The sequence below is a fragment of the Schistocerca serialis genome, chromosome 10 (assembly GCF_023864345.2).
Source record: "Schistocerca serialis cubense isolate TAMUIC-IGC-003099 chromosome 10, iqSchSeri2.2, whole genome shotgun sequence".
Taxonomy (NCBI): Eukaryota; Metazoa; Arthropoda; class Insecta; order Orthoptera; family Acrididae; genus Schistocerca; species Schistocerca serialis.
This window is the reverse complement of record NC_064647.1, coordinates 236917254-236989342: the sequence shown is the minus strand read 5'-3', so window position 1 is coordinate 236989342 and position 72089 is coordinate 236917254. Positions and strand designations below refer to the sequence as shown.

General features: G+C 45.1%; 1 protein-coding gene across 1 annotated transcript; it reads right to left on the bottom strand.

Annotated features, from left to right (window-relative positions):
* Nucleotides 1-12002: 12002 nt before the first annotated feature.
* LOC126425283 (MAGE-like protein 2) lies at nucleotides 12003-56686 on the bottom strand. The gene is made up of 4 exons (XM_050088256.1): nucleotides 56632-56686; nucleotides 23844-24078; nucleotides 17442-17833; nucleotides 12003-12131 (listed from the first exon to the last, which is right to left on the bottom strand). Exons 1-3 carry the CDS (start codon nucleotides 56641-56643, stop codon nucleotides 17451-17453), a joined length of 630 nt encoding a protein of 209 aa, XP_049944213.1. The 5' UTR covers nucleotides 56644-56686; the 3' UTR covers nucleotides 12003-12131; nucleotides 17442-17450.
* Between the last annotated feature and the right edge of the window lie 15403 nt (nucleotides 56687-72089).

Sequence of the window (72089 nt, the reverse complement as noted above, 5' to 3'; positions counted from 1 at the left end):
TCCAGCACGGCGTTCCGTATTACCCTCCTGAACCCACCGATTCCATATTCTGCTAACAGTCATTGGATCTCGACCAACGCGAGTAGCAATGTCGCGATACGATAATCTGCAATCGCGATCGGCTATAATCCGACCTTTATCAAAGTCGGAAACGTGATGGTACACATTTCTCCTCCTTACACGAGGCAACACAACAACGTTTCACCACGCAACGCCGGTCAACTGCTGTTTGTGTATGAGAAATCGGTTGGAAACTTTCCTCATGTCTGCACGTTGTAGGTTCGCCACCGGCGTCAACCTTGTGTGAATGCTCTGAAAAGCTAATCATTTGCATATCACAGCATCTTCTTCCTGTCGGTTAAGTTTCGCGTCTGTAGCACGTCATCGTCGTGGTGTAGCAATTTTAATGGCCAGTAGTGTATGTATACTAATCGGTCTAACACATACATTATAACTGTGTTACTAACGCACAGCTTCTGTCCTTATGATTTAGAATGGATTGAACGTAGAGAAGCAGATGAAGGCAGTGGATTAACAGCAAGATGCCAAGTAATCCTGTTGATACTTTTTACTGATGCGGACACTTTCAGTCGCTGCTGGCACCCGTGGCTTTGTGGAGGCACATTCTCAAGAACACTTCACTTCTCTGTGAATGACTGGTGTGCTGTGACAGTTGTTTCGCTTGTTTTGTTAACGTATCGACTTGTAGAGCCTAATTGTGCAGACTGAGTTGAAAACCAGCTTGCCGCATTTCTGTAAGAGGTTCCTTTAGCTAGGAATGTGAGTACTTCCCTCCAGTATGGCGGAGCCCCTGCACATTCGAGTCATCATGTCGCAGATCGTCTAAACGGGACGTTCCCTGGCAAATGGATGTTCCTGGGCTGCTCCTTTAGATTCGAACATGTGGAAATGGTTGAAAGGCGAAGTCTACAAGAAGAACCAAACAGACGAGAGTAACTGATCGGTAGTGGATAGTGCCGCCGTCATAAGAGAACGCCAAGAGGAACGCAGAAGCTGCGCGTGGTGTCGTCAAGAGAATTCGGAATTCAGACAATAAGAAATTCAGCCTTCAGTTGCAAGGTAAAATTTTTTAGTTTACCTAGGTTTCTATGCCAATAATGGTATCTTCTTCAGAACCTATAAATTAACCAAACGCACATATATTAAACATTGAAATACATCATCAGTCTAAAGATTTCATAATAAGGAAAATCGTGATACAAAAATTAAATTATTTTTAGGGCCGAACGTTGGCCATGTTGAAACATCCTCTTATAAAAATTAATGAATTACTGTGGTGATTATTTGGCTCTGAGCACTATGGGACTCAACTGCTGAGGTCATTAGTCCCCTAGAACTTAGAACTAGTTAAACCTAACTAACCTAAGGACATCACAAACATCCATGCCCGAGGCAGGATTCGAACCTGCGACCGTAGCGGTCTTGCGGTTCCAGACTGCAGCGCCTTTAACCGCACGGCCACTTCGGCCGGCTGGTGATTATTTGATTTTCAAACAGCTGAGCAGAACTGAACCTACTCAGACATTTCTCTCTTTACTTATTTCGATCAACACTAAAGTGACACACAATATTTTTAGCGCAAAGCAATAATCCCTACAAAAGAATGGCCCTTTTATGAACCACTTACCTCAAAAAAACCTTCGTTACTCGAACTACTGCAATACAGCGAGCGCCAATACTGCCAGCTGAATAAAAGATTCTAACTACTGAAGGCACTAACTACTGATCAGTATAGTCGGCAAATGAAAGATTTAGATAGAGAACAAACAATGTATTTACCTTAATAATGTTCAAAGGTCATCATATATACAGGGTGTCCCAGCTATCTTGTCCACCCAAAATATCTCTGGAACAATAACAGCTATTGGAAAACGACTTTCACCGGTATCAATGTAGGGCTGGGGCCCATGAATGTACATATTTTGAAACATTCTAAAACGAAAGCATATGTGTTTTTTAACACAAACTTGTTTTTTTAAATGGACCTCCTATATTTTTTCTTCAGCAATCCATAGCATGACATAGCACATACACAATGGCGTTGATTGCATCGCAATATTCCCATTACATCCCGAGATATTGAGACGCGAAGTTGACGCTTGAAACACCCGACATGCGCTGCTAGCGCACGTCCTGAGGCTCAGGCGTGAACCCCATGCTGCCCGTAATCGCGATGTGATTGACATGCGTAATCACACTTCCATACTGTTGTATGCATGTTTACTCATAAACTATTTCTGGCATATCTTATCATGACACAGATCGATTCTAACCCCATTGAAAATTTCAGACATGTCCTGCCATCTGTGAATAAGATGTAGAACTTTTTGCATTCCGTAAGAATCGTGCCATCGCAGACTAGAATGATTCGTGAAAGAATCGTGAACGAATCGTAGGAATCGATTCGCAATGTGAGATTGAAACGTAGGAATCAAATCGGGAAAAAGAATCGTGTTGCCTAACTCTACTGCGCAACGCTACGCGCTGTTCACATCCAGCTGCCCAACACTACAACAGCGAATACTACAACAATGCAAACCAGCCACAGACTGCACACAGCACAGTCAGTGATTTTCATACAGAGCGCTACGTGGCGTTACCAACATAAAACCTATACAGTCTACTTACAGTTTCACAGAATAAAGACGCATAATCATAAGATTATGTCTGTCGATACTAAAAACTATAAGAAAAACGTAGACGGAGGCACGCCGGGCCAGGAATAAGGGTCACACGTAAGCAACAGGGAAACTAGGTGTCGCGAGCAGATAGTTCCGCGGCGAGGCTCGGCTACCGCCCAAGCGTATGCGCGAGCTCAAGCGCAAGCGACAAGCTGTCTCAAAATTACTTAGAGCAAACGTAAATAATAAACAAAATGTGACAGGAACAGTCCTGCAAAGGGACAGCTGCCTACCTATTGGTACAGTACGTTAACGAATATTCCTAAGAACTGGCTACTAAGTCAAGGCAAGAAAATTTACATTCATATATTATAGTCAGAGGGCGAAACTCCACTACAGTACTAATAAATTAGTATGGGAGACACAGGCGTGCGAAGCATAAAAGGCAAATTAAGAACCACCTCTGCAACTGGTGTCATTACCAGTATAATAAAAAATATACAGACAAAATGTACAAAGGCACTATATAAAGAGACAAAGCAGATAGGAAACAGCATCGGCCATTCGAAGCGGACCGTGGGTCAACTTCACTGGAGTAAAGGTTGAAATCCGACATAATTTCTATTTCTTTGTTGCAGGCGATCATTAAGTAAATTTTCTCAATCAGTAATAAGATGTTTAAAAATTTTCAGTTCTTCAAGGATGTCTAACTTACATCCTTTGACTTCATTATGCAAAAGTTCTGCAACTTTTAGAGGCTTGGTGTATATAAGATCACTTGTGCTGAATGTTCCTGTTCTTACATTGGCCAGACAGGAAGGGCCCTGTCTTTTAGGTTTAAAGAACATCTGCCGACTAAAAACGGTGATGGAACACGTGGATCTACATTTGCTGAACATCTTGTCCAAATGGCCCATTCTCCCAAGCCTCTGACAGATACGGAACTTTTGTTTAATGAAGTCAAAGGATGTAAGACAGACACTCCTGAAGAATTGAAAATTTTTAAACATCTCATTACTGATAGAGAAAATTTACTTAATGATCAGCTGCAACTAACAAATAGAAATTATTTCGGATTTCAACCTTTACTCTAGTGGAATCGACCCACGGTCCGCTTCGAATGGCCGATGCTGTTTCCTATCTGCTTTTTCCCTTTTTTATAGTGCCTTTGTACATTTTGTCTCTTTGTATTATACTGGTAATGACACCATCGTTGCCAAGACAATGGAAATGTTTGCGAACTGAGGCAATGATTTCATCTAGGAAGGCAAAAGGCATCTGTATAACGGTAATGGTTCCCGGGTTCGATTCCCGGCGGGGTCAGGGATTTTCTCTGCCTCGTGATGACTGGGTGTTGTGTGCTGTCCTTAGGTTAGTTAGGTTTAAGTAGTTCTAAGTTCTAGGGGACTGATGACCATAGGTGTTAAGTCACATAGTGCTCAGAGCCATTTTTTTATAACGGTAATGGAGACACAATTTTTACTGTAAAGACACTGGACAAGTGCGAGGCAGTTCATCTGTACGTTTCGGTGGGTGAATTTGTGGGTATCAAAACGTGTGACATATATTGATTGTGAGGCACTTAATTTGGCACAAAACAGACAAAAAGGAAATTCATCTTTCGATAAACAGCTTATACAACAGATAGCCGATATACATGTGTAATATCGGGGGTGAATGCCAATATGATGGAAAAATATTTAATTTCCTTCCATCTACTTCACCACGCTTTCTGCCAAAATTGATATAAACTCTTCACACGCTTGAACAGAAAAATACGATGTGCTCCCGTTTCCTCTGTCTCCATAAAGTTCCGTATGTTTAGTTACGAAACGATCTAATTCTGCTATTAGATGCAGTGCCATCTCGAAATTTCCGCAATGTGTTGACCTAAACCCATAATTGTGATTTCTGCAAGACAGGCTTCCTATGAACAAGTTTCTGAACACGGCAACAACTCATTTCAAAAAGTGCCTCCAAGATTTTACATCATTCTCAAGTTGTGATGTTAGTTTCTTATCTATCCTCCTCGTGATTAGCCCTCTAACTTTTAAATTTAGCACACATTTCCTATTTTCAGCTGAAATTTCGTGGTAAGTATTTCGGGACTGATCGTTTTTTCAGTCATTAAATCAGTTTGGATTCCGGAGCAATGTAGGAACACGCGAGGCAATACTGGCTCTACGACTTCTCATAGATGATAGGTTAAGAGAGGCAAATCCCCATTTATAGCATTTGTAGACTTAGAATAAGCTCCTGACAATGTTGACTGGAATATTCTCTTTGAAATTCTGAGGGTAGCAGGGGTAAAATGCAGGGAGCGAAAGGCTGTTTACAGCTTATACGAAAACCAGATGGCAGTTATTTCGAGTTGAGGGGCACGAAAGGGAAGCAGTGTTTGATAAGCGAGTGAGACAAGGTTGTAGCCTATCCGCGATGTTATCCAATCTTTACATTGAGCAAACAAAAGAAAAATTTGGAGTGGGAATTAAAGTGCCGCGAGAAGAGATAAAAACTTAGAGTTTTGCCCTTGACACTATATATCTGCCAGACAGCAAATAACTTGGAGGAGCTGTTGAACGCAATGCTCAGTATCTTGAAAGGAGGATATAAGATGAACATCAACAGAAGCAAAATGAGGATAATGGAATGAAGTCGATGCTGAGGGAATTAGATTAGGTAGTGAAACACTTAAAGTGGTAGATGTTTTGCTATTTGGACAGCAAACTAAGTGATGATGGTCGAAGTAGAGAAGTCCGCATCTCGTGGTCGTGCGGTAGCGTTCTCGCTTCCCACGCCCGGGTTCCAGGGTTCGATTCCCGGCGGGGTCAGGGATTTTATCTGCCTCGTGATGGCTGGGTGTTGTGTGCTGTCCTTAGGTTAGTTAGGTTTAAGTAGTTCTAAGTTCTAGGGGACTTAGGACCACAACAGTTGAGTCCCATAGTGCTCAGAGCCATTTGAACCATTTTTTTTTTAAGTAGAGAAGATACGAAATGTAGACTGGCAATGGCAGAGGAAATTGTAAATTTGTGGTGAAATCTTATGAGACCAAACTGCTGAGGTCATCGGTCCCTAAGCTTACACACTACTTAACCTAACTTACACTAAGGACAACACACACAGCCATGCCCGAGGGAGGACTCGAACCTCCGACGGGGAGCGCCGCGCGAACCGTGACAAGGCGAACTAGAGCTCACGGCTACCCGCGGCGATGCCAATGGCAAGAATAGCATTTCTGAAGAAATGAAATTTGTTAACATCGAATGTAGATTTCAGTCTTGCTAAGAAGTCTTTTTCTTAAGGTGTTCATCTGTAGTGTAACGTAGACGATAAACAGCTTAGACAAGAACAGAACAGAAGCTTTTGAAATGTGGTGCTACAGAAGAATGCTGAAGATTAGATAGGTAGATCATGTAACTAATGTGGAGGTACTGGATAGAATTGGGGAGAAGAGGACTTTGTGGCACAACTTGACTAGTAGAAGGGATCGGTTGGTAGGACATGTTCTGAGGCATCAAGGGATCACAAATTTAGTTCTGGAGGGAAGCGTGGAGGGTAAAAATCGTAGAGGGAGACCAAGAGATGAATACACTAAGCAGATTCAGAAGGATGTAGGTTGCAGTAGGTACTGGGAGATGAAGAAGCTTGCACAGGATAGAGTAGCATGGAGAGCTGCATCAAACTAGTCTTCGGACAGAAGATGTTCCTCTAAACAGTAAACACGGGACACAAAAGATACTTCCCTTACTTTGAGAGTATACCAAATATAGCTTTTGTTGTTTATAGCCACGCCCCATGGTTCTGAAAAACAAACCTTTATTTACGTACCACCGAAAGTCAGTATATTAACTTTATGAACTGCAGAAGGCCGAATTCTGTGCCGTAGACCTTGTTTAGCGATATGATCGAGAAAGAATGAATTTATTATCCATATCGCACGATCGTCAGAAACTATATCACTATCATCGTTCACATTATATACGTCATTTGGGCCAACTGAAATGATTTCTTGCGCGCCGTTACTATTGTTTCCTATAGCGTAAACGCTTGACTAAGATAAATCACTCGCTGCACTATTTTCGATACTTATTTTTAGATTTGTAGAAGGCTTTCGACACAGTTCCTCACAAGCGTGCCTATGGAATACCGCCTCAGTTGTACGACTGGATTCGTGATTTCCTGTCAGAAAGGTCACAGTTCGTAGTAATAGACGGAAAGTCATCGACTGAAACAAAAGTAATATCCGGCGTTCCCCAAAGGAAGTCTCCTAGGCTATCTATTTTTCGTGATCTATGTTAACGACATAGGAGACAATCTGAGTAGCCGTCTTAGATTGTTTGCAGACAATGCTGTCATTTACCGTCTTGTAATGTCATCAGATGACCAAAACGAATTGCAAAATGATTTACATAATATATCTGTATGGTGCGAAAAGTGGCAATTGACCCTGAATAAAGAAAAGTGTGAAGTTATTCACATGAGTACTAGAAGAAGTCCGCTAACTTTCGATTACGCGATAAATCACACAAATCTGAAGGCTGCAAATTCAACTAAACAGAGATTACAATTACAAATAACCTAAATTGTAACGATCGCATCGATAATGTTGTGGGTAGAGCAAACCAAAGACTGCGATTCATTGGCAGAACACTTAGGAGGTGCAACAGGTTTGCTAAAGAGACTGCTTATATCACGCTTGTCCGCCCTATTCTGGAGTATTGCTGTGCGGTGTGGGATCCGCATCAGGTGGAACTGACAGATGAAAAAATTTCAAAGAATGGCAGCTCTTTTAGTTTTATCACGAAATAGATGAGATAGTGCCACACACATGAACCGTGAATGGGAGTTGTTGTTGTTTGTCTTCAGTCCTGAGACTGGTTTGATGCAGCTCTTTCCTGTGCAAGCTTCTTCATCTCCCAGTACTTACTGCAACCTACATCCTTCTGAATCTGCTTAGTGTATGCATCTCTTGGTCTCCCTCTACGATTTTTACCCTCCACGCTGCCCTCCAATGCTAAATTTGTGATCCCTTGATGCCTCAGAACATGTCCTACCAACCGGTCCCTTCTTCTTGTCAAGTTGTGGCACAAACTCCTCTTCTCCCCAATTCTATTCAATACCTCCTCATTAGTTATGTCATCTATGCATCTAATCTTCAGCATTCTTCTGTAGCACCACATTTCGAAAGCTTCTATTCTCTTCTTGTCCAAACTATTTATCGTCCATGTTTCACTTCCATACATGGCTACACTCCATACAAATACTTTCAGAAACGACTTCCCGACACTTAAATCTATACTCGATGTCGACAAATTTCTCTTCTTCAGAAACGCTTTCCTTGCCATTGCCAGCCTACATTTTATATCCTCTCTACTTCAACCATCATAAGTTTGTTTGCTCCCCAAATAGCAAAACTCCTTTACTACTTAAAGTGTCTCATTTCCTAATCAAATTCCCTCAGCGTCACCCGACTTAATTCGACTACATTCCATTATCCATGGGAGTAGCAGTCATTAAAGCAAAGGCGTTGTTCGTTGCGACGATATCTTCTCATGAAATTTCAATCACCAGTTTTCCCCTCCGACTGCGAAAACATTCTGTTAGCACCCACCTACATAGGGAGAAATATCCATCACGATAAAATAAGAGAAATCAGGGCTTGCAGAGAAAAATTTAAACGCTCGTTTTTCCCGCGCGCCGTTCGATAGTGGAATGGTAGAGAGACATCTTGAACGTGGTTCATTGAACCCTCTGCCAGGCACTTTATTGTGAATAGCAGAGTAATCACGTAGATGTAGATATGATTAGTACTAACACCAGACAACTGCACAATTTACAGTTCAAACTGAACTGCCAGCCAATGGCTGGCTATTTGAATGAGTGGCGGTATTTTCTCTGGATTTCAAGTTTGGAAGGGAATTGTTGAGTGTCTGAACTGGCTACTCCTATGACAGTATTGGTGGCCTCTCCTATCACGAAGGAACGAGATTCCATCGTATGCCACATGAGTACGCACGATACTGAATAACAGTCACACTTTCACGACCTAACGTCATGTCAAAAACAGTCGCTGTCCTTTTTCCGTTGCTTGACCAGATCGTTCATGAAATTTGAGCTGATTGTTGCCAGTGTTATTCATATTCATTTTGTTGCAAGTAAAGTCTTGTCAAGAGCTATGAACAAAATGTTTTGAAATAATAGTAACAGCTTATAAATCATCCCTTAAAATAAGCCGCCCCTTAAATTCCTCTGTTCTAGGGAGCTCCCTAGACTGCAGTGACCTAAATACGCGTCTGCCACCGAGTAAACAATAGAGCTCGCTCTCTCTCCCTCTCTCTGTCTGTCTCTCTCTCTCTCTCTCTCTCTCTCTCTCTCACACACACACACACACACACACACACACATACACACACACTGACGCAACCTTTAGTTCCCATTTTTTTTGAATATCCAAGATAGTGGGCACGTAGTCCATATTACTCGCATAGGTTGCAGATTACCTGATACGTTCATAATAGACTGCGGAAGGTTTTCAATTGTTACTTCTGTACGTGTGCTCCTCGTATAAGGCACACAAATTATAATTCTCATTAAAGTGGTAGTGAAGTATTATTTTCTCTCCACACCATTCCATACGCTGATACCGACATTTCTCACGATGCACATCGCATCGATAGTGAAGTATTATTTTCTCTCCGCACCACTCCATACGCTGATACTGACATTTCTCACGATGCACATCGCATCGATAGTGAAGTATTATTTTCTCTCCACACCATTCCATACGCTGATACCGACATTTCTCACGATGCACATCGCATCGATAGTGAAGTATTATTTTCTCTCCGCACCACTCCATACGCTGATACCGACATTTCTCACGATGCACATCGCATCGATAGTGAAGTATTATTTTCTCTCCGCACCACTCCATACGCTGATACCGACATTTCTCACGATGCACATCGCATCGATAGTGAAGTATTATTTTCTCTCCACACCACTCCATACGCTGATACCGACATTTCTCACGATGCACATCGCATTGATAGTGAAGTATTATTTTCTCTCCGCACCACTCCATACGCTGATACCGACATTTCTCACCATGCACATCGCATCGATAGTGAAGTATTATTTTCTCTCCACACCATTCCATACGCTGATACCGACATTTCTCACGATGCACATCGCATCGATAGTGAAGTATTATTTTCTCTCCGCACCACTCCATACGCTGATACCGACATTTCTCACGATGCACATCGCATTGATAGTGAAGTATTATTTTCTCTCCGCACCATTCCATACGCTGATACCGACATTTCTCACGATGCACATCGCATCGATAGTGAAGTATTATTTTCTCTCCGCACCATTCCATACGCTGATACCGACATTTCTCACGATGCACATCGCATCGATAGTGAAGTATTATTTTCTCTCCGCACCACTCCATACGCTGATACCGACATTTCTCACGATGCACATCGCATCGATAGTGAAGTATTATTTTCTCTCCACACCATTCCATACGCTGATACCGACATTTCTCACGATGCACATCGCATCGATAGTGAAGTATTATTTTCTCTCCGCACCACTCCATACGCTGATACCGACATTTCTCACGATGCACATCGCATTGATAGTGAAGTATTATTTTCTCTCCACACCACTCCATACGCTGATACCGACATTTCTCACGATGCACATCGCATCGATAGTGAAGTATTATTTTCTCTCCGCACCATTCCATACGCTGATACCGACATTTCTCACGATGCACGTTGCATCGATAGTGAAGTATTATTTTCTCTCCGCACCACTCCATACGCTGATACCGACATTTCTCACGATGCACATCGCATCGATAGTGAAGTATTATTTTCTCTCCACACCATTCCATACGCTGATACCGACATTTCTCACGATGCACATCGCATCGATAGTGAAGTATTATTTTCTCTCCGCACCACTCCATACGCTGATACCGACATTTCTCACGATGCACATCGCATTGATAGTGAAGTATTATTTTCTCTCCGCACCACTCCATACACTGATACCGACATTTCTCACGATGCACATCGCATCGATAGTGAAGTATTATTTTCTCTCCGCACCACTCCATACGCTGATACCGACATTTCTCACGATGCACATCGCATCGATAGTGAAGTATTATTTTCTCTCCACACCATTCCATACGCTGATACCGACATTTCTCACGATGCACATCGGATCGATAGTGAAGTATTATTTTCTCTCCGCACCACTCCATACGCTGATACCGACATTTCTCACGATGCACATCGCATCGATAGTGAAGTATTATTTTCTCTCCGCACCACTCCATACGCTGATACCGACATTTCTCACGATGCACATCGCATCGATAGTGAAGTATTATTTTCCCTCCACACCATTCCATACGCTGATACCGACATTTCTCACGATGCACATCGGATCGATAGTGAAGTATTATTTTCTCTCCACACCATTCCATACGCTGATACCGACATTTCTCACGATGCACATCGCATCGATAGTGAAGTATTATTTTCTCTCCACACCATTCCATACGCTGATACCGACATTTCTCACGATGCACATCGGATCGATAGTGAAGTATTATTTTCTCTCCGCACCACTCCATACGCTGATACCGACATTTCTCACGATGCACATCGCATCGATAGTGAAGTATTATTTTCTCTCCGCACCACTCCATACGCTGATACCGACATTTCTCACGATGCACATCGCATCGATAGTGAAGTATTATTTTCCCTCCACACCATTCCATACGCTGATACCGACATTTCTCACGATGCACATCGGATCGATAGTGAAGTATTATTTTCTCTCCACACCATTCCATACGCTGATACCGACATTTCTCACGATGCACATCGCATCGATAGTGAAGTATTATTTTCTCTCCACACCATTCCATACGCTGATACCGACATTTCTCACGATGCACATCGGATCGATAGTGAAGTATTATTTTCTCTCCACACCATTCCATACGCTGATACCGACATTTCTCACGATGCACATCGGATCGATAGTGAAGTATTATTTTCTCTCCACACCATTCCATACGCTGATACTGACATTTCTCACGATACACATCGGATCGATAGCAGCACGATAAGTGCCGAAACAAAAATACCAGTTGTATCGTAAAGTGAGACACTGATGGTACGTAACGTTCTTCAAATTGATCTAACAAACTCCAAAGAACATTGCTTTAAAGGGTACCAAAGTACAAAGAAGTGAAATAAAAACAGTGGGAAAATGTTTTGGAATTAATTATTATTATAAAAAAATGTCATCAACGAGCAACAATACTGTACACAAACATAACGATTGATAACAAGATGATGGGAGGAGTATTCCCTGAGAGATGGCTGTGCGACGGATGGGGTGCAGAGGCGCAGATGTGGCGAATGTCAGTCAGTCGGACCTCTTTGAAGTGACCTGCGAACAGAAGACAGACAGTAGCTGGTAAAAGCAGCCCAAAGCCGGTAAACAGATAGTGTACAACAGTGCGCTCGCTGCGTTCCTACAAAAGCCGTTAATTTAGTGACATTTATACTCGTATCAATGTTGAGCAAATGTGTTGAACTGTGTGTTTGTGATCCTGGCACAGTACACAGCAAGAGAACATTGTGCTGGATAATGGCGTGAAAGCTGAAATCTAGATTGCACAGAAGAAAAATACAGTAACACACAGTCAAATGGCGGTGTGTATTCTTTCAGAAAATAGTGTACGAATGTCGTTCAGCACCATCGAAAACATTTTAAGCTTCTACGACTTAACAAGAACAGGAAGTATAACAGCAGAACTTGTAAGTTTAAACGCTACATTTGACTTTGTATGTAACCGTACTGAACATGCGTTATTTCTTACAACGAAACTGCATTTGTCCAGTTGCACATAGATATAATCCGAAAATCAAGAACGAAGTATTTATCACCTGTTGAACATTCTGAGTGCCATTGGGCCATAGAGCAAACACAATGTTCACATGAGAATATTCTACATGGTAATCAAAGTCAAGAACAAACTCAGGAGATAAATCTGTGGCCCACGTAGATACAATGAATTTTTTAAGTACTTTTAGTGCCTTGTTTTTAACTATAGTTTATACATCATTTCAAATTTACAATTAGGTTCAACTCCCTGGCCAGATAAACTGAGCAGAGAAAGGGTCTCCCACGTTCAGCCCAGTGTGCACTGCCTTGAAATTCCTTGCCAGATGAAAACTGTGTGGCAGACTGGGACTCGAACCTGGAACCTTTCATGGGCATCTGCACTGGAGAAGGTGGTTCCATTGGCCATCGAGGCGAAACAATTGCATGAATGTGATGTGTCCGTTCCTTCAAGCTGTGCATCCATATAATACACTACTGGCTATTAAACTTGCTACACCACGAAGATGACGTGCTACAGACGCGAAATTTAACCGACAGGAAGAAGATACTGTGATATGCCAGTGATTAGCTTTTCAGAGCATTCACACAAGGTTGACGTCGGTGGCGACACCTACATCGTGCTGACATGAGGAAAGTTTCCAACCGATTTCTCATACACAAACAGTAGTTGACCGGCGTTGCCTGGTGAAACGTTGTTGTGATGCCTCGTGTAAGGAGGAGAAATGCGTACCATCACGTTTCCGACTTTGATAAAGGTCGGATTGTAGCCTATCGCGATTGCGGTTCATCGTGTCGCGACATTGCTGCTCGCGTTGGTCGAGATCCAATGACTGTTAGCAGAATATGGAATCGGTGGGTTCAGGAGGGTAATACGGAACGCGGTGCTGGATCCCAACGGCCTCGTATCACTAGCAGTCGAGATGACAGGCATCTTATCCGCATGGCTGTAACGTATCGTGCAGCCACGTCTCGATCCCTGAGTCAATGGATGGGGACGTTTGCAAGACAACAACCATCTACACGAACAGTTCGACGACGTTTGCAGCAGCATGGACTATCAACTCGGAGACCGTGGCTGCGGTTACCCTTGACGCTGCATCACAGACGGGAGCGCCTACGATTGTGTACTGGACGACGAACCTGGGTGCATGAATGGCAAAACGTCATTTTTCGGATGAATCCAGGTTCTAGAATGAGATTTTTACCCTGCAGCGGAGTGTGCGCTGATATGAAACTTCCTAGCAGATTAAAACTGTGTGCCGGACCGAGACTCGAACTCGGGACTCTTGCCTTTGGCGGGCAAGTGCTCTACCAACTGAGCTACTCAAGTACGACTCACGCCGTGTCCTCATAGCTTTACTTTCGGCAGTGCCTCGTGTCCTACCTTCCAAACTTAACAGAAGCTCTCCTGCGAACCTGGACGGGGCGTGAGTCGTGCTTGGGTAGCTCAGTTGGTAGAGCACTTGCCCGCGAAAGGCAAAGGTCCCGAGTTCGAGTCTCGGTCCGGCACACAGTTTTAATCTGCCAGGAAGTTTCTCTCCAGGTTCTGTTTACAGCATCATGATGGTCCCCTCCGTGTTTGGCGACATCGCGATGAAGGCACATTGGAAGCGTGTATTCGTCATCGTCATACTGGCGTATCACCCGGCGTAATGGTATGGGATCACGTCTCGGTCACCTCTCGTTCCCGTTGACGGCACTTTGAACAGTGGACGTTACATTTCAGATGTGTTACGACCCGTGGCTCTACCCTTCATTCGATCTCTGCGAAAGCCTACATTTCAGCAGGATAATGCACGGCCGCATGTTGCAGGTCCTGTACGGGCCTTTCTGGATACAGAAAATATTCGACTGCTACCCTGGCCAGCACATTCTCCGGCTCTCTCACCAACTGAAAACGGCAGGTCAATGGTGGCCGAGCAACTAGCTCGTCACAATGCGCCATTCACTACTCACTCTGAACTGTGGTATCGTGTTGAAGCTGCATGGGCGGCTGTACCTTCACTCCCCATCCAAGCTCTGTTTGACTCAATGCCCCTTCGTATCAAGGCCGTTATTACGGGCAGAGGTCCTAGGCGCCCAGTCCGGAACTGCGCGACTGCTATGGTGGCAGGTTTGGCTCCTGCCTCGGGCATGGATGTTTGTGATGTGGTTAGGTTTAAGTAGTTCTATGTTCTAGGGGACTGATGACATCAGAACTTAAGTCCCATAGTGCTGAGAGCCATTTATGCCATTACGGCCATAGGTGGTTGATAATGGCTCTGAGCACTATGGGACTTAACTTCTGAGGTCATCAGTGCCCTAGAAGTTAAAACTACTTAAACCTAAGTAACCTACGGACATCACACACATCCATGCCCGAGAAAGGATTCGAACCTGCGACCGTAGCGGAAGCGCTGTTGCAGACTGTAGCTCCTAGAACCGCTCGGCTACCCCGGCCGGCCAGAGGTGGTTGTTCTGGATATTGATTTCTCAGGACCTATGCACCCAAATTGAGTGAAAATGTAATCACATGTCAGTTCTAGTATAATATATTTGTCCAATGAATACCTGTCTGTCGTCTGCATTTCTTCTTGGTGTAGCAATTTCAATGGCCAAGCAGAAGGAGGGAAAAATACCTTTGCATAAAAAAGGGGATAGATCTGATGTCAAGAATTACCGTCCAATCTTCCTTCTAACAGATTTATCCAAAATTTTTGAGAAAGTAATGTATTCAACAGTAGCTTCACATATCTGTAAAAATGAAGTATTAAAAATATGTCAGTTTGGTTTCCAGAAAGGTTTTTCAACGGAAAATGCCGTATATGCTTTCAACAATCAAATTTTGAATGATCTGAATAACCGAACACCACCCATTGGGATATTTTGTGATCTCTCAAAGGCTTTTGATTGTGTAAATCATGAAATTCTGCTAGACAAGCTCAAATATTGTGGCATGAGTGGGACAGTGCACAAATGGTTTAATTCGTACCTAACTGGAAGAATGCAGAAAGTTGAAATAAGCAGTTCTCATAATATGCAAAGATCAGCACATTCCTCAAACTGGGGAACTATCAAGAATGGGGTTCCACAAGGGTCGGTCTTGGGTCTTTTGTTGTTCTTAATATATATTAATGACTTGCCATTCTACATTCATGAAGAGGCAAAGTTAGTTCTCTTCGCTGATGATACAAGTATAGTAATCAGACCTGGCAAACAAGAATTAACTGATGAAATTGTCAATAATGTCTTTCAGAAAATTACTAAGTGGTTCCTTGTAAACGGACTCTCACTGAATTTTGATAAGACACAGTACATACAGTTCCGTACAGTAAATGGTATGACGGCATTAATAAATATAGACCTTAATCAGAAGCATATAGCTAAGGTAGCATATTCAAATTTTTAGGTGTGTGCATTGATGAGAGATTAAATTGGAAGAAACACATTGATGATCTGCTGAAACGTTTGAGTTCAGCTACTTATGGAATAAGGGTCATTGCAAATTTTGGTGATAAGCACCTTACAAGGGAACCTCCCCATCGCACGCCCCTCAGATTTAGTTATACATTGGCACAATGGATAGGCCTTGAAAAACTGAACAGAGATCAATCGAGAAAAAAGGAAGAAATTGTGTGGAGATATGAAAAAAGTAAGAAAAATATACAAAGTGAGTAGTCCATGCGAAGATAAGCAACATCAAGGATAGCGTGGGCTCAGGAGCGCCGTGGTCCCGTGGTTAGCGTGAGCAACTGCGGAACGAGAGGTCCTTGGTTGAAGTCTTCCCTTGAGTGAAAAGTTTACTTTCTTTATTTTCGCAAAGTTATGATCTGTCCGTTCGTTCATTGACGTTTCTGTTCACTGTAATAAGTTTGGTGTCTGTGTTTTGCGACCGCACCGCAGAACCGTGCGATTAGTAGACGAAAGGACGTGCCTCTCCAATGGAAACCGAAAACATTTGATCGCAAGGTCATAGGTCAACCGATTCCTCCACAGAAAAAGACGTATGATAGATGCTATACGACACTGGTGACGGCATGTGCGTCACATGACAGGAATATGTTGTCAACCCACCTAGCTTGTACACTTGACGAGTGGGTAAAAAGATTCTTCTACCTTGCCCGAGTTAGGTTTTCATGTGCATGTGATAATCACTCCCAAAAAAGTGATGAAAACATTAGAGTTTGTCTCATAAACTGCAATAAATGAAAGCAACAGTTCCACAGTCGCACAGTTTTCTCTGTGCTCTGTCAAAACATATATTTTTAACGCTTTCAAATTTTTCCGTGTGTAGACCGTCAAATCCTGCATATGTCCAAGCAAATCTGAACATGTCCTGGCATTTTGGAGAGCGAAGTTGATTATGTGTGAGTGCGTGAACTTTGATAATTGTCTGAAAATAAAAAATAAAACTTTTCGCTCGAGGGAAGACTTGAACCAAGGACCTCTCGCTCCGCAGCCGCTCACGCTAACCACGGGACCACGGCGCTCCTAACCTTCCGTACTCCTTGATGTTGACTTTCTCTGCATGGACTACTCAGTCTGTATATTTTGCTTATTTTTTCATAATTCCACACAACATCTTCCTGTTTTCTCGACTGATCTGTGTTCAGTTTTTCAAGACCTATGCACTGTGCGAGCTTATAACTAAATCTGAGGGGGGTGCGATGGGGAGGTTCCCTTGTTAGTAAATTAGCCTACTACGCCTATTTTCACTCATTGCTTGCATATGGTATCATATTTTGGGGTAATTCATCACCGAGGAATACAGTATTTATTGCACAAAAGCGTGTAATCAGAATAATAGCTGCTTCAGTGGCGGTCCCGCCCACAGTCGGGCTCTACACTCAGCTGGGGAAGTGGTGCACGTACCTGGTGTGCTCAGTGCCAGCCGCCGTGCTTGACGTAGTGGTGGATGTGCTTGACGACGGGGATGGTGACGGCGTACGGCCGGGGCACGGGCACCGGCACGTGCTTCTCGATGTGGACGGGGTAGGGCCGCTCCACGGGGACCGGCACGGGGCGCTCCACGGGGACCGCCACCGGCCTCTCCACGGGGATGGCCACGGTGCGCACGACGGGCACCGCGATGGGCTGCGGCACCTCCACGGGCACGGGGTAGGGCTGGGGCACGGCCACCGCCACCGGGTGGGGGACGGCCACGGGCACCGGCTGGGGGACCCTCACCTCCACCTGCTTCACCACCGGCACCGCCACCGGCCGCTCCACCTCCACGTGCTCCGAGATGGGGACTGCACCGGCCGCTGGAACACACACGGCACCGGGGCTCAGTGTACACTTCCTTCCGGACCGTCAGTGGGTCAGAACCCCAGATGTTCTGGGCTGGGCTCTGTACCTGCTGCTGAAACGACAACACCACCTAACCTCAATACACCACTCGACATGCTTTGGTACCCCTCCGTGTTCTTCGACAGCTGCACTGCACCTGCCACTAGAACTAACATGTCAGAGCTCATTACACAACTCAACAGACTCCAAGAATCTGAATCATTCTGGCTGATGGCACAAAGAGACGACGTTTGCATTCTGAAGGAATGGGGCACAGCAGGAAAGCCCTACCGAGAAGAAAATATCAGACTTCTGGTTAAACCTTTGTGCCCTGCACACCTTCTCCAAGCTCCTGCAATCCCCTCGCATGGCCAGTATACATTGAGGTACCGAGAGCGATCCTAAAATCGTATTGGGCCTACTTTTGTCCAGTGTAGAGCCGCAACTTGATTCAGTATGGACTCAACAAGTTGTTGGGAGTGCACGACTGGGGCACGGCCACCGCCACCGGGTGGGGGACGGGCACAGGCACGGGGTGGGGGACCTTCACCTCCACCTGCTTCACCACCGGCACCGCCACCGGCCGCTCCACCTCCACGTGCTCCGAGATGGGGACCGCGCCGGCCGCTGCAACACACACGGCACCGGGGATCAGCGCACACTCGCTTCGGGACCGTCAGCGGGTCAGAACCCCAGACGCTCTGCGCTGGTATATGTACCTGCTGCTGAAACGTCACCACCACCACCTAACCCCATTACGCCACTCGACACGCTTTGGTACCCCACCGTGTTGTAATGGTCGCCTGGTCGTAGATATAGCTAATTGCTATAATCGCACTATTTCACTCCCATTTACGGATCTTGTTAGCACTTGATGTTAGGTTGGCGCCATTAAAATGCATTGTGTTGTGGTAATCGCTGCTGCTTGCTGGATCGCTGCTGTGTCTCGATGCTGATGCTGGCTCTAAATCTGGTTGTCTAGGGTTAAAAACATGAGGTCCCGTGTTTTTTTATGTGCTTTTGATGATAAAGAACGAGCGAAACCAACAAATATGTAAACTTCAAATATTTATTACTCTGGTGGCCATCTTAATTCCACTGTCCACCAAAGACCATGACACAACACAAAGTAGTACTTCCGTTACATGTTCTTTGCAGTGTTTATCCACCTCAAACAATAACACACAAACACACTCTACCAAAGTGACATTCCGACTGCCTCCCGACCGTCCTTGCTGCTTGTATTTATAACATTGTCGAAGAACTACTAAAAAGAGATATAGTTTACAAGTCACATGTACATCTGTTATCATAATTTGTGCAGAAAGGTTATTAATTTGCATCGAGTGACATAACATGTTATTAAAATGACAGACAGATTTGTTGACTTGACAGAATAATTCTTTGTTACAAGAAGGCCGTTTTTTAGAAGTTTGTCAATTGACTTCTCTAATTTGCATAAATAAGTAAATAACATGAATTATTAAGAATTACATTGGTTTTCGTCTAAAATAGGATTGATTTCGTGAATACTGAGTGAAAACGCTCCTAGTGAACAAATATGTTTCACTGGGTGATTTTTATTTAAGGAGATCCAAAATACCTAAGTTGGCCACTATTTTTCGTACTTAATATTAATTATTTAAGATGAACTTAGTGTTTTTACATTATGACATTTGCTGTATCAGTGATCAAGTGATATAAACTTTTGTGTGGGTCAGTTATTCAGTATACTTTAATGGGTTGACTGTTTATGGAGACATGTTATTCAATCATTGTTAACATACACAATACCTTTGCTATAATCATAAATACTCGTTAAACTGGTTGAATTTGGAGGGTATCGCATACTTCGGTACAGTAAAGCCTTTAATATGTTCCGTTACAGTGTTCTTCGAGAGCTGCGCTGCACCTGCCACTAGAACTAAACGTCAGAGCTCATTACACAACTCAACACACTCCAAGAATCTGTATCATTCTGGCTGATGGCACAAAGAGAAGAGAAGAGGTTTCCATTCCGAAGGAATGGGGCACAGCAGGAAAGCCCTACCGAGAAGAAAATATCAGACTTCTGGTTAAACCTCTGTGCCCTGCGCACCTTCTGCAAGCTCCTGCAATCCTCTCGCATGGTCAGTATACATTGAGGTACCGAGAGCGATCCTAAAATCGTATTGGGCCTATTTTTGTCCAGTGTAGAGCCGCAACTTGATTCAGCATGGACTCAACAAGTTGTTGGGAGTGCCCTGCACATATACTGGACCGTCCATAACTGCGAAAGTGTGGCAGGTTCTCACAACCCTACCACAAGAAAGGTCAAAAATTAATTGTGATTGTAGTGTTGCTCACGCTGCTAAATATTGCATTTTCGGGCAACAACAAAGTTATATTATGTGGCAGGTGTCATTAGAGCACACAGTTAATAAAGTCATTTCTTGAAATAGTGCATAAACTAGGCACTTTATCTTTTCGTGTCTCCCACCCTGGTCTCGTTGTGAACTCATGGCTCAGTGGTCGAAAATCTAGGTAGTGATGATTCCAAGCTCGGATGCAAAGAGGCCTAGGTGTTATTCTGCCATATTCAAAAGTTTTATAGATGTGTTTCGTAAACCATTCTTGAACTTTGCAAGTTAGCACATTGGTGATGTAAAAAAGATTAATCAGCACTCCGAATTTAAGTTACACTTCTTTTTTATTACTTTTTTTGAAATATCACGTAAATCGTTCGAAAACATCACTTCACAATCTAAAACATACTCGAAAATATCTTCCTCACTGCTAAAGTTCACATTTCATAAAATGACTACAATTTGCCTCTTTTTAACATGACGGCCAAAGCTTGACTCTCTAATAACGCTTACGCGCCCAAAAATCAGAGTTACAAGTACACCAAAGATCATAGTGACAAAAGAAAGAATACACATAAGAATAATATCATTGCAATATAAACATATCGATGTATCAAAGTACGTCTACATTAATGAAATCAAATCTGAATGTTGTCACAGAAATATGTCAACTATTTTACAGAAACACAGTAGAATATTCCTGGTATCGACAGGTTGAGGTGAGGTTCCGTAATGGTTACGTAATTCAAGTACCATTACAAGGTGCAGGACTTTGTGCGTGAACTGACCTCTAGATTACGTCCTGTTAATGTTCGACGGGATTCGTGCTGGGCGATCTCGATGGCCAAATCATTCGCTCGAATTGTTCAGAATGTTCTTCAAACCAACTGCGAACGATTGTGGCCTGGTAGATGGGTGCATTGTCATGTATAAAATTTCGATCGTGCTTGACAACATAAAGTCCGTGAACGGCTGCAAAGGATCTGCGAATAGCTGCACGTGACCATTTACAGTCAGTTATCGTTCAGTCGCACCAGAGGCCCCGGTCCATTTCGTGTAAACACATACCACACCATTATGGAACCACCGCCGGCTTGCACAGTGCCTTGTTCACAACCACCGGCCGCTGTGGGCGAGCGGTTCTAGGCGCTTCAGCCCGGAACCACGCTGCTGCTGTGGTCGCAGGTTCGAATCCTGCCTCGGGCATGGATGTGTGTGATGTCGTTAGGTTCAAGTAGTTCTAAGTTCTAGGGGACTGATGACCTCATATGTTAAGTCCCATAATGCTTAGAGCCATTTTGTTCACAACTTAGGTCGATAGCTTCGTGGGATCTGCGTCAAGCTCGAACGCTACCATCGGCTCTTACCAACTGAAAACGGGACTTATCTCACTAGGCTACGGTTTTCTAGTCGTCTAGGGCTCAGCTGATAAAGTCACGAGCCCGGGAGAGATCACTGGAGCAGATGTCGTGCTGTTAGTTAAGGCACTCTCGTCTGTCGGCTGTTTCCACAGCCCATTAACGCCAATTTCGCCGGACTGTCCTGACCGATACGTTCGCAGTGCGTTCCTCATTCATTTCTGCGGTTATTTTACGCAGTGTTGCTTGTCTGTTAGCACTGACAACTCTACACAAACGCTGCTGTTCTCGGTCGTGAAGTGGAGGCCGACGGCCATTGCGTTGTCCGTTGTCAGAGGTAGTGCCTAAAATTTGGATTGCCGTCCCACTCTCGACAGTGCGGATCTCGGAATACCGGATTTCCGAACGATTTCCAAAATGGAATGTATCAACGGTCTAGCTCCAACTACCATTCCGCATTTAAAGTGTGTTAATTCCCGTCATGCGGCCATAGCCACGTCAGAAACCTTCTTACATGAACCACCTGAGTACAGAAGACATCCCCGCGGACGCACTGCCCTTTTATACCCTGAGTACGCGATGCTATCGCCATCTGTATATGTACATATCGCTATCCCATGTGTATTTTGTCACCTCAGCATACAGCTTTTGTATAAAAGGAATGGATTCAAACTCGGTAACAAAAATGAAGACATCGGTACGAGCAGTTGCATTCTACATAGGATCTTCCAGCTCGAGTGTCCACTTGCAAGCTGCGGGGGAGGGGGGGGGGACAGAGGTCGGCAGGGGTGGGCAAACAGCTGATGTGGGGGTGTTAGGCAGGGGTGACCAAGTAGTTCTCGCGTGCACGGAACAAGTGTAATAGGGAACGTGCCAGGTAACCTACACCAGCTGTGCCAGTCTGCGAACAGAATAACCAACGTTTATCAGCACCAGTGCCCCATGGGGCAGCACTGAAACAGGCTATTCTACAAAATAGGAAACCTAGGTGTAGACGAACTTCTGCCAACGAGTTTTCCTCGTTTGGAGGGAGTCCTGGAAGTACCTTTCCAGTCCCTCCTTCCAGCAGCGCGTCTCTTTGACCTCTGTTATGGTCTCATGGCATTGTCCTTTTAGGTAGGTCTCGGGCGAACACGGGGAAGTCCACTGGAGCCACATCTGGAGGTGATGATGATTGCTTTGTGGGGCCCTCAACTACACAGTCGTCAGCGCCTATACAAAGTCCCAATTTTTACATAGTCCAATTTTTTACACACAGTCCAATCTAGCCACAGTCACGAATAATGATGGTGATGACGATGAAATGATGAGGACAACACATACACCCAGTCCCCAGGCAGAGAAAAATGACCAACCCGGCCGGGAATCGAACCCGGGACCCCGTGATCCAGAGACAGCAACGCTAACCCCTGCACCACACACATCGGGAGGTGTGTCTGGGAAACCTTTGCTGCGATGACAGATCGTCATTGACCAAGAAGCGGGTGTGTCTCGGTGCATTGTCTGGATGAAGATTCTAATTGGCGCTAGTGTCTAGTACCCTTCCCGCCCCCCCTCCCCCCCTTCCCCTCCCCCTGCCCCCTTCGTTCGCTTTCCCTTCAAGTTTTCTGTCACTTCATCCATTTCGAGGTAAATTCTATTCGAACACTTAACCACTGCCGGCCGGGGTGGCCGAGCGGTTCTAGGCGCTACAGCCTCGAACCGCACGACCGTTACGGTCGCTGGTTCGAATCCTGCCTCGGGCATGGATGTGTGTGATGTCCTTAGGTTAGTTAGGTTTAAATAGTTATAAGTTCTAGGGGACTGATGACCTCAGAAGTTAAGCCCCCTAGTGCTCAGAGCCATTTGAACCATTTGAACTTAACCACTGATCTGAATCCAACACTTTACGCACATAGTGAAAAGGTTTCCGACGTGATTGTGGCCCCACGAGGGCATTTAACAAACTTCGACCGCGGAACGGTAGTTGGAGTCACACGGATGGGACATTCCAGTCCGACTATCGTCAGGCAAGTAAATATTCCGAGATTTACAGCGCCAAGACTGTGCCGGGAAGGCAAAATTCCAGACATTACCTCTCGCAGAGGCCACCATGCTTCACTTCACGGCCCAGAGTCGCGGCGTTTTCGTAGCGTTGTCAGTGCTAACAGACAAGCAACACTGCACGAAACAACCGTAGAAATCGCTATGGGTCGTACTGCCAACGTATCTGTCAGTCAGAATACGGATTAAAAAAAATACATAAGAAAAAAATCACGTAGACGTGTCGAAGGGTGACGTACCATATCCAGCACCGTATCCGCCGCCGTATCCGCCGCCGTACGCAGCGCCGTCCAGCCCAACGCCCTGGCCGCCGTCGTGAATGACGCCTCGCTTCTTGACCACGTGGTGGACCTCCACCGGCTCGAACTCCACGTGCAGGTCGTACTCTGGAACCGGACCGGACTCCTGAGACAGGCAGCTGGCCGGCACCAGCGACAGGACCAACGCCGTCATCAGCACGGAGTTGTACAGCACCTGTCGTGGACAAAAGAGGAGACACGTGTCATGCCGAGGTGCACAAGACGCAGCAAGGGCTGCGTCCACCTGCGTCAACACAACGCAAATACACTGGAGCGCCAGAGAAACTGCTATAGGCATTGTAATGTTGATGCATTTATTTGTTCTGAAAGCGGTGCTGATATTCAAGACAATAAAAGCGGGTTACGAGCTGTGAGCTATCTGGGGAAGTTAACCTTGCATTACTGAGCAACTCTTTCACCAGGTATCCAGTCTAGCTTACCAAATTCCCAACCAGACTAACATCAATTATAATCTTTTAATAGTTATCTTACGACAACCGATGATATATATATATATATATATATATATATATATATATATATATATATATATATATATAGAATTTAAATAAAAAGAAATAAGTCAGTTTATATTTAGACATTTATTTTAACATTGATCATTGTTCCGTTAAAATTTCAGCATATTAAACTTGATTCATAACTAAACTGGTGCCTTATTTAGGGTTGTGAAAATGTGAGTTTGTAATCTTACGGAACACATCAAATATGGAGCCAAGATTGGGACACTGCATACAACACTGCATTCATATAATAATGCACGAAGAATGTTGAAACATATCCAAGAGGAAATTAACCACAACCATCCGATTCAATTTTCACCCAAAGGAGTTACGTTCGTAGCGCATCCTGTCCGTCGTGAAACTACCACACACCGGTATACTAAATTCATACTAACTCTCTGTGAAATCTTCCCAAAAAGAATAGCTTAGGGCTACTTTGATGATTACACCACATGCTTCACGGGATCAAGTTGCTTTACACAAAGAGTGTAACTCCACAATAATTTTGATAATTAAAATAAATTACATCGAAACGCAATTTACAAAAGAAAAACCTCGAACTGGTTACTATCGACTTACTATTAACCCGATGGGTCAAACAACTGTATAAGCACGTGGTACTAGTCTCACAAAGTACACCCCACGTGGGTTGAACATAAAGAAAAGTTGCTATATTGGAAAATATTGTGAAGACGAGACATTATAATCTCACACACATTCGCATTTAAGATTGATGATCTTAGTTAGAGTTACGGATCCTCAACACGTGGTTCCACTTTACTCACAAAGTAGTGACAAAGCAACTACTGGAAGATATTCTGAACTTCACACGAGAATTACACTGCGTTGCAATTTAAGACAACATTAGATATTTTAGATCTAAACCTGAAATAAAGGTGATTAAATTTTCAGTTAGGCTGAACTTAAGAAATCCATTGTCCTACTGACTTAGCAGAGACGCGCTTAGCCGGAGATCTTACCACTTCAGACGCTCGCTGCGGACAGACTGCTGTGGGCCCCTACCGAGAGTGATTCACAGATACAAACGGAAGTGACCAGAGAGGCAGCTTCCTATACCAACATGACAAGGGACGGACAGGACCATATCAAGAATAGAAACCTCTCTGCTTTTAGAAAGCGTAGCTACCTGTTCCGACGTTGGTCCTACTGTTCTCTAGCAGTCCGGCTTGTCTGCTACCATCGAGCGTGCAACTAGAAATGCATTTGCTCATTCATCCTTTCACACAGAAGGGAAGCGGGATGACAGTATCTTATCATATACAGTATATAAAAGAAAGCGGATGTAGGTTCCGTATGAGACTGTGTGACATGAATTACATATAAGCTGTATTTTAAAGTGTAGTAGTGTGGCAGATCGTTCTTGATTATGTGTAAAAGTAACACGTTCCACTGCTCAGTCTCCTCCCAGATAGAGTCAGAAACACCACAGTAAATTTAGAAGTGGAATGTATACCGTAAATGACATCAGTTTCAAAAAATTAACATGAAAGGAGTCCAACAGAGACCTTTCATAATGCGTATTCAAATACAGAGATATGTAAACGGGCAGAATACGGCGCTGCGGTCGGCAACACCTATATAAACAACAAGTCTCTGGCGCCGCTGTTAGATCGGTTACTGCGCTACAATGGCGTGTTATCAAGATTTAAATGAGTTTCAAAGCCGCCTTATAGTCGGCGCACGAGCGATGGGACACAACATCTCCAAGGTAGCGATGAAGTGGAGATTTTCCCGTAGGACCATTTCACGAGTGTGCCGTGAATATCAGGAATCCGGCAAAACATCAAATCTCCGACATCGCTGCGGCCGGAAAAAACCTCGTGCAAGAAAGGACCAACGACAACTGAATAGTATCATGCAATGTGACATAAGCGCACCCCTTCCGCAAACTGCGGCAGATCCCAGTGCTGGGCTATCAACAAGTGTCAGGGTGCAAACCATTCAACGAAACATCATCGATATGGGCTTTCGGAGCCGAAGCCCACTCATGTACCCTTGATGACTGCACGACACAAAGCTTTACCCCTCGCCTGGGTCCTTCAACACCACATTGGACTCTTTATTTTATTTTATTTACACGTCAAGTTCCGTAGGATCAAATTGAGGAGCGAATCTCCAAGGTCATGGAACGTGTCAGTACACGAACTTACAACATAAAAGTAATAACAGATAAAAATAAATGTTCATGAACCTGAGAAAAAGTCAGTCCATAAGAGTAAGTAAACGCTATCAGCAATACAATAAGAATCGGCTTAATTTTTCAAGGAACTCCTAGACAGAATAGAAGGAGTGACCCATGAGGAAACTCTTCAGTTTCGATTTGAAAGCGCGTGGATTACTGCTAAGTTTTTTGAATTCTAGTGACAGCTTATTGAAAATGTATGCAGCAGTATACTGCACACCTTTTTGCACAAGAGTTAAGGAACTCCGATCCAAATGGAGATTTGATTTCTGCCGAGTATTAACCGAGTGAAAGCTGCTTTGGAAATAAACTAATAATGGTAACAAGAAACGACAATGAGGAGTATACATATTGAGAGGCCAATGTCAAAATACCCAGACTCGTGAACAGAGGTCGACAAGAGGTTCGTGAACTCACACCACTTATTGCCCGAACCGCCCGTTTCTGAGCCAAAAATATCCTTCTAGAACGGGGAAGAGTTACCCCAAAACATAATACCATACGACATAAGTGAATTAAAATAATGAAAATAGACTAATTTACGCGTCGAAGTATAACTCACTTTTGATACCGTTCGAATAGTGAAAATGGCAGTATTAAGTCTTTGACAAGATCCTGAACGTGGGCTTTCCACGACAGCTTACTATATATCTGAACACCAAGAAATTTGAACTCTTCAGTTTCACTAATCATATGCCCGTTCTGTGAGATTAAAACGCCAGGTTTTGTTGAATTGTGTGTTAGAAACTGTAAAAACTGAGTCTTACTGTGATTTAACGTTATTTTATTTTCTACAAGCCATGAACTGAGGTCATGTACTGCACTACGTGAAACCGAGTCAATGTTACACACAACATCCTTTACTACCAAGCTAGTGTCATCAGCAAACAGAAATATTTTTGAGTTACCTGTAATACTAGAGGGCATATCATTTCTATAAATAAGGATCAGGAGCGGCCCCAACACTGATCCCTGGGGCACCCCCCACTTGACAGTACCCCACTCAGACCCCACATCACAGCCGTTATCAACATTGTGAATAATGACCTTTTGCTTCCTGTTGCTAAAGTAATAGGTGAACCAATTGTGAGCTACCCCATTTATTCCGTAATGGTCCAACTTCTGGAGCAATATTGTGAGATCATACAGTCAAATGCCTTTGTTAAATCAAAAAATACGCCAAGCATTCAAAACTTTTTGTTTAGCCCATCCAGTACCTCACAGAGAAAAGAGAATATAGCATTTTCAGTTGTCAAACGACTTCTAAAGCCGAACTGTACATTTGATGACTGGAAACAAGTTGCCTGCTCTGACGAGTCTAGTATCAGATTGTATCGAGCGGATGGACGTGTACAGGTATGGAGATAACCTCATGAATGCGTGGACCCTGCATGTCAGCAGGGGACTGTTCAAGCTTGTGCGCATGCAACTAACGTGATATGGGACCCCTGATACGTCTAGATACGACTCTGACAGGTGACACGTACGTCTGATGACCTGCATCCATTGATGTCCATTGTGAATTCCGACGTGTTTGGGCAATTCCAGTAAGGAAATGCACCAACCCACACGCCCAGAATTGCTACAGAGTGACTCAAGGAACACTCTTCTGAGTTTAAACACTTCCGCTGGCCACAATACTCCCGAGACATGAAGTTTATTGAGCGTATCAGGGATGCCTTGCAACGTGCTGTTCAGAAGTCTCCACTCCATCGTGCTCTTACGGCTTTACGGACAGCCCTGCAGGATTCACGGTGTCAGTTCCCTGCAGCACTACTCCAGACATTAGCCGAGTCCATGCCACGGTGTGTTTCCGCACTTTTGCGTGCTCGCGGGGGCCCTTCATCATATTAGACAGGAGTACCAGTTTCTTTGGCTCTTCAGTGTGTATATATGAGAGTATATGTGTATATGTCCGGGATCTCCGCCCCAACCCGGTTCTCGATTTCAATCCGACACTGAATCTGAAGACTGAACAGATGTGCGACAGTATTATGTCAGTAGAAAAAATTAATTGTTCAAATCTCACATTTATTTTAAGCAGAGGGAAATATATCAATAAGACACAAGAGTGCAATACGTGTGTTTCTGGTCCTATTAAATCGGTATATTGTTTTTATCGTTACTACAGTTCCTCTCTGAGATCCTGAGCAGATGTGAATGTCTCTCGTAGTGAAACTAGTACTTTTGCACTTGAAATATTCCAAGTGTTCCATTTGTGCCCCCATATTGATTCTGCAGACATCAAGTCGATAGTAAAGTTATTCCCTAGTTCAGCGAAGCATATCCGTACCAGTGTCTTCAAAAGGACTGTTGATGAGCGCTCGCAGTTTTGGTAGGTTTGTTGGTAGGGGAGGTGTAAATACTCATTCTGCCACATGAGCCCACACAAAAAAATCTCGTGTGGTTAGGTCAGAAGAGGGTGGAGGCCGTGACATCAATTGCTTATATTCAACCCCACCACGGCCGCCATATTGCCTAACTGCCCACAGTTACGTTGTCGTGGCAGGAATCTGAAGTGAGGCTGCAACAATACAAAATTTTCGAGGTTTTCTCTGCAGGTGTTCCGTTTTGTGACAATATATCAACTAATGTAACTAGAGTGAATTTATGACATAGCTTCATTCATTTACACAATCTTGTAGGTGCTTGAAGTGAACACAACAAATACGAAGAGCGATCAGCAAACAATGCAACACTTTCTTTTCTCGGCCAAGGTTTGTTGAAAAAATGCAGAATTTATTGTGAGACATCGTGGAATATTACTGATTAAGTCCCTATGGTTTAATGAAGTTCTAATGGGTGGCAGCACTGCACGCATCCGTCAACATGGCGTCTACAACAGAAGTGTATTCCAACCAGAGAGCTGTCATTGAGTTTCTTTTGGCGGAAAAACAGGGCAGCGCAGATGGCAGTGAACAAAAGCGCGGTGAGTCGTTGGGCGAGGCAGATGTCACCATGGCAACAAGGCCACACAACCCTGTCCAGTCTTCCAAGTACTGGCTGGTTGCACACAGCTGTGCCCCCTGGAGTGCTGGAACGTCTGGACACTCTCATTCCAGGTGCTCGCCTCAAAAATGCGAATGAACTTCACCTCTTCCATGACAGCGAGACACTAATAGGCGCTTGCGTAATGTCTACAGAGACTTGGCAGTGAACAAAAGCACAGTGAGTCGTTGTGCGAAGCGTCTGTCACCATCCCACGCAAACCTGTTCCATCTCTCGCTTACCAGCCGGCCGCACACAGCTGTCACTCCTGCATTGCTGGAACGTGCGGACACTCTGGTTCGAGGAAATGCCTCACACAGGTCTGAAGGGCAGAGGGGAGCTCACAAAACTGTTCTTCCTCATCCACACTGCAGCCTGGACCTCGAACCTTCCGACTTCCATGTGTGTGGTTTAATGAAAGGTGCCCTCTGTAGCAGGCATTACATAGATAATGGGAAGGTTACTGATGCAGCAAGACGTTACCTCTGACGTTGACCCCCCCCCCCCCCCCCCCTAGTAAGCTGGCATAAGGCTGTCGCATTGAACAACGTTTTGTAACCAGAAGAGTTGGGGATAATTTGATGCATTGGAACCCCGAATGGAACCAACCTGCTTTCAGAAAAAAAAGTGTGTTGCGTTATTCATTGATCACCCCTCGTACAATATGGCGTCCCGCAAGTTCTGCCGTTAACGCCGTGCTGGATTGTAACGGCCTCGTATCACTAGTAGTCGAGATGACAAGCATCTTATTCACATGGCTGTACCAGATCGTGCAGCCTGGTCTCGACCCCTGAGTCAACAGATGGGGACGTTTGCAAGGCAACAACCATCTGCACGAACAGTTCGACGACGTTTGCAGCAGCATGGACTATCAGCTCGGAGACCATGGCTGCTGTTACCCTTGACGCTGCATGACAGACAGGAGCGCCTACGATGGTGTACTCAACGACGAAGCTGAGTGCACGAATGGCAAAACGTCTTGTTTCGGATGAATCCAGGTTCTCCAGAATGAGATTTTCACTCTGCAGCGGAGTGTGCGCTGATATGAAACTTCCTGGCAGATTAAAACTGTGTGCCCGACCGAGACTCGAACTCGGGACCTTTGCCTTTCGCTGGCAAGTGCTCTAACATCTGAGCTACCGAAGCGCGGCTCACGCCCGGTCCTCACAGCTTTACTTCTGCCAGTATCTCGTCTCCTACCTTCCAAACTTTACAGTTCGAGTTCGAGTCTCGGTCGGGCACACAGTTTTAATCTGCCAGGAAGTTTCGAATCCAGGTTCTGTTTACATCATCACGATGGTCGCATCCGTGTTTGGGGACATCGCGGTGAACGCACGTTGAAAGCGTGTATTCGTCATCTCCATACTGGCGTATCACCCGCCGTGATGTTATGGGGTGCCATTGGTTACACGTCTCGGTCACCTCTTGTTCGCATTGACGGCACTTTGAACAGTGGACGTTACATTTCAGATGTGTTACGACCCGTGGCTCTAGCCTTCATTCGACCCCTGGGAAACCTTACATTTCAGCAGGATAATGCACGACCGCATGTTGCAGATCCTGTACGGACCTTTCTGGATACTGAAAATATTCGACTGCTGCCCTGGCGAGCACATTCTCCGGATCTCTCACCAATTGAAAACGTCTGGTCAATGGTGGCCGAGGAACTGGCTCGTCACAATATGCCAATCACTATTATTGATGAACTGTGGTATCATGTTGAAGCTGCATGGGCAGCTGTACCTGTACACGCCATCCAAGCTCTGTTTGACTCAATGCCCAGGCGTATCAAGGCCGTTATTGCAGCCAGAGATGGTTGTTCTCGGTACTGATTTCTCAGGACCTATGTACCCAAATTGCGTGAGAATGTAATCACATGTCAGTTCTAGTATAATATATTTGTGCAATGAATACCCGTTTATCATCTGTATTTCTTCTTGGTGTAGCAATTTTAATGGCCAGTAGTGTAGTTCCTGCTTTAGTCCCGGTCCCGCCCTCAAGTTGCTTCTTGTTTGTCTTAATTCACGTGGAAATTATTTTGTATTTCACACGACAAGGTGCATCCTCATCGTGAAACAGCAGGAAGTGACGCTGGAAAGCCGGCCGCGGTGGTCTAGCGGTTCTAGGCGCTCAGTCCGGAGCCGCGCGACTGCTACGGTCGCAGGTTCGAATCCTGCCTCGGGCATGGATGTGTGTGATGTCCTTAGGTTAGTTAGTTTTAAGTAGTTCTAAGTTCTAGGGGACTGATGACCATAGATGTTAAGTCCCATAGTGCTCAGAGCCATTTGAACCATTTTTTTTGACGCTGGAAAAGTCACCGCGCGCAATGTCAACGTTAGCCAACTCGACCCGTCAGGCAACGGATCAAGTGTTGACCTGTGGTTTGCGGTGGAGCAGAGCAGCAGGTGGCGGCCGCATTCCCGAAATTTCATCGCCGAGGTCGGCGCCCTGTTGAAGGTATGACGCAAGGCTTTTGCCCACACGGCGGAGGAGGCGTCAGACGCCGCGTGTGAGAGAGCGAGGCCCGCCGAGGTGTTCGGTCAGCCGATTGACGGTGAAAGGCGAGCGGGCGGTCCAACCCAGCCCAGACCAGGGCTCACCTTGACCGCCGCCGCGACCACTTTCGCTGCTCGGCCGGGAAGAAAAGCAAAAACACAGAGAAGAACCGGCCCGTGTCCGAGGCGGCGGCGGCGGCCGTGCCCGGATAAACGGCATCTCTTGCTTCCCGTGAAAGGCGGACCTGCCGCCAACCAGACCTCTCGATCTCCGGACACTTTCTCCGCGCCCGCTCGGCGGGGCGTGAGAAATCCACCGGCGCGATCCCCCGAGCGGCCGACCGACTGATTTAACGCACCTTTCCAGTTGCTCCGTGAAGAGAGTGGGCACTTTCTCCTCTCCAGCACCATTTCCGATCACCACAAATCCAATTATTAAAAAAATCGTAACTACTGTAATTGTGATCTGTGGCTTTCCCGGCGAATGTGCTGCATCCAAGGTTCTCGGGCGTTCAGCCGGATCCGATCGTCGAAGTCCCACGATATTTCGGCGAATAACCGTTCCGCCATCATCAGGTGGTGCATTCCATCAGCACCATCTGATGATGGCAGGACGGTTATTCGCCGAAATATCGTGGGACTTCGACGATCGGATCCGGCTGGACGCCCGAGAACCTTGGATAAATAGCTACTATCTCATTTGAGATATGTATGTTAACAACATACTGTTGGAAAGAGCAAACTCTCGACTTTTACGTAGTTCCCGCTAGATAGCAGCAATGTCCGCCCACCGCTGTTCTAGTGAAAATGGCGTCGGGACAACAGAAGGCGTTCTACGTTTTGCGCAGTGCGCGTCAGTAATAGCTGTTCATCTTGACTTTCGTACTACATATGGTGTGGATATCGACAGGAGAGTACAAAATGGCTAAGCAGGGATGGCTAGAGGACAAATGTCAGGATGTAGAGGCTTATCTCACGAGGGGTAAGATAGATACTGCCTACAGGAAAACTAAAGAGACCTTTGGAGAAAGGAGAACCACTTGCATGAATATCAAGAGCTCAGATGGAAACCCAGTTCTAAGCAAAGAAGGGAAAGCAGAAAGGTGGAAGGAGTATATAGAGGGCCTATACAAGGGCGATGTACTTGAGGACAATATTATGGAAATGGAAGAGGGTGTAGATGAAGATAAAATGGGAGATACGATACTGCGTGAAGAGTTTGACAGAGCACTGAAAGACCTGAGTCGAAAAAAGGCCGCCGGAGTACACAACATTCCATTAGTACAGCCTCGGGATAGCCAGTCATGACAAAACTCTACCATCTGGCGAGCAAGATGTATGAGACAGGCGAAATGCCCTCAGACTTCAAGAAGAATATAATAATTCCAATCCCAAAGAAAACAGGTGTTGACAGATGTGAAAATTACCGAACTATCAGTTTAATAAGTCACAGCTGCAAAATACTAACGCGAAATCTTTACAGACGAATGGAAAAACTGATAGAAGCCGACCTCGGGAAAGATCAGTTTGATTCCGTAGAAATGTTGGAACGCGTGAGGCAATACTTACCCTACGACTTATCTTAGAAAATAGATTAAGGAAAGGCGAACCTACGTTTCTAGCATTTGTAGACTTAGAGAAAGCTTTTGAAAATGTTGATTGGAATACTCTCTTTCAAATTCTGAACGTGGCAGGGGTGAAATACAGGGAGCGAAAGGCTATTTACAATTTGTACAGAAAGCAGATGGCAGTTATAAAAGGCGAGGGCTATGAAAGGGAAGCAGTGGCTGGGAAGGGAGTGAGACAGGGTTGTAGCCTCTCCCTGATGCTATTCAATCTGTATACTGAGCAAGCAGTAAAGGAAACAAAAGAAAAGTTCGGAGTAGGCATTAAAATCCATGGAGAAGAAATAAAAACTTTGAGGTTCGCCGATGACATTGTAATTCTGTCAGAGACCGCAAAGGACTTGGAAGAGCAGTTGAACGGAATGGACAGTGTCTTGAAAGGTGGGTGTAAGATGAACATCAACAAAAGCAGAACGGGGATAATGGAATGTAGTCGAATTAAGTCGGGTGATGCTGAGGGAATTGGATTAGGAAATGAGACACTTAAAGTAGTAAAGGAGCTTTGATATTTGGGGAGCAAAATAACTGATGATGGTCGAAGTAGAGAGGGTATAAAATGTAGACTGGCAATGGCAAGGAAAGCGTTTCTGAAGAAGAGAAATTTTTTAACATCGAGTATAGATTTAAGTGTCAGGAAGTCGTTTCTGAAAGTATTTGCATGGAGTGTGGCCACGTATGGAAGTGAAACATGGACGATAAATAGTTTGGACAAGAAAAGAATAGAAGTTTTCGAAATGTGGTGCTACAGAAGGATGCTGAACATTAGATGGGTAGATCACATAACTAATGAGGAGGTACTGAATAGGATTAGGGAGAAGAGGAGCTTGTGGCACAACTTGACTAGAAGAAGGGATCGGTTGGTAGGACATGTTCTGAGACATCGAGGGATCACCAATTTATTATTGGAGGGCAGCGTGGGGGGAGACCAAGAGATGAATACACTAAGCAGATTCAGGAGGATGTAGGTTGGAGTAGGTACTGGGAGATGAAGAAGCTTGCACAGGATAGAGTAGCATGGAGAGCTGCATCAAACCAGTCTCAGGCCTGAAGACCACAACAACATGGTGTGGTCCTCCTACAGCACAGAGGATTGGACGATGGGACGAGCAATTCCGAGAAACAGGTTGTTTGTGCGAAGGCAAATCGCCGGGCCGTCCCCGAGTGTCTGACACAGACTTCGAACGCATCCGCCGTAGTTTCAGAAGGGGTCAGCAGAAATCCGTCAGCCGTGCAGCTCGACAGCTCAACATGGCACCGATGTCCGTCTGGCGTGTGTTGCGTCGATCTTTACACACGAAACAAAATTCAGCTACTGCGAGCTCTTCGTGAAGGTGACGAACATCAACGTGAGCAGTAAAATTACCAAATATGCAGCAACCAGTCGCCAAATCATGTTTTATTTATTCACTTTTGCAAATCGATTTCTGCTGATTAGTAGCCATCGTCGGTGCTTTCAACCAATATGTGCCCTGAGTAGTAATACTGTCTTAAGCAGAGGTCAAACACAAACTTTATGTTTGACCTCTGCTTAAAGCTGGGTTTACACTAGCAAGTCGCTTGCAGAAGTTATTGCTGCAAGTTATTGCTAGCCGCTTGCAGCTGTGTTTACACAGCAGCGCAAGAATTAAGCAAGATTTTTCCGCAAGTTCTTTGGCAAGAAACTTGCGTCAACAACTTGCTCATACTGTTTACATATGCTTTCAGTACCACTACGAGTGTCAGCCGAAGTGTAAAATGACAAGTAGGCGGGTGAGATATGCTGCAGCTCTTGTAATTGTAATGCAAAACGTGCAAAAGAAAAAGAGAAGTATTTTGGTTAGAGAGTAGATAATGAGAAGATCGCAAAATGGTGCCTGTAATAACCTTTTGCAAGAACTTAGTGTCGAGAGCATGGATACTTTTGCAGAATGTCCTCAAATAATCCTCGGTATTTGTTGATGTTAATAGCGCCCGTCATATCAAAACGAGACACAAACTTCGATACTGCTATTTTAGCAAAGGAACGTTTGCTACTCACTCTATGATTTATAGCTACCGGTGAGCTATGAATAAAATAGGCATTTCATATATTTATGTGAAACATACAACCAAAAAAATTTGAATTTTGAAATCTTTTCATTGTAGGAGACTCATACAAGTCCCTAATGTACTTGTTTCATAATCCCGTCTGCACGATTTCTCTGATCGCACCCGATGTATGTAGAGCCTTTTTTATCGTCTTGAAAAGGGAAAAGTATTTGAAGGTATGTGAAAACACAACAATGAAATTAAATTTTTATTGAAATAAACTGCATTGTACAGAATGATATGCTTATATTTTTTTTTTCTAATGCTCATAAAATGGAAAGGGAAAAGCTAAGTAAATAGAACATGTAACAATTACACATCGTCTTTTTCTAGACTCCTAAAACAACAAGCGAGTGGATGCAGGTGGCAAAGGGGTTGTGTCTTCAAGTTATGCTACTTCCTATGTACTTCTTTTATAGATGTGTCGAATATCGACGAGATTTCATTTAAAGCGCTCATCTTCTTCAGTCTATCCTTAAAGTCTCGGTTATGCACGTCCCGTATTTCGGGGTAGCTTTCCAGGGCTTCAATAAAATGTTCTGTATCCTGCTTCATCCATTCCCGTCTCTCCTCCATTTCTGAAATTTGTTTGCATATAATACGTAAGATGGTTGCATAAAATTAAGTCACCACATTAAGTAAAATGTTAAATATGAATGTTATGCAGACAACATACTATAACTTGCGCTTCCTACTTGCAGGAAATAGAAATAAATCCTAAAAGCTGCAAGTTACTTGCAGATACTTCTTGCGTGGTGTTCACACTGGAAGCGGAAAACGTGAAACAAGTCACTTCCGCAATAAATTGCTACAGTCACAAGTCGACTTGGCGATATGTTTACACTCGCAAATCGCGCGGCAAGTTCCTCCGCGCAAGTAAATTGCTGCAATAACTTGCTAGTGTAAACCGAGCATAAGACACTACTACTACTCAGGGCACATATTGGTTGAAAGCACCGATGACGGATGTTAATCACTTGAAATCGATTTACAAAAGTGAATAAATAAACTATCATTTTGCGAGTGGTTGCTGCATATTTGGTAATTTTATGGTTTACGGTCGCTGCATGGCTTGGGAACCACATGGAGCCCACCATTCACAACGTGTGCAGTTCTGTAATTTCGTCCGTGGCAAGATGGAGGATGACAGTTTTCTTCCACGTTTAGTGTTTAGTGACGAGTCAACATTCCATTTAAATGGAAAAGTGGACCGTCATAATGTGAGAATATGGGGTACGGGACAACCACATGAAGTTGTACAACGTGAGAGGGATTCTCCAAAATTTAATGTGTTTTGTGCAGTTTCACGGAATGGGTATATGGTCCATTTCTCTTTGCCGAGAACTCTGTTACAGGAAGCACATATCCCGTTCTGCTTGAGAACTTTCTTTTCCCGCAGTTGGAGACTTTTTCGAACGCCTTCATTTACCAACAGGACGGGGCACCGCCACACTGGCATCTGGAAGTGCGGGAATTTTTAATTCAAAATATTACTGAACAATGGATCGGGGATTCTGATGCCTAGGCAGCGAAATAACACATGAGGGACAGAGCAAGGAGGACATCAAAAGCAGACTAGCACTGGCAAAAGTGGCTTTCCTGGCCAAGGGAAGGCTGCTAGGATCAAAGAAAGGTCTTAATTTGAGGAAGAAATTTATGAGAATGCACGTTTGGAGAACAGTGTAATATGGTAGTGATGCATGAACTGCGGGAAAACCAGAACAGAAGTGAATCGAAACATTCGAGATGCGGTGCCACAGACAGATTTTGAGAATTAGGTGGAGTGATAAAGTAAGGAATGAGGAAGTTCTCACAGAGTCGGAGAGGAAAGGAATATTTGGGAAACACTGACAAGATGATGGGACAGGATGGTAGGACATCTGTTAAGATATTAGGGAATAGCTTTTGTGGTACTAGAGCGAACTGTAGAGGGCAAAAAGTATTGAGGAAGACAGAGGTGGGAATACATCCAGCAAATAATTGAGGACGGAAGTTGCAAATGCTACTGTGAGATGAAGAGGTTGGCACAGGTAAGGAATTCGTGGCAGAAGAATGATGACACACACACACACAAAAAAAAAAAAAAAATCTTGAAACTTATGTGTAAGGGAGTAATACGATGCCCGACTTAGTTTTCCGGAACTTCAGTAGTAAACTTCTTCGCAATGTGCAGCGTCTGCCACTACAGACAGACACAGCTACACAGTAAACTTCAAAACAGCGTACGTGACGGCTGGCACTTTCCTTATCAAGACGGACTGCACAGAATTCTTATGACGTGTATCCTATCACAACTTTATCGGTATAGATCATGCAAAGTGTGCGCTGGTCACGGACGAGGGACAAGTGAATATCGTGGAAGCTGTTACACTTAGTTACCTGCGAGGCATATGTCTCTGCAATGGAGAGGTTATGGTACTGCTGAAGTAGGCGCGAGTAGCAATAAGCAGTAAGTTGGGTTAGCAAGCCATTAGCCTGCGTGACTCGGCGGGTTGAAGCGGAGATGAGAAGCTGTACTAATTAATATTGACAGTCGTTAGGTAGAGCCAGTAAGTGGCAGAGAGTGCTTCTTACCGAATTCCAATTCCATTTGCGTATTGATCGACAGGAAAATGACAGTGTCCTTGTCTCTGTTTGCAACCTAATTTCTCCTGTCTTATTCTGATAATACCTACGCAAACATACGCTGGTGGCTGCGAATTGAACGCCCAGTCACTTCCTCAAGACGGTTTCGCAAGAAATACGCGGTCTCTCTCCTATTAAATTTCCGAGGCACTATTGTTACACTTCCGTATCGGCTACACAGAGCTGTTACGATCCTACACTCATGCTCGTAAATTAAGGATAATTGCAGAATGTGGTGCCAAACAAGGTGGCACTACACAAAACTGGCGCTAATAGCATAGGCACATAGGGAACACACACGACACAGATCTGTAAGTCCACGGTATTGGTGATAAGTTGAGAAAACCGTCCCGAAACACATGTGCTACAAAACGCCACTGTTTGCTGCGCATGTACCCCGACATCAATGTGGGATATGATCACCATGCACACGTACACAGGCCGCACAAAGGGCTGGCATACTCTGGATCAGGTGGTCGAGCAGATGCTGCGGCATAGCCTCCCATTCTTGCAACAAAGTCTGTCGGAGCTCCGGAAGTGTCGTAGGGGTTTGAAGACGTGCAGCGATACATCGACCGAGAGCATCTGAGATGTGCTCGATGGGGTTTAGGTCTGGAGAACAGGCAGGCCACTCCATTAGCCTGATATCCTCTGTTTCGAGGTACTTCTCCACCATGGCAGCTCGGTGGGGCCGTGCGTTATCATCCATCAGTATTGACCACGAAAGGCGCGAACTAGTAATCAAATGTCGCGATCTCTATGGCTCTAGCAAGATGGAGCAATGCGCTAACCGGGAATCACAAGGCCGATCGAAGTACGCCGGTACTGCGTAAGTAATTGCAGTTGTAGCCGGTGTTGTCGACTGCCTGCAGTGCTCGATGGGTTGTTATGCACATCTACATCTACATCTATATTCCGCGAGCCACCTTACGGTGTGTGGCGGAGGGTACTTATTGTACCACTATCTGATCCCCCCCTTCCCTGTTCCATTCACGAATTGTGCGTGGGAAGAACGACTGCTTGTAAGTCTCCGTATTTGCTCTAATTTCTCGGATCTTTTCGTTGTGATCATTACGCGAGATATATGTGGGCGGTAGTAATATGTTGCCCATCTCTTCCCGGAATGTGCTCTCTCGTAATTTCGATAATAAACCTCTCCGTATTGCGTAACGCCTTTCTTGAAGTGTCCGCCACTGGAGCTTGTTCAGCATCTCCGTAACGCTCTCGCGCTGACTAAATGTCCCCATGACGAATCGCGCTGCTTTTCGCTGGATCATGTCTATCTCTTCTATTAATCCAACCTGGTAAGGGTCCCATACTGATGAGCAATACTCAAGAATCGGACGAACAAGCGTTTTGTAAGCTACTTCTTTCGTCGATGGGTCACATTTTCTTAGAATTCTTCCTATGAATCTCAACCTGGCGCCTGCTTTTCCCACTATTTGTTTTATGTGATCATTCCACTTCAGATCGCTCCGGATAGTAACTCCTAAGTATTTTACGGTCGTTACCGCTTCCAATGATTTACCACCTATGGCATAATCGTACTGGAATGGATTTCTGCCCCTATGTATGCGCATTATATTACATTTATCTACGTTTAGGGAAAGCTGCCAGCTGTCGCACCATGCATTAATCCTCTGCAGGTCCTCCTGGAGTACGTACGAGTCTTCTGATGTTGCTACTTTCTTGTAGACAACCGTGTCATCTGCAAATAGCCTCACGGAGCTACCGATGTTGTCAACTAAGTCATTTATGTATATTGTAAACAATAAAGGACCTATCACGCTTCCCTGCGGTACTCCCGAAATTACCTCTACATCTGCAGATTTTGAACCGTTAAGAATGACATGTTGTGTTCTTTCTTCTAGGAAATCCTGAATCCAATCACAAACCTGGTCCGATATTCCGTAAGCTCGTATTTTTTTCACTAAACGTAAGTGCGGAACCGTATCAAATGCCTTCCTGAAGTCCAGGAATACGGCATCAATCTGCTCGCCAGTGTCTACGGCACTGTGAATTTCTTGGGCAAATAGGGCGAGCTGAGTTTCACATGATCTCTGTTTGCGGAATCCATGTTGGTTATGATGAAGGAGATTTGTATTATCTAAGAACGTCATGGCCCAAGGAGCTGCAGTTGCGATGCTTATGAAGAACGTGTTCCTGTCCGTTTACCGGACAAGTAAAGCTGCTATCACCCTGGCCTGTAGCAGACGATACAGGGAGATAGGACTGCTGGCTAAGGCAGTCAGAACACGAGTGTTTCTTTCCAGCTGGAGTGTAGCGTGAGTTTCTGCTACTCTGCACCAGCGGCTGGCCAATCACCCTCTTGCAACAAAATTTTCGCCAATCTCTTGACTTTCCTCCAAACATCGACTGCAAGGGAATGATCGATGCACGTCGCACAACTGCAGCAAATGGGTGGCTTCCGAAAGGCGTTTTAAGTTGAGACGTTCTCGAGGCTTCTCCGTCGCCAACGCAACCATCGGAGTTTTCCTGCAGAACCTACGCCAAGAGCGGGGCTGTTAAGGAGCACACCTCGCTCGTAGCAACCCCAGACTCGGCTTTTGTGTTAATACGGCGCCTGGGCCGCAAAAAAAAAACCTGAGCCTGGGCCAGATTTCCACCCAGTGGTGGAATCGCAGCTTTTGAGGTTGTACGGTGCGGGATGAGGGCGCCACCCCCTCCCCGTCCTAAACAAAGCCTACCGCCCGCAGGGAGCGTGTCGGCTGGCATTCTCTCGGGCTCTCCTTGGAGGCCGCTGGAAACCGCCCTGGACTCTGACGTTCGCTCGCCACTTTGCCAAGGACGCGCTGTGTCACGCTCACACAAACCGCAACTAACTCAATTATTTCGATCTGCTACAAAATTTGCTATTTGCGTGGAACGAGACATTTAATCATCCCATGCTCCACTTGGCTAGTCCCGGGAGATCATGACTAGAAATAGAACGATTCCGCGTACTGTATGCGAATTGCGTAATTGTGTATTAAAAATGTAAGGTGGGCGAGTGATGTGGGCCTTGCACTCATTGTGGACGGGCCTCGTAGGTTGTTGTGGTGTCACCGCCAGGCAGCACACTTGCTGGGTGGTAGCCTTTAAATCGGCCGCGGTCCGTTAGTTTACGTCGGACCCGCGTGTCGCCACTGTCAGTGATTGCAGACCGAGCGTCGCCACACGGCAGGTCTAGAGAGACGTCCTAGCACTCGCCCCAGTTGTACAGCCGACTTTGCTAGCGATGGTTCACTGACAAATTACGCTCTCATTTGCTCTCATAGCCTTCAGCTACGTCATTTGCTACGACCTAGCAAGGCGCCATTATCATTTGCTATTTATCTTGTGATGCCTGTACCGTCAGACCGATGTTCACCAATTACGGATTAAAGTTAAGTATTCCAACAGCTACGTACTTTATTTGCTAGACTCAAATCCTTTAACTGTTCCAGACCTCACGCCAGCCTGCGTGAGCTTAACGCGTGCCTTTCGGCTACCAATCATAGTGGCCTGGCTGTCTTGCCAAGTCACAACAGTTGTCCCCTTGCCAAGTGTTGCTCTTAGTTCTACAGCGTCATGATGAGTCTGCTGTGGACACGCCTGTGTTCCAAGCAGGTTAACAGCCGTATTCACAGGTCTGGAACCTGGTTCCATGAACTCGAGCAGCCTGTCTCAACTGAAATACTTAGGGATTACAATTACAAATAACCTAAATTGGAACGATCACATAGATATTGTCGGTAGAGCAAACCAAAGACTGCGATTCATTGGCAGAACACTTACGTGGTGCAACAGGTGTACCAGACTGCTTACACCACGCTTGTCCGCCCTATTCTGGAGTACTGCTGTGCGGTGTGGGATCCGCAGCAGGTGGGACTGACAGACGGCATCCAAAAAGTACAAAGAAGGGCAGCTCGTTTTGTATTATCGCGAAATAGGGGAGATAGTTTCACAGACATGATACGTGAATTGGAGCGGCAATCATTGAAACAACGGCGTTTTTCGTTGCGACGGGATCTTCTCATGAAATTTCAATCACCAGTTTTCTCCTCCGATTGCGAAAACATTCTGTTGGGACCCACCTACATACGGAGAAATGATCATCACGATAAAATAGGACAAATCAGGGCTCGCACGGAAAAATTTTAACTGCTCGTTTTTCCCGCGTGCCGTTCCAGAGCGGAACGGTAGAGAGACAGCATGAAGGTGGTTCATTGAACCCTTTGCCAGGCGCTTTATTGTGCACAGCATATTAATCACGTAGATGTAGATGTAGATGTAAAAATGGGCGCCTAAATTACCCGCTCTTAATCCGATAATATGGGGTCTGTTTGGAACAACAAGTGAAACATAGCAATCGAGATTTCCATACTTTTGTAGCTCTATCGGATGTAATCATCATGGAGTGTCTGTAGCTGGATATGGCATTCCAGAAGAACTGACGCCATTTATGAAGGTTACCGGCGGCGTTACACGGTGTTAGCGTCACGTCTCCTGAGGTGACCATTTTGTTTTCTGTTGTGCTTGTCGCCAAACACTGAGGCTGCTAGGAATAAAGCGATTTGTGGGTCTGTAGTCGTGTACACGGAACCTGGTTTCATGTCACTACGTGGATGCAGTAACCTTTTTTTGCGAGCTGATCTTCAACTGCGCTTGCTCTTTCATCAATACAACCTCACTTTTTCCTCCCACTCACTTTCAAATTCCTCGCTATAATCTCTGGGTGATACCTTAAGTGTACGCCCTAAATAATCACTTTGCTCACATAACTATTGGGTTCTTCTTTTTCTTCAAGTGTGTTTCCTCTCACATCCTCTTTTTTCGTGTCTTTAATTCAAGACCTGTCGATTCAGAGAAAGCGAGCAATCTGCAGTCGTATTATGTTACTGACAACCCACATTAATTTTTACAATCTATTGATAGTTGGTTTAATTAAAATTTTTCGTAGTGCAAGGACGAATGCCATCACGGGCGTTTGGATTCAGAATACAAGTCCCTATCACTTCTTTACCGTTCCTGATTTGATGCATCGATAATTGTCGAAAACGCTATTGGAAAGGTATTTTTTCGCTTTTTTTCCACTCTGTGTTGCAAGAAGCTGCTACATTTAGGGACAATACAGCATGCAGTATGAAGCATTTTGGGACGGATAAAATGATTTTAACAAAATAGAATTTGAGGAATCTTGTTGACGCCGGCCGTTGTGACCGAATGGTTCTAGGCGCTTCTGTCCGGAACCGCGCTGCTGCTACGGTCGCAGGTTAGAATCCTGCTTCGCACATGGATGTGTGTGATGTCCTTAGGTTAGTTAGGTTCAAGTAGTTCTAAGTCTAGGGGACTGATGACCTCAGGTGTTAAGTCCCATTGTGCTCAGAGCCATTTGAACCAGTTTGAACCTTGCTGATGGTTAATCAGAAAATCAGTAAATAAATATATTTCTGACACTGTCGTGTCTATTAAGAAATATATAATCGAGCACCCAAGGAATGAGAATTTGCATGGTCATTATACATGAAAAAAATACAAATTTCTATACCGAACTAGTAAAAACGAATCTCAGAGACGGAAATTACATTCTGGTAAAAACATTTCCAACATCTTGCTCCAAGAAATGAAAGCACAAAGTACGTTCTAAAGTTCTAAGTAAGCGGGAGGGGGGGGGGGGGGGGGAAATCTGCGGGAAGGGTTGGACTTTTTGAAGCTGTCCCGTCTGTACTGCTAGATGCGAAGTGTGACGCAAGTCTAGGCGCCACACGTACGCATCCTGTTACAGACAAGTGTTCTATGGAAGAGACAATACGTCGCGAGGTAACGTGAGATGATAATGACTTTGACAGTGGAATGCAGTCCGCAAAGTGCTCCTCCAGGACATCAAACACTCTCCTGCTTCGATGGGGTCGAGCTCCGTCTTAAATGAACCACATCTTTTCGCAATCAGCGTCATTGAGGATAATGGGGATGAAATCATCTTCCAAACCTTCACGCACCGTTCGGTAGTCACCGTGCCATCAAAGAAAATCGCACCGATTATTCCGTGAGTGAACATTGCACACCACGCAGTCTTCCGTTGAGGGTGAAGAGACTTCTCGATCGCGAAATGCGGTTTATGAGTCCCCAACATGCTCCAATTTTGCTTATTGACAAACCCACCAAAAAGAAAGTGGGCTAAACCCAACTATACATACGCAGTGTAAGTCCCATCGTGCCCCACGGCCAGCCGTGCAGTTTGAATGTCCTAACTCAAATCGTTCGCAAGTTATGACGATTTTACTTCGCATAGTTCAATAATTGTCACCCTGTACGTACAAAATTATATCTCTGTACGATACATGCTTCACGAGGTATGACGTCTTAACAATCAGATGCGTGAAAAGGTGCTCGAACGGGGTGGAAACTACCCAGACTGCACTCATTTACTGTTCGATAATGAGAGCACTTATCGACTTGCAAAAAAACTTTATTTTCAAATCATTTAAAAGTTTTTCTCGCTTACATGTCTAACGTAAAATGTTTAACACGTTAACTCGTTTGTAAGGTAAAGAGAAGTTTGAAGCTGTTTTGTAGAAGTGACTTCGATCTTTTAAAGCCTCGAGGGTTACTTTCTTCTTCCTATTTTTTTCTTCTTTACAATCCTTGCAAACTTTAGCAATAATATTTAGTGACTGTCAATTTTTTTTTTTTAAAAAAGTGACATCTGTTATATCGGCATTGTTGTCCTAATTCGCTACATGTGCGACGTCGCCGGCCGGAGTGGCCGAGCGGTTCTAGGCGCTTCTGTCCGGAACCGCGTAACCGCTACGGTCGCAGGTTCGAATCCTGCCTCGGGCATGGATGTGTGTGATGTCCTTAGGTTAGTTAGGTTTAAGTAGTTCTAAGTTCTAGGGGACAGATGACCCTAGAAGTTAAGTCCCATAGTGCTCAGAGCCATTTGTGTGACGTCTCTAATAATCGAAAGTGGTTAGTCATATTGCCCGACAGATGTGTTTCTTTCGAATGCAAGTTAGCGTTACAAAACAATCGTGCGGCTGGTGAACGAGAAATATGAGGGGAAGTATTGTAGTGTGTGTCAGACTGCGATGAGAATGTACAATCTTTCCGTGTTCGAGAAAGCTGAAAGAAACGTGTGTGCATAGACGACGGCGCAATGGAAACGCCGTTTTGCGCTGCCGTAACCGAAACCGAGCGTGAAATAACAGCGTACGCGGTGACCCGCATTCTGGATAGGGAACTGCGCGTGGTGTGCGCTGGTCACGGACGAGGGACAAGTGAATATCGTGGAAGCTCTTACACTTAGTTACCTGCGAGGCATATGTCTCTGCAATGGTGGGGTTATGGTACTGCCGAAGTAGGCGCGAGTAGCAATAAGCAGTAAGTTGGGTTAGCAAGCCATTAGCCTGCGTGACTCGGCGGGTTGAAGCGGAAATGAGAAGCTGTACTAATTAATATTGACAGTCATTAGGTAGAGCCAGTAAATGGCAGAGAGTGCTTCTTACCGAATTCCAATTCCATTTGCATATTGATCGACAGGAAAATGACAGTGTCCTTGTCTCTGTTCGCAACCTAATTTCTCCTGTCTTATTCTGATAATACCTACGCAAACATACGCTGGTGGCAGCGAATTGGCCGCCCAGTCAGTTCCTCAAGAGGGTTTCGCGAGAAATACGCGGTCTCTGTCCTATTAAATTTCCGAGGCACTTTTGTTACACTTCCGTATCGGCTACACAGAGCTGTTACGATCCTACACTCATGCTCGTAAATTAAGGATAATTGCAGAATGTGGTGCCACACAAAGGGGCACCACACAAAATTGGCGCTAATAGCAAAGGCACATAGGGAACACACACGACACAGAGTTGTAAGTCCACGGTATTGGTGATAGGTTGAGAAAACCGTCCCGAAACACATGTGCTACAAAACGCCACTGTTTGCTGCGCATGTATCCTGACATCAATATGGGGTATGATCACCATGCACACGTAGAAAGGCCGCACAACGGGTTGGCATACTCTGGATCAGGTGGTCGAGCAGATGCTGCGGCATAGCCTCCCATTCTTGCAACAAAGTCTGTCGGAGCTCCGGAAGTGTCGTAGGGGTTTGAAGACGTGCAGCGATACGTCGACCGAGAGCATTCCAGACATGCTCGATGGGGTTTAGGTCTGGAGAACAGGCAGGTCACTCCATTCGCCTGATATCTTCTGTTTCAAGGTACTCCTCCACGATGGCAGCTCGGTGGGGCCGTGCGTTATCATCCATCAGGAGCAAGGTGGGACCCACTGCACCCCTAAAAAGGTGGACATACTGGTGCAAAATAATGTCGCGATACACCTGACCTGTTACAGTTCCTCTGTCAAAGACATGCAGGAGTGTACATGCACCAGTCATAATCCCACTCCACGCCATCAAACCACAGCCTCCATACAGGTCCCTTTCAAGGACATTAAGGGGTTGGTATCTGGTTCCTGGTTTACGCCAGATGAAACCCCGGTGAGAATTACTGTTCAGACTATACATGGACTCGTTCGTGAACATAACCTGGGACCACTGTTCCAATGACCAAATATTGTGTTCTTGACACCAGGCTTTATGGGCTCTCCTGTAACCAGGGATAAGTGGAATGCACCTTGCAGGTCTCCGGGCGAATTAACCATGTCTGTTCAGTCGTCTGTAGACTGTGTGCCTGGAAACAACGGTTCCAGTGGCTGCGGTAAGGTCCCGAGCAAGGCCACCTGCAGTACTCCGTGGCCGTCTGCGGGCACTGATGGTGAGGTATCGGTCTTCTTGTAGTGTTGTACACTGTGGACGTCCCGTACTGTAGCGCGTGGACACGTTTCCTGTCTGATGAAATCGTTGCCATAATCTTGAGATCACACTTTGTGACACACAGAGGGCCCGTGCTACGACCTGCTGTGTTTGACCAGCCTCCAGTCGCCCTGGTATTCTACCCCTCATAACGTCATCAATATGTGTTCTTTGAGCCATTTTCAACGAACAGTCACCATTAGCACGTCTGGAAACATCTGCACACTTACTCGCTGCACCGTACTCTGACATGCACCAACACACCTCTGCGTATGTGGACTGCTGTCAGCGCCACCGTGCGACGACCGCAGGTCAAATGCACCGCATGGTCATACCCCGAGGTGATTTAAACCCGCAAACCGACTATCAGAGCTTTGTTTCACCATGTATCAGCATTATCCTTAATTTATGAGCACCTGTCGGAGCTCCGGAAGTGTCGTAGGAGTTCCTTGAATTCTGTTGTCATGCCCGCTTGATAACGACTCCAAACACTAGAACTACACACCATAATTGATTGCACTAGTCTCTGGCATGTACTATCAGTCACAGACCTACTCCACATTCCCAGAACTCTTCCTACAAATCTAGGTCTGATCTTCGCCTTCCTGCAGTCACTCAACTTCGACAGCTTACTGCACAGCGCGGCGTCATCCACAAACAATCACAGACAGCTGCCCACCATATCCGCAAAATCATTTACGTATATAGGGAACAACAGCGATCCTATCACACTACTCTGGAGCACTCCAGACTATACCCTTGTCTCTGATGAACACTCGTCGTCGGGGACATCACACTGGCTTGTATTATTTAAGATGTCTTCGAGTCACTCACAAGTCTGTGAACTTGTTCGACATGCTCTTACCTTCGTTAACAGCCTGCAAATGGGGCACCGTGTCAAATGCTTACCGGAACTCTAGAAATATGGAACCTGCCTGTTGCCCTTCATCCATAGTTCTCAGTGTATAATGTGAGAAAAGGGCGAGCTGAGTTTCGCACTACCGATGCTTCCTAAAACCGTGCTGATTCGTGGACATAAGCATTTTAGCGCAATGTATGCCGACTCCATACACTGCGCGCCCAACATCAATCTTGAGATTAGGCATCTGCTCTTCAAAGTACCCATGGGAAGACGCGTAACGGGACATGGTCTGCAACATCACGTACCCTGACAGACTGATCGAGGCCTCAGCTGAAGAAACGAAAAACTGTTGATCGAACAGTTCAGATTACACTCAAGTCAGAAACCACCGGCAGAAGACTGCCTGGACCCATTAACTCATGGACACCTGCGCAGTTACTCTGTTCATTACGAAGAGCCAGTTCTGCGTCAATCAAAAATATCTTTCGAGCCAGTTTTGTTTTGATCGCCCTTTAGAGGGTGTTCCAAGGGGAACGATCAATATGCAGAGAAATGGTAGTAACCATCATGCGAAACTGAAACGTATACCAAACATGGGCTCTAATACTCGCATTTTAGGAGCTATGAGCACTTTTTCATCTTCACTAATGTCATGTATCCCACATAACGTTGCTACCTCACATACACTATGTGATCAAAAGTATTCGGACACCCCCAAAAACATATGTTTTTCATATTAGGTGCATTGTGCTGCCACCTACTGCCAGGGACTCCATATCAGCGGCCTCAGTAGTCATTAGACATTGTGAGAGAGCAGAATGGGGCGCACCGTGGAACTCACAGACTTCGAACGTGGTCAGGTGATTCGGTGTCACTTGTGTCATACGTCTGTACGCGAGATTTTCACACTCCTAAACATCCCTAGGTCCACTGTTTCCGATCTGATAGTGAAGTGTAAACGTGAAGGGACACGTACAGCACAGTAGCATACAGGTCGACCTCGTCTGTTGACTGACAGAGACAGCCGACAATTGAAGAGGGTCGTAAAGTATAATAGGCAGACATCTATCCAGACCATCACACAGTGATTCCAAACTGCATCAGGATCCACTTCAAGTACTATGATAGTTAGGCAGGAGGTGCGAAAACTTGGATTTCATAGTCGAGCGGCTGCTCACAAGCTACACATCGCTCTGGTAAATGCCAAACGACGCCTCGCTTGGTGTAAGGATCGTAAACATTGGACCATTGGACGGTGGAAAAACGTTGTGTAGGGTGACGAATCACCGTACACAATGTGGCGATCCGATGCCAGGGTGTGGGTATGGCGAATGTCCGGTGAATGTCATCTGCCAGCGTGTGCAGTGCCTACAGTAAAATTCGGAGGCGGTGGTGTTGTGGTGTGGTCGTGTTTTTCATGGAGGGGGCACTATCTCAGCACACGCCTACATTGATGTTTTAAGCACCTTCTCGCTTCCCACTGTTGAAGAGTAATTCGAGGATGGCGACTGCATCTTTCAACACGATCGAGCAGGTGTTCGTAACGCACGGCCTGTAGCGGAGTGGTTACACGGCAATAACATGGACTGGCCTGCACAGAGTCCTGACCTGAACACCTTTGGGATGTTTTGGAACGGCGACTTCGTGCCAGGCCTAACCGACCGACATCGATACCTCTCCACAGTGCAGCACTCCGTGAAGAATGAGCTGCCATTTCCAAAGAAACCTTCCAGCATTGAATGAACGTATGGCTGCGAGAGTGGAACCTCACATCAAGGCTAAGTGTGGGCCAACACCATGTTGAATTCCAGCATTACCGATGGAGGGTTCCACGAACTTGGAAGTCATTTTCCGCCGGGTGTCCGGATACCTTTGATCACATAGTGTATTTCCGAAATGAAACGAAATGTGAAAAATACAATTAGGCAGGGATACACCTATGTCAGGGGCTCACACAATGTGTAGGAATGCACAATCCCCACAAGTAAACGAACATCCACTTTCAACAAAAGGTTATGTCAGTTTAAATGGGACATATATATATTTTTGTCTACTGAAATAAAACTGGACTTAGAGTTAGTGATGGCAGACTTGATTTCACTGCTCTAAACTTTACAGCTTTTGGAATACATAGACTTTAAATGATGGAAACTGTGCCACACTTTCTGCCGTATTGCTGCAATGCCGTAATGCGGGTTGCCTACACTGTTCTGAAGCCCACTGTAGGCATCGTTGTTGCTCTGCGCAGAACTGGAGAAACTGTGGTGCAGTTGCCAACCCTTCAAGTCTACGTATTTCAGGCGGTACGAGGCTTGGAACAGTGAGAACAAGTCTGCCGTCATTGACTATGCCTTCAGGCACCCTGGCCAGTCGTATTTTTCACATTTTCTTTCGTTTCGAAATACATTCTGAAGCATCATGTGAAACGTGGTGGCGCGGGGTCCGCAGTAGTGGTAATTACATGGAATCAAATACCATCACCAGTTGCTCTTCTATTTCCTTTCACCACTAGCAGCTTAGGCCACCAAGGCCATTTTCAAGCGGTCGTGAGTCTTGGGTCGTGGTAGCACAAAGACTGGCTTATTTTTTTCGAATGGAGAGGGTATTAACAGGGGCGTCATTGTCTTTAAGGTTCTGGAACGGTGCTATATCACGAAAATCAAGGGCAGGGCTTTACAAATGCCATTAGGAGGACAGAAATCTCACTACAAACTAGAATTTGTCCACTTTAATCTGTTTGGTTAGGGAACGGCTATGAATTCGTCAAAAAATTACGCGATCGCTCAGCTGATTTGGTCCAGGATCCAGTGACCATTGAACATCACATATATGGTGACCTCTAGCATCAATTTGTTCAAATTTGGCGTATGATGGCGGTGTTTCTGCTACTGTTAATTATTATAAAACAATTTTATTTGCAGTTGGCTATGTCTTTTGCAGTCGGCCTAGCCCCATACTCATCTGTTGGAGCTGATGGTTTATCTGGTGAAGTCGCCGGATGGAACAAAAAGCTTAACAGAACTCAGTGACAGGAGGCAGCATAACCATTGAACCCACTAACAGCGTTTAGACTGCTGCTGTGAGTGCAAATAAAGTTGTTCTTCAAATGAAGAGTCCAGAACGTTGATCAATGGTAGGCAGTTGTTTCCACTACTTAGTTGGACAAAAGCAGGTGAAGCTGTCATCAATACACCGAAGATGCTGTATAGAAACATTGTAGTACCCATAACGACCTGTGGCTTGAGCGCTGGGAGCTTGGTATAAAAAATAAAAACAAACTGAGAGTTGTAGATGTGGTGTCACCGCCAGACACCACACTTGCTAGGTGGTAGCCTTTAAATCGGCCGCGGTCCGTTAGTATACGTCGGACCCGCGTGTCGCCACTATCAGTGATTGCAGACCGAGCGCCGCCACACGGCAGGTCTAGAGAGACTTCCTAGCACTCGCCCCAGTTGTACAGCCGACTTTGCTAGCGATGGTTCACTGACAAAATACGCTTTCATTTGCCGAGACGATAGTTAGCATAGCCTTCAGCTACGTCATTTGCTACGACCTAGCAAGGCGCCATTATCAATTGCTATTGATATTGTAAATAATGTACAGACAAGAGCTACGTTCAATATTAATGGATTAAAGTTAAGTATTCCACCAGTTACATCCTTTTTTTCTAGTCTAACTTCCTTGTCCTGTTCCAGACCTCACGCCAGCCTGCGTGAGCTAAAACGCGTGCCTTTCGGCTTCCTCTTACATTAGTGGGCTGGCCCTCTTGCCAATCCACAACAATAGAAATGCATCATTTAAGAAGATCGTGTAGAGTATCTCGGCGAGACCACGTAAGGAGAAAAAAAGTTAGGGAAATGACCCAGACTCAAGAAAGCGTCACAGATAGAATAAGAGAACGGAAACTCGGTTAGTATGGACATTACAAATGACAGATTTCCAAATAAGATCTTGATGGGCACCCTCAAGGCAGAACGAGAGGCGTAAGACTGAAAGTTCCTGATGAGAGGGGTTACAGGAGGACATGAGAGAAATAGAAGAGGACTAGGAAGAGTGGAAATGTTAGAAAGCGATGGCAACAGACATGTGGGATGTGGCGGCAGGAGAGAGGGGGGCGCTTTAGTAAGCATGGTCCTACTAGAAATTGGTCTGGCGTTGCCTTCCTCCAGCTTTTGGGCTGATTTACTCTCTGGACCATAGAGAAAGTCGGCATATTTCACAAACATTCCCAAAAGTGATAACTGACAGCTAGGAGTCCTTGGACTGCCCAGGGGTCGAACCTGAGACCTAGTCTTGATACTGGACCGCTTAGCCACCGAGCCCTCAAACAAGATTGAAGTCCCAGCGAAGCAGCTGATAGTAGGGATGGAAAACATTGTGACCGCTGCCCATCGCGACATTGATTGCTATCTGATCGCGTTGTGGGCACATTGCGCGGTAATGAAACACTGTAAGCCGAGCAGAGACGAAGGGGGATCATTCGAGCGACGTTGTTGTTGATGTTGTTATGGTCTTCGGTCCGAAGACTGTTTTGATGCAGCTCTCCATGCTACTATATTCTGCACAAATCTCTTCATTTCCGAATAACTACTGCAGTCTACATACTTCTGAATCTGCTTGCTGTATTCATGTCTTGGTCTCCTTGTACGATATTTACCCTCCCCCACCTCCACCTACACACATTTCCCTCCATTACTAAACTGGTGACCACTTGAAAAGACTTCCTAACACTTCAATCTAAATTCGATATTAACAAATTTCTCTTCATCAGAAATGCATTTCTTGCCATTTTACGTCATCTTTACTTCAGCCATCCAACCGCAAATTGGGTAATGAACTGGCATAAGCGAATATGACAAAGAGTAGACAGTTATCCTCTGACGGCTGTGAACGGGCATCGCGGAAACGGCGAAGTCGGTCGACTGTTCGCGAGCTACTGTCGTGAGGGTGTCGGCAAAGAGGATGAAGGACGGTGGAAGCACTAGCAGGTTACCAGGTGGTTGACGTCCACAAATCATCACAGAACTTTAAAGGTCGGAGGCTTGCCCGTTCCGTAAAATAGGACAGACTGCGATCTGTGGCAGAGTGCACAGTGCCGGTGCAAGCACGTGTGTCCCAGAAATCTCCACTGTGCCATGGACAATGTCATTTACGATTGCAGGGGCCATGCGACAATCGAGATTCGACCATACAACAATGGAGACGTGTCACGTGTTCGGATGAATCGCGTTTCTTGTCACACCAAATCGATGAACGTGTTCAGTTACGCCATCATCCAGGCAAATGGCTCCTCCAAACTTGCAACGTGCCATGGGTGAATATCGGTGGGTTCAGTACTATTCTAGAGAGGACATCCGCCTGACCTTCTGTGGCTCCTGTGGCAGCAACCAAAGACACCACAACAGCTGTGGACTTTGTGAACATTCTTGCACACCACTTGCATCCCTTCATCCTTGACGTCTTCCCCGGCGGCGACATCTTCCAACACGATAACTGTCCATATCATAAGGCCACAATCGTTCTACAGTAATGTGAGGAGAGATTACGTTGATATCGTGGCCAGCAAATTTGATCCGAACGACACGGATCACGTCTGGGATGCTATCGAGCGCCAGCTCGCCGTTCACAGATCACCAGCACTTTATCTCAGGAACTGCAAAACCTAGTGCCACATACCTCCAGGCTCTTACAAGGGAACCTCCCCGTCGCACCCCCCTCAGATTTAGTTATAAGTTGGCACAGTGGATAGGCCTTGAAAAACTGAACACAGATCAATCGAGAAAACAGGAAGAAGTTGTGTGGAACTATGAAAAAATAAGCAAAATATACAAACTGAGTAGTCCATGTGCAAGGTAGGCAACATCAAGGAGAGTGTGAGCTCAGTAGTGCCGCGGTCCCGTGGTTAGCGTGAGCGGCTGCGGAGTGAGAGGTCCTTGGTTCAAGTCTTCCCTTAGGTGAAAAGTTTACTTTATTTTAGCAAAGTTATGATCTGTCCGTTCGTTCATTGACGTCTCTGTTCACTGTGATAAGTTTAGTGTCTGTGTTTTGCGACCGAACCGCAAAACCGTGCGATTAGTAGACGAAAGGACGTGCCTCTCCAATGGGAACCGAAAATACTTGATCGCAAGGTCATAGTCAACCGATTCCTTCAAAGGAAAACACATCTGATATGTTCTATACGACACTGGTGACGGCATGTGCGTCACATGACGGGAATATGTTGTCTACCCACCTAACTTGTACACTTGGCGAATGGGTAAAAAGATTCTTCTACCTTGCCCGATTTAGGTTTTCTTGTGGATGTGATAATCACTCCCAAAAAATTGATGAAAATATAAGCGTTTGTTACATAAACTGAAAATAAGAAGCTAAACTTTTCACCCGAGGGAATGCTTGAACCAACGACCTTTTGTCCCGCAGCTGCTCTCGTTAACCACGGGACCACGGTACTTGCTCTCTCCTTGTTGTTGCCTATCTCGCGCATGGACTACTCAGTTTGTTTATTTTGCTTATTTTTTTATAGTTCCACACAACTTCTTCCTGTTTTCTCGATTGATCTGTGTTCAGTTTTTCAAGGCCTATCCACTGTGCCAACTTATAACTAAATCTGAGAGGGGGTGCGATGGGGAGGTTCCCTTGTTAGTAAGGGATTGTCGAATCCATGGCACGCAGTTGTGCTGGATTCCAAAGGCGGACCCGTGCGCTGTTAAGCGAGTTGTCATAATCTTTGTCTCACAATATATAGGGTGGTTATAATGAAACTTTCCCGATTTACCACGTTATAACACGGAAACTAATTACCGTACGAGTACCAAACTTGGTAGTATTAATGTCGAGAATATGGGGTGCGCGATTTCCATGCGTCACAGCGCTACCGTCCAGTTACAACTATGGCCACCAGGTGCCATGGTCAGTCACCGTGATTCACTGTCTCACATGCCTAACCAGTCACAGTGCACTTGTTGACGTGTCAAGGTGACCCTGGACAAAATGGCTGCGAGCACTATGGGACTTAACATGGGAGGTCATCAGTCCCCTAGAAATTAGAATTACTTAAACCTAACCTAACCTAAGGACATCACACACATCCATGCCCGAGGCAGGATTCGGACCTGCGGCCGTAGCGGTCGCGCGGTTTCAGACTGAAGCGCCTAGAGCCGCACGTCCACACCGGCCGTCTGAGCCTGGACAAAAGGAGCAGGGCATTATTGGTGAAGCTCTGTTATCGAGACAACAGTAATGCTGCAGCTGCACTTCGAGAATATCGCCAGCTGAAAGGATTACAGAAGGCTCCTCTTTCTCCAGCTGCTGTGTAGAGCGTGACGAAGAAGTTCGATTCGACTGGAGAACTGGACGGCGCTTCGGTAAGAGTCCGACGACCATCAGCGGTTTCTGCCATAGCAACAGCGATTTCATCAACCACTTGTGGTGCAAACCACAGCTGGCTGATGAAATCGCTGTTGCTACGGCTCGCAATTCCCGATCGTCAGGCAGCGCGCGTGCCGTGTCACGACAGTTGAACATCCCGTGGTCCACTGCAAAGAAGTTGCTTCGAACCATTCCAAAATGCTATCCGTACCAGATCCATATCGTACAGCAGCTTTCACCACAGGACGCACAACGACCTGTTGACTTCGCTCTCCACTTTCCCGGAAGCATTGAAGTCGATGAGGTCTGCCCCTGGACCATCCTATGCCCAGAGAAGCTCATTTTTCTCTGATGGGTGAGGTGGACATACAGAGAGCGGGGATCTTCACCTCCAGTCACTGTGCATGAAGTGCCTCTGTATGGTGAAAGTGTCACCGTACGGTGTGGCTTCATGGGTACATTCATCATTGGCCCTTTCTTTTTTGGAACAGGTTGGCGTTTAAGGACTGTGTGACTGGCCAGCGTTAGAGCGATATGCTTCGCCAGCATTTCATACCCACCTTACAGCAAAAAGACGAACTGGACGGTTTTCATCCAAGATGGGGTCCCAGCGAACACCGCTCGTGAAGTTCACCTGCTTCACCGAAACACATTTCGGAACTATCGCATTATCAGTCGATCGTTTCCAAATGCTTGGCTGGCTCTATCAACTGATCTCACTACCTGTGATTTCGGGTTGTGTGGCCACCGGAAGGACAGGGTTTACCAGGGGGATATTCACACACGTGCCGATCCGAAGCGCAGCATATCAAGAGAGGTAGCCAGCATACCAATGGACACGCTTTGTTCTGCTGCGCAGAATGTTGCGCTTTCAGACTCTACGCGACACTGATGGGCGCCCTATTGAGCCCCTTTTGTAGCAGTAATGGTGCCAGTGTGTAATGGAATGATGTACTGTAGCAGCATATTGAATTGATTCTGCATTATTTCTCTTCCCCATGTCCTTGACATTAATGCTGCCAAGACTGGTACTCACACGGTGTTAAATAGAGAAAGTTTAATTATAACCATCCGGTAGGTCGACTTTGAGAGCGGGCTTCGTCAGCCAGCGGAGCTGAAGTGCGGGGGTCTTCGGTGGAACAGTTTCTGCGGCGGGATGCTGGCGCCGCGCCTGTACTCACGTGAGTCCTCATGTCGGCTGGCTGAGTTGGGCTGAGTTGCTCGCTGCAGGCGGGAGGATAGCGACTGCTGGCGACCGCGGGTGGCGCCAGCGATTTATACTCGCTGCAGCCTCGCCTGCCCCCCCCCCCCCCCTCCCCCCCCGTCGACACGCGATCCGCTTCCCCTCCTCACGGCCGGCCGCACTGGCGTCTGCTCGTTTGGAGCGGGTTTCCGCTCCCTGCTCGGGAGCCGCGGACGGAAGGAAGGAAGCGGGCAGCTGAGCAGAGGAGCGGCGGCTACTTTCTCCCGCCGCCTGCCGCTCCCAGCAAGTGGGCGGTCAGCGCTCAGAATCGTCATCTCTCCACTCTTGGCGCTGGCAAGCGACGTTGCGGCAGCTGGCGGGTAGCAGTGGGCCAAAATGTGGGCTCGTGTGAAATGCGGGGTGCCACAGGGTTCTGTTCTCGGTCCGTTGCTTTTCTTGTTACCTCGCAATGATCTGAAGTCTCAGACGGTGTTGAGGAAAGATAGATTAGGCAGAATTGGTGGTGGAGTGTTTGTGTCTGTCAGTAGTGGTTTATCTTGCAGTGAAGTCGAAGTAGATACTCCGTGCAAATTGGTATGGGTGGAGGTTATACTTAACAGCCGAACTAAGTTAATAATTGGCTCCTTCTACCGACCCCCAGACTTCGATGGTATAGTTGCTGAACAGTTCAGAGAAAATTCGAGTCTCGTAACAAATAAATTATCCCACTCATACGGTTATAGTTGGTGGGGACTTCAACCTTCCCTCGATATGTTGGCAAAAATACTTGTTCCAAACCGGTGGTAGGCAGAAGACATCTTCCGAGATTGTCCTAAATGCTTTCTCCGAAAATTATTTCGAGCGGTTAGTCCACGAACCCACGCGAATTGTAAATGGTTGCGAAAACGCACTTGACCTCTTAGCCACAAACAATCCAGAGCTAATAGAGAGCATCATGACTGATACAGGGGTTAGTGATCACAAGGTCGTTGTAGCTAGGCTCAATACCGTTTCTTCCAAATCCACCAGAAACAAACGCAAAATAATTTTATTTAAAAAAGGGGATAAAGTGTCACTAGAAGCCTTTCTAAGAGAGAATCTCCATTCCTTCCGAACTGACTATGCAAATGTAGACGAGATGTCGCTCAAATTCAAAGATATAGTAGCAACAGCAATTGAGAGATTCATACCTCATAAATTGGTAAGAGATGGAACTGATCCCCCATGGTGCACAAAACAGGTCCGAACGCTGTTGCAGAGGCAACGGAAAAACCATGCGAAGTTCAGAAGAACGCGAAATCCCGAAGATTGGCTAAAATTTACAGACGCGCGAAATTTGGCACGGACTTCAATGCGAGATGCCTTTAATAGGTTCCACAACGAAACATTGTCTCGAAATTTAGTAGAAAATCCGAAGAAATTCTGATCGTTTGTAAAGTACACAAGCGGCAAGACGCAGTCAATACCTTCGCTGCGCAGTGCCGATGGTATTGTTACCGACGACTGTGCCGTTAAAGCGGAGTTATTGAACGCAGTTTTCCGAAATTCCTTCACCAGGGAAGACGAGTGGAATATTCCAGAATTTGAAACACGAACAGCGGATGAGTTTCTTAGAAGTAGATACCTTAGCGGTTGCGAAGCAACTCAAATCGCTTGATACGGGCAAGTCTTCAGGTCCAGATTCTATACCGATTAGGTTCCTTTCAGATTACGCTGATACAATAGCTCCCTACTTAGCAATCATATACAACCGCTCGCTCACCGATAGATCTGTACCTACAGATTGGAAAATTGCGCAGGTCGCACCAGTCTTTAAGAGGGGTAGCAGGAGTAATCTATAGAACTACATACCTATATCATTCACGTCGGTTTGCAGTAGGGTTTTGGAACGTATACTGTATTCAAACATTATGAATCACTTGGAAGGGAACGATCTATTCATTCGTAATCAGCATGGTTTCAGAAAACATCGTTCTTGTGCAACGCAGCTGGCTCTTTATTCGCACAAAGTAATGGCCGTTATCGACAGGGGATCTCAAGTTGATTCCGTATTTCTAGATTTCCGGAAAGCTTTTGACACCGTACCTCACAAGCGACTTCTAATCAAGCTGCGGGCCTATGCGGTATCGCCTCAGTTGTGCGATTGGATTCGTGATTTCCTGTCAGGAACGTCGCAGTTCGTAGTAATAGACGGCAAATCATCGAGTAAAACTGAAGTGATATCAGGTGTTCCCCAGGGAAGCGTCCTGGGACCTCTGCTGTTCCTGATCTATATAAATGACCTGGGTGACAATCTGAGCAGTTCTCTTAGGATGTTCGCAGATGATGCTGTAATTTACCATATAGTAAGGTCATCCGAAGACCAGTATCAGTTGCAAAGCGATTTAGAAAAGATTGCTGTATGGTGTGGCAGGTGGCAGTTGACGCTAAATAACGAAAAGTGTGAGGTGACCCACACGAGTTCCAAAAGAAATCCGTTAGAATTCGATTACTCGAGAAATAGTACAATTCTTAAGGCTGTCAATTCAACTAAGTACCTGAGTGTTAAAATTATGAACAACTTCAGCTGGAAATACCACATAGATAATATTGTGGGGAAGGCGAGCCAAAGGTTGCGTTTCATTGACAGGACACTTAGAAGATGCAACAAGTCCACTAAAGAGACAGCTTACACTACACTTGTTCGTCCTCTGTTGGAATATTGCTGCGTGGTGTGGGATCCTTACCAGGTGGGATTGACGGAGGACATCGAAAGGGTCCAAAAAAGGGCAGCTCGTTTTGTATTATCACGTAATAGGGGAGAGAGTGTAGCAGATATGATACGCGAGTTGGGATTAAAGTCATTAAAGCAATGGCCTTTTTTCGTCTCGGCGAGATCTATTTACGAAATTTCAGTCACCAACTTTCTCTTCCGAATGCGAAAATATTTTGTTGAGTCCAACCTACATAGGTAGGAATGATCATCATAATAAAATAAGAGAAATCAGAGGTCGAACAGAAAGGTTTAGGTGTTCGTTTTTCCCGCGCGCTGTTCGGGAGTGGAATGGTAGAGAGATAGTATGATTGTGGTTCGATGAACCCTCTGCCAAGCACTTAAATGTAAATTGCAGAGTAATCATGTAGATGTAGATGTCACTAAAAATGCCACACGATTAAGAAAGAAAACTGACCAGTTGGGAATAGGACTTGCACACTGAGGGTTAGTTATGTATATACACTGATCAGCGAAAACATTCTGACCACCTGCTAAACAGCTTGTTTGTACGTATGTGCAACGAAATGGGTTACTGATTCTGAGTATCAGGGACCCGACAGTTGGTAGCTTTGTGGGTGTGTGTGGCATTAGATGTCTATCCACAGGTCATGTAATTTACGTAAATAGCCGGCTAATGATTTGTGAATGTGGTGATGATGCCTGATACTGACCCAAATGGGTACCACACCGCGCAGCAGTATTCCAGCAGAGGACGGACAAGTGTAATGTAAAACTTCCTGGCAGATTAAAACTGTGTGCCGGACCGGGACTCGAACTCGGGACCTTTGCCTTTCGCGGGCAAGTGCTCTACCAACTAAGCTACCCAAGCACGACTCACGCCCAGCCCTCGCAGCTTTACTTCTACCAGTACCTCGTCTCCTACCTTCCAAACTTTACAGAAGCTCTCCTGCTAAGCCATGTCTCCGCAATATCCTTTCTTTCAGGAGTGCTAGTTTTGCAAGGTTCGCAGGAGAGCTGCTGGCTGCCTCGGCTCTCCATCTAACTCCCATCCTTCTCCTCCACGTTGTCTAGCCATCTGGTCCTTCATCTGGCCCTTATACGACGTCCTCCAGGTTTTCCTTCGAAAACTTTCTTGACTGTGCTGCTCTCCAACACTCTCTCCACATGTCCCAACCAACATAGTCTATTACTCTTTATTTCTGTCACGATATCTGCTTTGTTGTACAACTCTCTGATCTCCTTATTATTTCTGATTCTTCAAAAACCCCTATGATTCAGTGGCCCATAGAGTTTCCTAAGTATCTTCCTCTCCCATGTCAGCAACAACTCCCCACCATTTTGTGTCAGAGTCCAGGTCTCTGAACCACACATCACCACATGTCCAACTACTGTGCGATACACAGTCAGCTTCAGATTCCTGCTAAGGCTCCTTGCTTTAAGGAGATACGGAGTCGGATTTTGGGTTAAAAAAATCGATTTTCGTTGTATTGACGTATTATATTCCTCTTTAAAATGACGTATCATACATAGCTCTACTAGAATTATAAGTATTTCAACTTTCTATATTTGTGAGATAGGGTATTGCGCTTTAGTTACACACGTCTCTCATGGCTGACCATAAACTTTTCGGCAGTACATTTTTGTGACATGAATTCAAATATCGTGCTTTCCAGCGACTCTTTATACACTATTTGTCCGAAAATGTTTCCCTTTGGTTTCCTCAAGCTACGCGTTGGCTTCGTGAGGGAATTGTTTGTAAACAGTGTGCTATACGAAAGTTGTTGTTGTCGAGTTATTTCGCATTTAGTGCTTTATTTTTCCCAGTGAAAATGGCTAGAGCTAGAGCAAACGTGTTTAAAAAGCGTGTGAACTGGCAAAAGAAAGGAAATGATGATTCATTAGCAAAGCAAAGCAGTTCTTCATCATCACTGCTGGAAAATGTGAGTCCACTTACTACTGATTTGCCGAACGAACTTACTCCAAATGAAACCACTGCTTCTCATACAAAACTAAGAGATTTCGAAGAGAAATATAATTTACTCGAGAAAGTGAAAGAAGTTTTTGAACTCATTGATACGAGTGTATTGTGCGAAGCTCTTGAAAACAGTGTGTGCTGCAAAAAATGTCAGGGAAACGTTTCTCTGAAAGTAGAATCCCATGTTGGCCTGGCTGCCCAGTTTCATTTAACATGCAGTGTTTGTAAGTACAGCTGTAAGATTCCAAGTTCTGTGTCAGTAACTGTAAATAATGGATTCAAGAAAAAATCAACTTACAGTGTAAATATTAGGTTACTTATGGATTGCGAGCAATTGGTAAGGGCAAAGCAGTTGGTGGTGTTCCAAATCTTCCAAGTGTACCTTCAAAGTTAGATGCTTACAGCCGGCCAGTGTGGCCGAGCGGTTCAAAAATGGCTCTGAGCACTATGGGACTTAACATCTTAGGTCATCAGTCCCCTAGAACTTAGAACTACTTAAACCTAACTAACCTAAGGACATCACACAACACCCAGCCATCACGAGGCAGAGAAAATCCCTGACCCCGCCGGGAATCGAACCCGGGAACCCGGGCCGAGCGGCTCTAGGCGCTTCAGTCTGGAACCACGCTACATACAGGGTGAGTCACCTAACGTTACCGCTGGATATATTTCGTAAACCACATCAAATACTGACGAATCGATTCCACAGACCGAACGTGAGGAGAGGGGCTAGTGTAATTGGTTAATACAAACCATAAAAAAATGCACGGAAGTATGTTTTTTAACACAAACCTACGTTTTTTAAATGGAACCCCGTTAGTTTTGTTAGCACATCTGAACATATAAACAAATACGTAATCAGTGCCGTTTGTTACATTGTAAAATGTTAATTACATCCGGAGATATTGTAACCTAAAGTTGACGCTTGAGTACCACTCCTCCGCTGTTCGATCTTGTGTATCGGAGAGCACCGAATTACGTAGGGATCCAAAGGGAACGGTGATGAACCTTAGGTACAGAAGAGGCTGGAACAGCACAGTACGTCCACATGCTAACACCTTTTTATTGGACTTTTTCACTGACGCACATGTACATTACCATGAGGGATGAGGTAAACGTACACACGTGGTTTCCGTTTTCAATTACGAAGTGGAGTAGAGTGTGTCCCACTGGAAACGCGTCGACGTATGTGGTATCAGCATGATGGTGCATCTGCACATTCCGCAATTAACAATAGGCTGACGACGCATAAATTGGCCAGCCCGTTCTCCTGATCTTACATCTCTGGACTTCTTTCTGTGGGGTACGTTAAAGGAGAATGTGTACCGTGATGTGCCTTCGACCACAGAGAATATGAAACATCGTATTGTGGCAGCCTGCGGAGACATTACACCAGATGTACTGCGGCGTGTACGACATTCATTACGCACAGATTGTGTGCAGCAAATCTATTGGTCTGACATGTCGGGACACACTCTATTCCACACCGTAATTGAAAACGGAAACCACGTATGTACGTGTACCTCACCCCTCATGGTAATGTAGATATGCGTCAGTGAAAAAGACCAATAAAAATGTGTTAGCATGTGGACGTAATGTGCTGTTCCAGTCTCTTCTGTACCTAAGGTCCATCACCGTTCCCTTTGGATCCCTATGTAATTCGGTGCTCTCCGATACACAAGATCGAACAGCGGAGGAGTGGTACTCAAGCGTCAACTTTAGATTACAATAGCTCCGGATGTAATTAACATTTTACAATGCAACAAACGGCACTGATTACGTATTTGTTTATATGTTCAGATGTGCTAACATAACTAACGGGGTTCCTTTAAAAAAACGTAGGTTTGTGTTAAAAAACATACTTCCGTGCATTTTTTTATGGTTTGTATTAACCAATTACACTAGCCCCTCTCCTCACGTTCGGTCTGTGGAATCGGTTCGTCAGTATTTGATGTGGTCTACGAAATATATCCAGCGGTAATGTTAGGTGACTCACCCTGTATACGGCCGCAGGTTCGAATCCTGCCGAGGGCATGGATGTGTGTGCTGTCGTTAGGTTTAAGTAGTTCTAAGTTCTAGGGGACTGATGACCTCAGATGTTGTCCTATAGTGCTCAGAGCCATTTGAACCATTTGATGCTTACAACTATGTACTAGGATCTTCAGTTGAAGGATGTAGCACAGCAGTCAACGCAGATAGCAAGCAGTGAAAGAAAATGATGGCAGTCGTGACCTCACAGTAGCTTTTGATGGCACGTGACAAAAAAGGGGTCACACCTCCAACAATTGTGTTGTAACGGCAACTAGTGTTGACACTGGCAAGGTTATTGTTGTTGCAATAATGTCTAAATAATACAGATGCAGAGACAGGCTGAGAAAAGAACATAGTGATGGCTGTGTTGCTAATTATTATGGTAGTAGTGGTGGCATGGAGGTTGCTGGGGTGATAAAAAAATTTTCATCGCTCTTCATAGTGGTATAATGTTCGCTATGTCAAGTGTCTGGCTAAATCTAAAGCACTCAAAGAAGTTTTGGAAAGCAAGCCATATGGGATCAGTGTAAATATAAGCAAACTTGAATGCATAGGACATTGTATAGTATTTGTGCAGAAGAGAATGGGTGTCAGGCTGAGATGATTAAAATCAGAAAACTAGATGAAGGGAAAACCTTGCATGGCAAAGGAAGATTGACGGATTCGATAGTAAACCGACCACATTCAGAGTTGCTAGGGCCTTGCAATCAGGCAAAATACAGGCAATCCTGAAGCAATGAGGAAATCTATATGGGCTTTGTATTTCCACACTGCATCAACAGATGAGCACCCAGAACATTGTCTGTGCTCCAAAGGTGAAAAGAGCTGGTGTAAATACAATGAGGGACTAACAACTGGAGAGAAATACACTCACTACCACAGTTTACCATTAGCCATCATGGAAGAAATAAAGCCCATTTTCAGGGATCTGGCTGACAGAAGTCTTCTGATGAAATGTCTTCATGGAAAAATGGAGAACCCCAACGAGTGATTGAATAGTGTGATATGGCATCGTCTCCCAAAAACAGTGTTTGTCGGAATTAATACACTACATTTTGTTGTGTATGATGCTGTGGCAACCTTCAATCTTGGGAATATAACTAAATGCCAGGTCCTTCAAAAGTTGGGATTGCGTGTTGGTTACCGTACAATGAGTGCTATGTTGACTTTAGATCAGCACAGACTAAGGCATGCTGACAATATAATCAAGACATTAGTGAAAAAAGCGTGACAGGTGAAGAGGAGTGCCAAAAGAAGACTTTAACATGATTATAAAGACTGTGAAGGGAGTATTAACTATGGACCAGAAATGTTTTAATCTTCTTTCTCCGTTTCCGTAAGTTTGTTTTTTACTTGTTTTAGGTACATTATCTCAGGTACTGGTGAACCTAGAAGTCTGAAATTTTTATGGCTCAGTCACATGGGTTTCTTTTACACACTGAAACAACGATTTTTTAATTACTTGGTTTACAAAAGACTTAGGGGTGATAATCTAGTAAAAAATGATGGAAAAAAATTACTTAAAAATAAATGTAAAATATCTCTGTAATGAAATACTTTGACAATAAACTGTTGTTTCGGTATTGTTATAACATATCAATGCACATACAGTAAAAATTATGTCTCTCTGTCTCCACCTGTTTGTGAGAAAATGTTCCCTACAGTAGGCATATTTTAACATTGCGGGGATAGGCGATTCCGTATCGCCTTAAACACTTTAACCAGTGCAAAGAAGCTCGTGTTACCACCTGCAATCCTCGCACGTATTTCTTTTCTCATATCATTATTCCCAGTTACCAGTGACCCAAGATATTTAAAGCTCTCACAGCGTTCATATTCTTTTCCGTTCAAAGCCATGCTTCTTTCTCCTTCACTGTATCTTTTCTTAGATGTTAACACATTTGACTGATTAATGCTCAGCCCCATCTCCGCAACATGTGTCTCCACTTTTTCAAGCTTTTGACATATACCTCACTATTATGTTACTCAGATCACTGCAGCACGGCTGTGGTTCCGAGTCACCGATAGTTATACTGCTGAAACGTGACCTCGCCGTCGTGGAAGATATCAAGCATGAAGGGTTGAGGGTGGTTTGGAGCTGTCAGCGTGTCTTCGATTACCATCACGGGTCCCATGTAAGCGCAGGAAAATGTCTCCCATAGCATAATACATCAGGATTGATGGTCACGAAGTAGATGAAGTTAAGGAATTTTGCAACTTAGGCAGCAAAATAACCAATGACATACGGAGCAACGAGGACATCAGAAGCAGACTAGCATTGGCAGAAAAGGCGTTCCTGGCCAAGATACATCTACTAGTATTGGAACACAGCATCGTATGATAGAGAAACATGGACGGAAAACCGAAACAGAAGAGAATGGAAGCATTTGAGACGTGGTGCGTAGGCGAATGCTGAAAGTTGAGAGGACCGATAGGGCAAGGAGTTAGGAGATTCTGCACAGAATCGGTCAAGAAAGGAATATGTGGGAAACACTGACAAGAAGAAGGTTCAGAATGATAGGATATCTGTTAAGACATCAGGGAATGATTACCGTGGTACTAGAGGGAGCAGTAGACGTCAAAAATTGTAGAGGAAGACAGAGATCGGAATACATCCAGCAGATAATTGAAGACGTAAGTTGCAAGTGCTACTCTGAGATGAAGAGGTTGGCACAGAAGAGGAAATCGTGGCGGGTCGTGTCAAACTAATCAGAAGACTGATGCAAAAATAAATAAATAAATAAAATAAAATAAATTTAAAAAAAATGAGCAGTGCCCTTGTGAGGAAAAGTGAGGAAATACTAGATTGAAAAGTAGCGGCTCCTGTCTTGTAAACTGACACATGGCCGGGAGAGCGGTGTGCTGACCACATGCCCCTCCATATCCGCATCCAGTGACGCCTGTGGTCTGAGGATGACACGGCGGCCAGTCGGTTCCGTTGGGCCTTCCAAGGCCCGGTCGGACGGAAGAGGAAGAGAGTTATTAAAGACTCTATCTATGTGGCTCCACTTCCAACAACTTCAGGTGAAGTGACAAGTTGCCATAGCAACGGCAGTGAATGAATGTACTCTGCACCAGGCGCATGACAACCATCCAGACGACGGTCAAATCCATCCAAATATTTTCGATCGTGTCTGGAGGTACTGCAGATGTATTGAACAGGTATCACTGATATCTGGATATTTGTCATGCGTCTGGTGGAGGGTACATCTACATCTATATCTACATCTACATCTACATGGATAAACTTAAGTGTGTGGCAGAGGTTTCATCAAGCCACCTTCACAATAATTCTGTATTTCTCGAATCTCGAACGGCGCCCGGAAAAGACGAACACCTATATCTTTCCGTGACAGCTCTGTTTTTTCTTATTTTATAATGATGATCGTTTATCCCTATGTGGGTCAGCGTCAACAAAATATCTTCGCATTCGGAAGAGAAAGTTTGAAATTTTGTGAGAAGACTCTGCCACAAAAAGAAGCCTTTATTTTTATTATGTCCACCGCAAATCCTGTATCATGTCACGGACACACTCTCGTCTTCGTCGCGATAGTACAAAAACTCGCCGGCCGAAGTGGCCGTGCGGTTAAAGGCGCTGCAGTCTGGAACCGCAAGACCGCTACGGTCGCAGGTTCGAATCCTGCCTCGGGCATGGATGTTTGTGATGTCCTTAGGTTAGTTAGGTTTAACTAGTTCTAAGTTCTAGGGGACTAATGACCTCAGGAGTTGAGTCCCATAGTGCTCAGAGCCATTTGAACCATTTAGTACAAAAACTCCTGCCCATCTTTAAACATTCTCGATGTACTCCGTCAATCATATCTGGTGAGGATCCCACACTGCGCAGCAGTATTCTGAAAGAGGACGGACAGTTGTAGTGTAAGCGGTCTCTTTAGCACATCTGTTACATTTTCTAACTGTCCTGCCAATAAAACGCAGAATTTCCCTTTCCCAATACACTATCTATCTGTTCTTTCCAATTTAAGTTGTTCATAATTGTAATTCCCAGGCATTTAGTTGAATTTACTTCCTTTAGATTTGACTGATGTATCGTGTAACGGAAGTTTAACGGATTCCTTTTAGCACTCATGTGGATGACTTCACACTTTTCGTTATTTGGGGTCAACTGTTAATTTTTGCGCCATATACATATTTCTTCTATATCGTTCTGCAATTTATTTTGATCTTCTGATGACTCTACTAGTCGACAAACCACAGCATAATATGTAGACAACTTAAGACGGCTGCTCAGATTGTCTCCTAAATCGTGTGTATAGATAAGGAACAGCAAAGGGCCTATAACACTACCTTGTGGAACGCCAGAAATCACTTCCGTTTTACTTGATGACTTTCCGTCAATTACTACGAGCTGTGATCTTTCTGAGAGGAAGTTACGTATCCAACCGCATAACTGAGAAGATATTCGATAAGTACGGAATTTAACTACAAGCCTCTTGTCTGGTACAGTGTCAAAAGCCTTCTGGAAATCTAGAAATACAGAATCAATTTGAAGTCGCTTGTCAGTAGCACTCAATATTTCATGTACGAGGGCAGTTCAATAAGTAATGCAACACATTTTTTTTCTCGGCCAATTTTGGTTGAAAAAACCGGAAATTTCTTGTGGAATATTTTCAAACATTCCCGCTTCGTCTCGTATAGTTTCATTGACTTCCGACAGGTGGCAGCGCTGTACGGAGCTGTTAAAATGGCGTCTGTAACGGATGTGCGTTGCAAACAACAGGCAGTGATCGAGTTTCTTTTGGCGGAAAACCAGGGCATCTCAGATATTCATAGGCGCTTGCAGAATGTCCACGGTGATCTGGCAGTGGACAAAAGCACGGTGAGTCGTTGGGCAAAGCGTGTGTCATCATCGCCGCAAGGTCAAGCAAGACTGTCTGATCTCCCGCGTGCGGGCCGGCCGTGCACAGCTGTGACTCCTGCAATGGCGGAGCGTGCGAACACAGTCGTTCGAGATGATCGACGGATCACCATCAAACAACTCAGTGCTCAACTTGACATCTCTGTTGGTAGTGCTGTCACAATTGTTCACCAGTTGGGATATTCAAAGGTTTGTTCCCGCTGGGTCCCTCGTTGTCTAACCGAACACCATAAAGAGCAAAGGAGGACCATCTGTGCGGAATTGCTTGCTCGTCATGTGGCTGAGGGTGACAATTTCTTGTCAAAGATTGTTACAGGCGATGAAACATGGGTTCATCACTTCGAACCTGAAACAAAACGGCAATGGAGTGGCGCCACACCCACTCCCCTACCAAGAAAAAGTTTAAAGCCATACCCTCAGCCGGTAAAGTCATGGTTACAGTCTTCTGGGACGCTGAAGGGGTTATTCTGTTCGATGTCCTTCCCCATGGTCAAACGATCAACTCTGGGGTGTATTGTGCTACTCTTCAGAAATTGAAGAAACGACTTCAGCGTGTTCGTAGGCACAAAAATCTGAACGAACTTCTCCTTCTTCATGACAACGCAAGACCTCACACAAGTCTTCGCACCCGAGAGGAGCTCACAAAACTTCAGTGGACTGTTCTTCCTCATGCACCCTACAGCCCCGATCTCGCACCGTCGGATTTCCATATGTTTGGCCCAATGAAGGACGCAATCCGTGGGAGGCACTACGCGGATGATGAAGAAGTTATTGATGCAGTACGACGTTGGCTCCGACATCGACCAGTGGAATGGTACCGTTCAGGCATACAGGCCCTCATTTCAAGGTGGCGTAAGGCCGTAGCATTGAATGGAGATTACGTTGAAAAATAGTGTTGTGTAGCTAAAAGATTGGGGAATAACCTGGTGTATTTCAATGCTGAATAAAACAACCCCTGTTTCAGAAAAAATATGTGTTGCATTACTTATTGAACTGCCCTCGTAAATACAGACCTAGTGGTGTTTCACAAGAACGATGTTTTGTAAATCCGTGTTGACTGTGACTCAATAGATTGTTCTCTTCGAGGTAGTTCATAATGTTGGAACACAATGTACGTCTCAAAATCCTGCTGCATATCGACGTTAATGATACGGGCCTATAATTTAGTGGACCACTCCATCTATCTTTCTTGAATATTGGTGTGACCTATGCAACTTTCCAGTCTTTGGGTACGGATCTTTCGTCGAGCTAGCGGTTGTATATGATTGTAAAGTATAGAGCTATTCCATCAGCGTACTCTGAAAGGAACTTAACTGGTTTACAATCTTGACCGGAAGACTTGCTTTTATTAAGTGGTTTATGTTGCTTCACTACTCCGAGGATATCTAGTTCTAAGTTACTCATGCTGGCAGTTGTTCTTGATTCGAATTGTGGAAAATTTGCTTCGTCTTATTTGCTGACTTTTCTGAAACTTCAACAAGATTTTGATCCTAAACGTAGGAGGAACATACAGTAAGTAATGTAACACACTTTTTTTTTTTTTTTTTTTTTGAAAGCATGTTGCCTTTTTTCGGGATTCCAAGACGTCGTATTATTACCCACTGTTTTGACTACAAAATCCTATTCTTCAAGATAACCCCCATTCAATGTGACACCTTGTGGTACGTTACTGGCAGGAACTATATGCTCACATGGTACCACTTTACTGGTCGACGTCAATGTTTCATCGTCGCGACGACGTCTGAAAAAAAAAAAACCCTTGTCGCTAAGCAATTCCACGCAGACGGCGAGGAATCCAGAGGGTACACACGTGTGAGCACCTGAACTGGTGGACGGGTACGTCAGTAGAACCACCGACAGAGACGTCGTGTTGAGCGGCGAGGTGCGAATGAGAGTGTCCACACGTTCAAAATGCCTCAAATGGCTCTGAGCAGTATGGGACTTAACATCTGAGGTCATCAGTCCCCTAGAACTTGGAACTACTTAAACCTAACTAACCTAAGGACATCACGCACATCCATGCCCGAGGCAGGATTCGATCCTGCGACCGTAGCGGTCGCGCGGTTCCAGACTGTAGCGCCTAGAACCGCTCGGCCACCCCGGCCGGCCAGTGTCCACACGTTCCAGCATTGCAGGAGTCACAGCCGTGTGCGGCCGGCCGGCACGCGGGAGACCTGACGAGTTTGCGCGACCTAGGAGCGACGATGATACACGCTTCGCCCAACGACTCACCGTGCTTTTGTTCACTGCAAGGTCTCTGTATAGAAACTGCAAGCGCCTCTGTGCATGTGTGACTGGTTTCCCGCCAAAAGAGACTCAGTGACAGCTCTCTGATTACAATTTTGGTAAACATTTTTGGAATACAGTGATCAATAGATTATTATATTTTAACTAAAGTTCAGGCTTGCTCACAACACTTATGTCTCAATAACATAGGTCACCGGTTTCGGTTATATTTATATAACCATCTTCAGACCCATGGCGCCCTTGGAGGATGGTAGGCAGAGCTCTCTTCAGCTGCTACGAAGTCAACTGATGATCAGTTAATTAGAGGAGCCTTTCCGTGTGTTCTGTTCACTCAGCTACCTGCGGGCCTCCGGCACAGTTCGTCACACTCTCCTGGAGTCCCGCTCGACTGTTCTCGCTCCAGTAAGCGGCCTGGCAGGTCTGTGCCCCTGAAGCAACTCTCAGGACGACGGTGGGGGCGTTCCCCCGGTCTCAGGGCACTCCTTTTCCCTTCCGCCCGTGACCGGCGACACACTTCCCGAGCACCTCGCCCGAATAATGAGTGGGTCCCCGTGCGCTGTTATTTTACGCTCGTTTTCGGTTGTGGCAGACCGGAGCAATGTTTTCGTTCCAACTTTGCCAGCGTGTATAGGCTCCTTTCAGTTTTCGTCAAGACTGAAGGAAATCTGCACCGAAATGACAGTGTCTCTCCCAACGCAACACTTTCACTTTATACAGGGTGTTTCAGAAGTGATGGTCAATATTCGGCGATATGACAGCAATGATCATTCGAAACAAAAGAGTCAAGTAACCATGGGCTCTAAAACGAATACCTGCAGAGCTCTGAGCAATTCTTGATCTTCGATACTGTCAAACAAATCTCTTATACTGCAAGCTATTTGCTTTCCATATTTTGGGCAGAGGTGGTATCGACCAAAAAAAAAAAAAAAAAAAAAAAAAAATGCCCAGTGAACATACACCCTAAAATGCATACCTTAAGAGCTATGAAGACTTATTCATCTTCGCTACTTTGAAACACAACTATTCTAACGAACAAGTGCTCGTAATTTCAGAGCAGACGTTCACTCGACATTTTTTCTTCTTTTGGGCCATACTACGACTTCCCAAAATATGGAAAGCAAAGTGCTTGCAGCACAAGAGATTTGTCTCACAATATTGGAGATCAAGAATTACTTATAGCTCATAAGGTAAGCGTTTTAAAGCCCATGTTTACTTGACTTTCTTGTTTCGAGTGATCATTCTTCTCATATCCCTGAATACTGAACATCACTTCTGAAACATGCTGTATAACTGTACCAGTAGATGTAGTGCGTGATTAAACAGGTCAAAGACAATTTCCTTAGTTAAAATTTGCTGGCTGAGAGTCCGTGGTCACTATATCAAACTACAGCACGACGTTTCGTCTCCTAATGCTGGAAATGTCTTCGGCTGTAAAACGTAATATTTACCTCTGAAATTGTCACCCGCAGTCGGACATGAAACATCGGGGAACAGTTTTTTACGAGGGCGACTCAAATGAAAACCTTAAATTTTTTAAAATATTATTTATTGTGCAGAAGTGGTTCAAAGCTGTATCACTTTTCAACATAACCTCCCCCACGCTCAGTGCCC

Coding starts and splice junctions, on each gene's coding strand:
- LOC126425283 (XM_050088256.1), bottom strand. Junction 17,834..23,843: donor CGGATACGGTGCTGGATATG/GTACGTCACCCT, acceptor TGTGTGTTCCAG/CGGCCGGTGCAGTCCCCATC.